Here is a 65,497-nt window from a genome sequence, read left to right as displayed (position 1 = left end):
ATATTTAGATTCCTGATACAATCGGTACTAATATCCATTGATTTCTGGTCAACCTTGACCAATATCATGGAAATGCACATGTGCCATTTTAAAGTTAAAATTCTGTGTGCGCGTCTATGTGTAAATATACATAGTGAAAAACAAAATGCTTGTGTTTATTCTTCATAGCTCAAAATTTAGGGGAGCCACCTGTTTTTTTACTTCTGGAGTCTCCGAAAGAGACTACATTGAGAGACCCGCTTTGCGCACACGCAGTCATATCGCTTTTCTACGCACGAGTATTCGAACGTGGTTCCCCTATCGCAGTCGAAAATTCTTATTTTTTATCGCGTTTTTGCGGTACTAACGGTTCTAGAAACCAGCAGTTAGTGGAATTTAGATTTCCACAATCTCCCTATATTGTACAATGATTATTCGGTGCTTAGCAAGGCGGCAAGCACAGCCTCTTCTAGCGGCCTCATTCCACGAAAGTCACGCGGTGGCTACATCATGATGGAGGCACAACAGCTCCAACAGCTGCATCATCCGACTAAGCCCGGCGCAGCGGAAAGCATCAACGTTGTTTGCGAAGAACGCTCCTCTCAGACAGACAAAAAAGTCAAGCCGAAAAAAGAAACTAGTTAAGTCGGATACGGTTTCCGGTACGAACATGGCGGGTAAAGTGCCGCAATCGAAGCAGGGCCCAAAGACGGCCGAAAAATCCTCGGATGTCGAGGACAGACTATCGAGACTGGAAAGTCTTCTGAGTAAAGTGGTCGACGCGCTGCCCAGTGTAAACTCCACGCCGAAACCGGCATCGCGCCATTTTGTGGCGTACGATGAGGCGCACAGCGCCGGACAGTGTGAAATTCCTATGGAAACTGATTTTCAACAGTGCGGGGAGCCGCACGTGCGTGACACGGGTGAAGCCAACAGGGAAGAAGGCGAATTTGCGTCAGACGCGGCAGACATGCAAGAAATTCCCGTTCTTGCAGCAAAATTTGCCAAGCCGGGTGATACGGGGCTACCGCTGGACGAGGACTTAGCCAGCTCTACTACTTACCTTATCATCCACCCGCTAGAAGAAAAAGTGTTGGAAGAGACGGCATCTAAGTATCCAGCCCCGAGCAACTGTGTTTACCTCGCTACACCGAAGGTGAACAGCCCGATCTGGGATAACCTACCGCAACACACACGCAGTAGAGATGCTAAGTTACAGCGTGTGCAGAAGTCGCTGACGAAGGGCCTGAGCGCGCTAATACAGTCCTTCCCATCACCTCGGCTGACCGACACACAGCAGGACACATTGGCGTTGCTGTGCAATGCCAATTTTGAACTCAATTCGTTGAGGAAAGAGCTTATCAAGCCGGACATGGCAGCCACTTACTCTCATCTTTTCAAACCTTCCGCTCCCGTCACTAAATTCCTATTCGGGGATGAATTGGGAAAGAGAATGGAAGATCTCAAAGAGGAGCAGAAAGCTGCATCAGGGGTGATGAGAAACCGAATTTCGCGGCCACAGTTTATTACGTACCACCTGTACAGGGGAGCAGCTTTCTCCAAGCGACAATACAGAAGTGCCGGCTGGACTGCAAGTTCAGCTGCTTCAACACACAGACCAACAGCCTGCGGTAGTAGCAGGCCTTTTTTAGGTCAGCGCCCACAGTGGGGTCACATTATTATCATTATTATTGCATATTTCAAAAGTAGAATTGTAAATAACATTTTAAGTGTCAATAGCTACGTTCAGACGAGGGCAGTTTTGGTTGGAGTAACTTCGGGGGAAGGGTCGGCGGAAGCTTTGGTCGGAGTAACTTCAGAGGAAAGGTCAGAGTAGTGCCCATCTGAACAAGGTCATAGTAACTTCCTCCGGTCGGAGGAACTTACCACGACCTCTTCCTCCGACCAAGATACTCCTGAGTTTTCTCAGGAGTATCTCGCTACCACGACTAGTCAGTCAGAGTAAAATGCCCGTGCGGACAAGCCCTGAGAGTATCTCTGAACTTACATACATTATGACCTAGGTAAAACTTCCGGGGTCAAATTTCAATATTGAGATTTTGTGAGTACATGTTCACATGTAGTGTAATTCTAACCTAGTCAATCGCGATAAAGCTAGCGCTCAGAAATTTCCATCAACAAGAATGGAGAAGACAAATGCCGCTGGTAAAAAACAATCGTATGGTCGACGTGCGCGGTGCTACCACTTCCGGAAGTTACACCGACACTCCACGGTGGTCCCCGCGTAGGCCATGGTAAATTGGTCGGAGTTTCTTCCCACGACCGTCGTGTGGACACAGGGTCGTGGTTGTATAAATTTGAATTTTAATTGCTGCACCATAAAATTTTACTCCAATAAGAAATACGTCTGAACATGGCTTATATTTCAATGACAGTAGCATGACGTCATAGTCATTGCAAAAAAAGGTGGAATTTAGTTTCACGACTTAATGTTTGACATTCGTTTGCACGTATCTCAGTCATTTCTGTCAACATTCTCCCAAATTTGGATATGTTATACTTTGGACAATTGTCTTTCAAGTCAGCATCATTGTGTTTTAATTTGATGATGTCAGCATAAAATTGAAAATTGTGATTTAAGTTTGCGTGTTACAAGTACAATTGTGTACATGTATGGGAGGTGATTTTTCCCCCAATTACAATTGTACAGTGAGTATTGACTTGACTTCACATTCTGGAAGCTGTACTCAATTGATTTTGTCCCATTTCCTCTGAAAGTTTATTGCAACTTTGCCCTACTACAAGCAAAGACTTTGTCATGACAGAGTTCACCGCTCATAAACATTTTCATGAGAACTATTTTCATAAACTCTAAAAAGACAGTTGTGAGTATTCATGTACTCTCATGCACTGGGGTTGACGCTGTGTGTAGAACAGGATTATTTGATACAGTCTTGTGCACAATATGTGTACCGGTAAATCAGTATGTTGCTGCATGTAGCCCCTGAGCTGCATCCGCCCAGTCATAATATGCATGCATGTATATAGAAGGCTATTCAAAGGATTCAATCCTGAGCCTTAGGAGATTCATGTGATGTACAGTATCCCTGGGATGGTCAGTTAACTGCAATCTGGATTAAATTTGTTATGTTTCTGCTTCCAGTGATCATTGAGTTTAGACTTGAAGCTGTTCACTGATGTTTCCTCGACAGCTTCTGCACAAAGGCTATTCCAAATACAATTGTATTTGCTACTCTCTGACTGAAAGAGTTCAACCTGTTACTAACTAGTTCAATCACCTTCCTTTATACAACTTAAACTTATGACACTGTATAACTTGATCATTGATGACAAAGAGAACAGCTGGATCAAAGTCTTCCATATCATGCAAACTCTTGAACACTTCAATCATATCTGAACATTCATGCCAATACCGTATGGATGGAATCCCAAAATATTTGAGTCTCTTAGGATATGGCAACAATTTTACTTCTGATGCCAACTTTGTTGCTCTCCTCTGAACTGATTCAAGCTTTTTCCATCACTCTTTGAAAGTTTGTTCCATACACAAGACCAATATTCCAAGAGTGGTCTAACAAAGGCCTTATACAGTAGGACAAACACTTCCATAGTCACAGAGTAAAAGTCCTTTTGATCAGACTATAAAAGGAGGTTTGAGAAATGGAGTACTGTAACGACAGTCTCATTCCTTTTGATCCCATGTTTCATGCTGCCACTCAGAAATATTTGAAGTATGTGCTAAACTGGAGCTGCCTCACAGATAGGAAGACAATTGATTCATGTCATTGCATCATGACTTGTCACTCTCAAAGGAAGATATATGTCTTTATGATGGTAATTGCTTTTCGCTGTCCCTTAGAAAACAAGCTGCACATATAATAGTACAGACATGGAAATGTGTGAATAAAAATTGTTCAAAGATTGATGAAATAAAAATCAAAATTACTTGTTTCTACATGACTTTACACTAATCTAACATATAAATGCATAAAGAACTAAAAAAATTATACCGTATCAGTTTCATTTGTCAGAAGTGATCGGAAAGATGATAAAATCGGCTTTGAAGTGAGGGTACAGTTTCAAATATTTTCACGACATACAGCTCAGGTGTACATTTGTGCACATAATCTTGGACGGGATTTACTTTTGTTTCATATGCTTTATCATTAAGTGAACATTCATTCTATTTGACAAATAAACAAGCAGAATAGACGATATAATGTTAGAGTTTAAAATGAATCTTCAGATTGCTCAAAAAGACAGCGGCATGGAACCCTGAACATCAAAGGCACAAGTGCACCTGTGGAATTCTTTTGTGCATCAATAGAAAAATGGCAGCTGTTTGAATAATTACAGCCAGTTGGAACTCCATCTCTCAAACCTCCTTGATCAGACCAGGGAGGCGTGACAGAGATGGAGTGGCAACTCTTCGTAATTCATGCAAACACAATGTTTGGGTTCAAGGCGTTACGATGGGATGTCTAGCATTCCATTATGCTTTGAAGTCATGCTCGGCACCGCTCTAGTTGCAAGACGAAGTTCGGAGACGAAGAAGGCATTTCACCTTTGGTTGAATTACAAGCTTTATTTCACCGCAAAATTTTAAATGAAATACTCGAATTGATTTAGAATAGTTTAGGAAAGAATTCAATATTATCAACATGTATTTCTCGTTTCTTCGTAATTCGCAAATCGAAAGGAAATGAAAATCAGGCCCTCTTAAAAACCTAATTTTTTCTATAATGCGCACATTTCCGCATGTTAATTTTCTATCTGTTAATAAGGGGATATTTTGATCTTTCAAATAAAGTACTCCGTTAAAGCGTGTTCCAGCGTGTTTTTAAACTATTTGCTGTTAAAATTGTGAGTTTTACACTGCATTTTGATTCGCTGCTCCAATTCAAGGTACACAAAGTCATTGTTGCCATCACATTAAAAGAGAGAGCGAATTGCAGTAGGAGCAAATATTTCTAGATGTGAGAGCGCTAGTCCCGATTATTGATGCTCTCTTTTGTCAAAGCACATGGGTAACACCTGTAGTTGAACGCATAACTTCTCGGCGGTGCCGTGCATGACTTCAAAGGAGAGCTTTAGTTGCCTCTCCTTCTCTAGCACCTCCCTGATCAGACTGAGTACATGTACTTTATTTGCCTTACAGCTACAGTACTACAATAAGCCAGTTCGGAGTTAGCTTATGGGCACATTGGTACGAATGACCTTTCTTTTTTCTCAGTTGGTTAGGGGCACTTCACTCGTTTTCAGAGGGACATAATGCATAAGTTTTACGTAACAATTAATGGGATTCATCGATCCTGTTCAAACAAAGAATGAACTTGCGTAGCAACCAGATGACCAGAATGATCCGTCAATTAAGACCTGTAAAACCATCCATTTGATTATTTGGCATTGGATGTATTGACAGTCTCTTTTCATTGATATTGCCAAATACCACTTTTGCTGTCAGGTGGATGTGCTGGCAAGCAGCATTTATAAGGATTACATGAATAATCATTACATCACAGATGCTTATCCCAATGAATTTAAAAACCAACATGCATGTTGGTCCGAATGACCTTGTTTCTGCTCATGCGCAAAGTTGAACTCCGAAATGGCTTATTCTAAAATCTGCAACCAAATCAATGAGGTCCATGTTCAGACCTGTGTGGAGTTAAGTTTATTCATCACTCTCAACTCCCAAGGTAGCATAATGGTAGCAGTCCCATACTGTATGCATTATAATTGTAGTAGGTGTCTTCTTCTTTTTATGCCTCCGCCACGAAGTGATGCCGGAGGCATTATGTTTTCGGGTTGTCCGTCCGTCCGTCCGTCCATACGTACGTCCGTACGTACGTCCGTACGTCCGTCCGCATTCGTTTACGCGATAACTTGAGTAATATTGACTGGAATTTTACCAAACTTGGTCCAAGTATAAAGTATGATGGGGCAATTAATTGATTAGATTTTGGGTGAAATCGGCCAAAGGTCAAAGGTCAAGGTCAAATCATTAAATTGTATCTGTTTACGCGATAACTCAAGACTGGATTCAGCAAATTTCACCAAAATTTGTCTGAGGATGATGTATGATGGGACAATTACTTGATTAGGTTTTGAGTGAAATTGGACAGAGGTCAAAGGTCAAAGATCAAGGTCAAATCCTAAAATTTATCTGTTTACGTGATAACTTTAAACTGGATGAAGCAGCTTTCACCTAACTTGGTCCAAGGATGATGTATGATGGGGCAATTAGTTGAGTAGATTTTAGTGACATTGGCAAGAGGTCAAAGGACATAAGGTCAAGGTCAAATGCTAAAAACGTTGCTATTTCCCCCATATCCATGCAATGCCCGAAGGTATTATCTTGAAACTTATTGTAGACATGTACTACTGCATAAAGATTCTCCAGAGAGAGTTTCATGTCATAAGGTCAAAGGTCAAAAGGTCAAAGGTTAGGTGAATATGTTACAATTTCACTTTTCTTGCAAATGGTTCAATGTATCTTCATCAAACTTGGTACATACACACGTACTGACTGGCAGGGATTTTCTAGGGAATGGGTCACTAGTCAGGGGGTCAAAGGTCAAGGTCAACTCCTCAAAATTTTACTATTTCCCTCATATACTAGTATATATGCAATGCTTACATTATTATTTTTACAACTAAAACTTGATATACATGTATTCCCTAAATGGAGATTCTCTGAGAAATTTCCAGCCAGAAGGTCAAAGGTTAAGGGTCAAAGGTCAGGTTTAAATGCAATATATATTTTATACTGTAATTACACTCTTTCTTCATACCTTGAAAATTACTCAATGCATAAACTTATAAAAGGGTAGGTCAGAAGTCAAGTAAAAGTTCTCAATTCCCCAAATACAGGTACCTGCACTCTTAGACAATTATAGCAAACCTAGTTCAAGGAAAGTGAACATTCAAGATATTTCTGACAAACCTGTCATTTCAATATTTTGTCAGTTTTGTGAAACTGTCATAACACATTGTGAAGACATTGTACCATACACCTATTGGGAGAATCATGCATTATGGCGGAGGCATCAGTCGTCATAGCGACATTTCTAGTTCTGATTAAGTCTGCCTCCGTCAATAGGCTGAAGATTCTTGCAGACTGTGCTATTTACATTATAATGCAGTTTATTTACAGATACATATACAAGCACATAGAAAATATGAAGAAAATAACTAGCCACTGTGATCAACTATGCGTCGGTTTTGGAATGATCCCACAGATGGCGCTAAAACAATTTCTGACGACAGGGAATTCCAGCTTAGTTCCTTACAGTTCTTGGAAAGAATGAATGGCGATGTGATTCAGTTCTTGAGTATGGTACCTGATCAATAGGAATGTGGTTGCGAAGCTCTCGTCAGCTGAGTAACCTGTTTGATACTATAGTCCTGTGCTGAAAGATGAGTAAGATTATTGTGTATTTTGTACATCATAACTAGCCTGTCATTTTCTCTGCGCTGTTCCAGAGTGGTCCAATCAAGTTCTTGCAGCATTTTGGTAACACTTGAGGTCTGTCTGTGTGTCAGAACTGTCACAATTACTCAGTCATCAACAAACTTTAACAATTTACGTACTGTATACGCTATATATTTCGCGAGTCTAAATTTTTGCGAATCGGGAGTTCCCGACGATTTCGCGAGTGGTTAAATTCGCGATCGTGGAGTCCTATACTGAAGGGAGAAATGTACACACGTACGTCACATCCACATCAGGATCAGAGTCAATATTTTCGCGTGTCTTAAATTTCACGAATAGCACCTGACTCGAAATTCGTGAAAATAAAAACCTCGCGAAATATTCGGTGTATACAGTAGTCTGCCTAAATGGCACGCGTGTCTTTGAATAGTCTGCCAGAACAGTTGTACTATACAGCACATGGTGGTATGCCAGTGATAGCACACTGTCAGGCCTTATTCTTTAACATGCAGGTAAACTTCATGCATGATACGTTATTAAACAAAGAACAGCCATGATTTTCATATGAAAGTGCAGGAGTTGGCACAATATGGTCTGAATTTAAAGGTAGGGAATCCCATTTGCATGCCTTAAATGAAGAGTTGTATAAACACAGTGGTATGTTGAAGAGAGTATCATTTTAGAAACTCCCACAAAGTATTGAAAGTGGGAGGAAACATTTCGTACATTTTTATTGACCGTTAGATTTTGAATTGAATTTTTTTCGGCATGTGCCGAAAGGGTGGGTTGGGTAGTGGCGCGTCGCGTTAATGGGAACACCACCCTTCGTCCAAAGCCCCCCCCCCCAGTTTTGCCGAAAGGGTGCGTTGGGAGCGTTGGGTCGCGTTGCGTTGACTGGAACCCCACCCTTCGCCCGAAAGGGTGCATTGGTGCTTTTTCTCATGTAATATTAAAAGACGAGTTTTGAATTCATATTTAACCTTCAAACAACACGAATTTATATCATCAAATACCGATTTGGTCTATTATGAGTTGGTCTAATTCCATTTCGTCTAATCATCAAATGGTCTAAAATAAAACAAAATTTGTCCAATATAAATTTGGTGTACACATCATTGGCCAGTTGGTCTAGCCTCTGTCTATCATCATTTAGTCTACACCCAGTTAGTCTAATAACCATTGATCTTATTGTCATTTGGTCTAATAGCCAGCCTCCTGGTTTAATCAGGTACCATTAGGCCAAAAAAAAAAAAAAAAATTGTTGCATTGGCGTAACATGAGATTTTCAAATAGGGTCGGTCGGGCGGATTTTTTTTTTTTTTTGCTACCTGCATTTTACGTGTAAAACTCGTGCTCAGCTCAGTAAACAGTTACAACTGCTGCACCGAATGTGCTGTGTTCATCTATTCTACAAATCATTTATGAGGCCGATATTACTGGAATTATACCCCTTCACAGAATTTAAAGATGTTGAAATCCCTGTCCTGAATGTTTTCACTTCATATTTTACTATTTTGACTTAGATAAGATAGATGCAAATTGACCCATATGTACGATCTTTTCATCGCACACGGCGATCTCTATTACAGTCCCACATATACAGATTCGTGTAAGTTCTCCACACAAGAAACCTACGGCAAAACTAGTACATCGCAGTCTGAATGCTACGTATACACTGAATAAATCTTGTTTAAAGAGTACGTGTCCGCGTTGGAAACAGATGACGTACTGATCAAGGAAGGCTTATGCGAGGCGCTAGATCTCTCCCTCGTACATCCGATATCCCCAGAGCCGTTTCCACTTCCGGGTTTGTGCGATCGCGATCGCAATCAACAAGATATTTGATATCGATAGCAAAAAAAAATAATAAAAAAACATGGGGTCGGCGGAATTTTTAGGGTCGGGCGGGTTACGCCAATGCAACAATTTTTTTTTTTTGGCCTTAGGTCCAATCATCGTTTCGTCTATATGACCAACTGGGCTATTTTTGTTTATTTATTTATTTATTTATTTATTTATTTTTTTTTTTTGGGGGGGGGCCCTTTTTATTGATGTATACACCAAATTTATATTGGACAAATTTGGTTTTATGTTAGACCATTTGATGATAGACGAAATGGATTTAGACCAACTCATAATAGACCAGAAATAGACCAAATGGCTATTATTAGACGAATTGATTGTAGACCAAATAGTAATTAAAGGGAAGATAAACCCCAAGAGCAATGTGGATTGAGTGAAAGCAGCAACATTAGTAGAACACATCAGTGAAAGTTTGAAGAAAATCGGACAATCGATGCAAAAGTTATGAATTTTTAAAGTTTTGGTGTTGGAACCGCTGGACGAGGAGACTACTAGAGGTTATGACGTATGAGTGGACAACAATACCAAGAAAATATAAAGAAAATTCTACAAAAATCCATTTTTCATGAAAATTACAAATTCCATCAACTTGATATTGACATATGTTAGGGGTAGCAATTATTCCCCCTGCTTTCTGAAAGATGTTGGTCCATTGCTCTTTCATAATTCTAGAAAAGTGAATTTTTGTTGAATTTCCTTTATATTTTCTTTGTATTGTTGTCCACTCATACGTCATATCCTCTAGTAGTCTCCTCATCCAGCGGTTTCAACACCAAAACTTTAAAAATTCATAACTTTTGCATCGATTGTCCGATTTTCCTCAAACTTTCACTCATGTGTTCTACTAATGTTGCTGCTTTCACTCAATCCACATTGCTTTTTGGGTTTACCTTCCCTTTAAACCAAATAACAATTAGACCAAACAGTAATTGGACGAAATGATGACTAGACCAACTGGTTATTAGACCAACTGATATTAAACAGTCTATTAGACCAACTGGCTGTAGACCAAGTGGTAATAGAGTGTAAACCGTTCCGGACGATAGCCTCTTTGAAATGGTTGTTTGAAGGTTAAATATAAATTCAAAACTTGTCTTTTAATATTACATGAGAAAAAGCACCAACGCACCCTTTCGGCAAAACCGGGGGGGGGGGGGGGGGGGGGGGGCTTTGGACGAAGGGCGGGGTTCCCATTAACGCGATGCGCCACCACCCAACCCACCCTTTCGGCACAAGCCATTTTTTCGGGGCTCACCATAAATTCCAGTACATTACTAGGCTACCTTTGCAGACCCATGCACTGCATGTGTGTCCATCATGTATATTTTGTGAAGAAAGTTCATCAAAACTTGCAAACATTTCTACATACATTCTTGCCACACACTCTATAATGTTATTACATCAGCTCTTATACTTTTAGATTTGTGTGTATATAAAAGATACAGAAGACTGCAACAAAAAGGCTTAAGTGTGGCTGACACACAGAACTAATGAGTAGTTGAGTGTTGTGCATTATTCAAATTGTAGATAACTGTTGACTTTCAAATTTCTAAGCAGTGGCCTAAACAAGTCCCCTGACTCTCGAGGTTCATATTTAATGTTTTGCTGCATTTTGGGAGTTCTGAAAAAGGTATCCCCTACCTTTAAGATTAACATGAATATGTTTTTTTGTGTGTCTTGTTGGTATTTGTTGTTGTAGACTGAAACACTTTTGATCATGCTGAGCACATTTGTGCAGTTGTGCAATTGGTTTTTCACTGATTACTCCTGATGACACCGTAATTACATACTGATTCTACCCATGTAGACCACAATTAACTGTGTGGGCATAACATCCTGTATCCTGTCCCTTGACTACGACCATTTCAGCATGCTTTATTACAGCATTGCACACGCAGTACATGACCACACTCTCAATTTCTTTCCACAGCTTTGAGCTACACTAGGCCCGTGCACACACAACGAAAATCGAAATTACAATCGCGATCCAAATTTAGATTTTTTTTCGACCGTTCATACACAAGGAAAAATCGCACTTCGCAGCAAGGAAAGAACGATCAGTGGCCAAATTGCGCATGTGCGAAACTTGCATGACAGAAGACTGACCCCGCGATCCCAATAATGTTGACGTTCACGCGCTACGAACGATGGGATTAAAAATACCGATTTCCGAATCTCGATGGCACTCACACACACGACGCTTGGCAAAATAATTGCGATTATTCTGAAAAATCGCACCTAATAGTGCGAGTTGGATCACAATTAGGATCGCGAAAATTAGTGAAATTTTTCTGTCCACACAGGAAAAAATTTCGAAATTTTGATCATGATAAGAAAATTGATTTTTGAATCGCACTTTTTCCCTTGTGTGTGAACGGGCCTACTGTATAACTGCCTACCCGTAATTAATACCATATTATGTACATTATACCTAAAGATGCCAGTCAACTTTGAATATTGGTAAATTCTAACAAGATCAGAGGTCAAAATGTCAATGAACTTTTCCTGATTTTCGTTGTGTGCTCTCAATAACTTTCCACAGCTTTTTGTGATGCTGTGACCACAAAAGCTCACAGCAAAGGTTCATCACCTAAAGATCAGTGTCAAGTGTTATCTCTATAATAGCAGTCCATTTTTTTTCTTCAAAATACCAGTTGCCATGGCTTTATTCATTGAGCAGCTGCCCATGCATCCTTGGATGATTTTCTCCAACATATTGATATAAAAATACTATGTAGAGCCTGCAACATATTATGTTGCAGCTGACACTTTCTGCTTTCATAATGTGCTTTCTAATTGCTGAATGTCTGAATAATGTTTTAAAATTAGTTGAAATTGAAAGTTAGGCTTCAATTTAGGAGGATTTTGTGTAATCTGTGTTATGTATGGGCAGAACCTGTTAACATACATTGTAGCTTATTGTCCACAGGATTTATGTTAATGCACCAGCAATTTTATTTTTTCCTCTTCAAATTGAAATCTCTAAAAAATTGCATGGTAGAGTAGAATTGTCCTCAACCACAGATACAAGTGGATCACATAATTTGTCAGTCTTGACAAATTTCCAAGTCCAGTTTTATAAGGTCAACCTGAATATCAATACATGAAGTGGCTTTTTACTGTAGGACCCGTTTACAGTGCGGGGCTGGGCCGAGCCATGGCCGAGCTCAGCCTCAATTTCGAGGCCGGGCCCCGCAATTTTATTTTACACTGCCGGGCTCGGCCTTGCTTTTGATTTAAACCTTTCAATATGTTGTCGTAGTGGCGCTCTGCTTGTAAACAAATGCAATTTGGTATTGTCTGGTTTTCAGACCCTTTGCCAAATGAATTCCGTGGTGACGAAGCCGCCGTTTGGGCAAAGGCCTTTGCCGAAGGAAAAAAATCCTTTGCAGGAAAAAACCACCTTAAACTATACTAGTTTTCGACGTTGAGGGGTTAATATCCTGAACAGCAAAATAGTGCAAGCAGAGGGTTTGGAAGCCAGACTAAAATTGGCCGCTCATTTGGCCCAGTTTACATTTAAACTGAGAAAAGGCCGGGCTCGGCTGCAGCTGAGACCACCTCCAGAGCGAGGCCAAATGCGAGGCCAATTTTTGGCCTCGCATTTGGCCTTTTGCGCGTTAACACTGAAGCGGGGCTGGGCTGAGCCGCGGCCAAGCCGCGGCCTCGCCTCGCACTGTAAACGGGGTCCAAGACTAAAGGACCTAAAAGTAGGATTGCCCAATATGATACAGGTGTGGGATATGAATAGTTTCCATATCTTGTAATTGGCACATTCATTGATCAGTTGTAAAATTCTGGTTTGTGGGCTTTCTGAGAGTTACACACCATGAATAAAGATGCTCTATAATCATACACATATTTCACATAAAAAAACTTATGTTTTTCACTGAGGTGGAAAACAAGCTTTTTTTTTGTGTAAGCAGAACAATGTGAAGAATTCATATCACACTTTTATTGTATGTATTGCAGGGAGGTCTACTGTATTGTCATCATTGTACCATTATACAGTACAATATATTATGCACATGCATTGGGGGCTGCTTTATGCCTGCATGGATATCTAACTTACTTCTTTCTATTAATCTCCTTTTTATAGGGATGTCCCTCAGGCATCAACGAAGCTGACACCACTTCAGTCAACATGGATGACCATCATCACCCTTGCCATTATCCAGTACGGTGCTTTCTGGTAAGGAGCTACAGTGTACTCTCTTCTCCCAGTCTACTATAGCAGAGTTGCCAACTTGCACCTTGGTCATTGTCCCTAGGATAGGACATAAAGGAAAGGTCCCTGTGTGTAAGAAAGTCACAACCCACAGTGAAAGATCTCACTTCATTCATTCATTCATCGCAAAGAGCGGGGTGCCTAATTGGGGAAAGTTGTCTGCCCTGTGAAAAGTACAACTGGACCCCATGGAAGACCAGTTAGTGCAGCTTAATATGGGCTATCCAGCCAGCTTGTCACATGGGAAATTAAAACAAATGAATAGATATTCTTTATTGCACAGATTAGTTTTTACCTGAGTCTTTAATACTCTTATTGATAGGTTTGCCCAACCCTAAAGTGGCAATGAAAATAAGCTGTAAGTGTTAATGTCTCAAGTGCAAGAAAAACTTGTCTGACTGTAAAGAAAGAGATAAATCTAACACTGGCCAGTCTCACCTTATTGTATATTTCAGTCCTTGATTACACAGTACTTTATAGGGTTTACTTCTATGCATATTTCTGCTTCTAAAACTTGTAGCAAAATATTTGTTAACTTCAGACAAAAAGTGAAACTGGCATGAACATGAAGGGGGGAAATTCAGGCCAGTATCCAAACACAGAGTTCAAGAATGAGTAACACACCCACTAACGTGATACACTCCAGTGGTGCATACATGTACACATATTGATACTATTGTTTGTCAGTTGGGTCAACAAACTTTAGAATTGACACAGAGTGTGTGGGATTGGATGCACAATATGTAACTTGTACATCGTAGATGTTGGCAGTATGGGGAAGAACACAGAATAACAGCGGCCAAAGAACAACAGCAAGCAGCACACTTGCACACTCACACACACACATATACACCAAATTACACATTGTACTAAAACCTAATAGACCTGACAGAGATTTCAGCCACAGGAAAAGAAGCGCTTTTGGTGGTTTTTAAATTGGCAGATAAAGTTGACTAGATAAAGGGCTCACAGCTTAATAGCACTAGGTACAGAATGTAGCCAAGGCTGATATGGTGACACGGTGTGGATACAACCTGTATTATACTTGCCCTGGTATGTCAGCGGCAAGGAGATTGATAATGACCTTGTATAAAAAATGAGAATTTCCTTCTTTATGACACTCATAAAGCCATGCTTTCCTGGGTACCACTATTCAGATTTTGTTTGCTGTATAAAAGCTCAACATGCCAGCTTGAAGTCATATTTACGCTATGTACATACATGTGTAGGGTCATGCAGATAGATTCTTGCTTCGAGACCTTGCAGAATGCTTGCTGTAAGTGCAGTATTACATACAGTGTAGAATGGTATTAAAGTCTTTCAAGAGAAAAGGAAAGCGTCAGCTCATGTGTAAAACAAATATGAAAGAGTGAAAATTTGAAGACAATTAGACAAGATATTGCTATTTGAAGGATGACTTTAAATAAAAAAAACTCCTCCAAGATGAAGTCCTGAGGAATGTAAATTTCAAGATCTCAACAAGTTTGAGAAGGTTACATTTTGATAATATTTCTTGGCACAGCAAGTGAAGCTTTGTATTGATGTAAGGTGTCAATCATGGCCGAGATGGGAAAGTTGTAAGGTATTTATACTGTAAGCCACATGTATTCATGAGTATAATATGTTTCACAGGGCAGGTCTTCTCGACAGTTATCTTCTGAATGAAGTAACTCGTTCCAGTTCACGGAATGATCAAAATCTATCAAAATCACACATAACTTTGGCACTTTTAAAATCTTTCACCCAATCCCAGCCCCCCCCCCAAGAAAAGTTATAAATTCTTGGTATTGCCAATGCTGAAAACACCATTGTGGAGCCCTGTCACATCTGCATTGTACTGTGCGAAAACTTGCTGCCATTGTTACTCAGTGCATCTGATTGCCTACTGTAGTGTGTTTCTATGTATACATACAAGGTGATGTTGTTAATGCCTGCATTTTGTTCATACTACCCTTTTCCTTGGTTTGAACTTTATGTGATGTAAAAAGATTTTCTATCTTCTCAGTTTGATTGAATTAAGGCAATTAGAGCCATTGGTCACAGATGCGAAACTGCAATGTGCTGGTTACATGATAAGCTACCACTTCAAAAAATCTTGAAATATGCCCTTGATGACATTGTGACATAGACCAGTATCCAGCTCTACTGTGTACATGATGCTATCCCTACTCGTCCCGGTCACAACCAGCTCAATAATGCTGTACTGGTATGTTTCAGCCTTTCACAGTCAGGGATATGAGGTCATGTTTGCTTTTTCTATGGGAAGAAATCCCCCTCTCATTCAAAAATGGTTTCAACTGTGAGAATTTGTTGATCCCTATTGGTAATGTCAAAATTTATTGTCAATATTAAACCTCAACCATCTTAGATTGATGAATACTGCAGCCCCCTCCAGTCATATAAAAAACAATTTTAGCTAGTAATACATAAAGAGTGTGAGTACGTGCCTTAAATTTTTGTTTGGTGTGTTTTTAGAACTTTGTTTGGGAGGGGGAGGACAGAGGGGGAAATAACTTGTTTTGGGCAAAATAATACAAAAAATGATAATCATTGTTAAAGCATATTTTAATGATTCTTGGTTTTTTTTTTTCCATTCTGTTTGCCTCCTTGCAGGGAAAGCAGTCAGCAGTCTTCTTCCTCGTTATCTACACCATTCTCATGAGCTTCATGTTCCTGTCATATCTCTACACATCAGATGTGTCAACAGGTAGTGCCCGCCATAGGGCTGGTATCCAAGGCAAGGATGTCATAGTCATTAGAAAGAATGATGTTCATCCAGACTCTGATTCACTCCAACTTTACCAAAGTCTTCCTAAGCCTGGAAATCCAGCTCGATTCCAGCATTTTTATCGCTCAATGCGCACAGGAGAAGTAAGTAGATTTTTGGTTTGTACCTAGATCATATACATTTTGGCAGACAATACAATACACTATCTTTGACTTTGTGAAAATATTTTTGTCAAAAAGGGAAAAAGAATTACTGTGCATAAATTTAAAGGACAAGTCCACCTTCATATACGCATGGATCGAGTGAATTCATGCAACAATATTAGTAGAACACATCAGTGAAAGTTTGAGGAAAATCTGACAATCTGTTCAAAAGTTCTAAGGAATTTTTAAAGTATCGGCGCAGTCACTGCTTGACAAGAAGACTACTAACAGTGTATGATATCACATGCGTAGAACAATATGTGACCCGCTACAACAAAATGATCCTAAAGTCGGGCGAGGTCGATTATTTGAAAATTGCATGACACAATTCCCTAATCTTCCTGCTTTAAATTGATATATAACATGTCTTATAAAAATAATCGGCTGTGGAGATATCGATGTTTAAAAGAGCGCATGTCAAGACGTCTGGGAAATCATTGTTTCGAGAAAAGCGCCCTAAAAGTTCTCCTTGCGACGCAATCACAATCAAGAGACACGCAAGTCAGTATTCACCTCCGGACAATAGAAGTTAAGCCCTAGCAACCCCCGAAATGCTCATTCAAACACAGCGTCGGCGGTCTCCTCACCGACCAATCAGTGACCAGGATGTCAGGAGAAGCGGCTAGGCATAGCGCAACCCGCCCGCACGCACCAGTCGACTGGGCAGTGTGCGAGCTTCACGCTTCGGTTAGCGGCAAGCAGCAAACTGACCAATGAGATCACTCTGGTCGTTGTTAGGGGCGGAGCCTATGTGTGGCGCTCACTCCAAATGTTCGAACCAGTTTCTGCTTCATTGAAACGCCAAAAAAACATGGCCCAGAAAAACGCTATTTTTTGGTCTTTCCTTTCACCATTTTGCTTCAAAATTTCGACAGATGATGGAAGACATGTCAGACTCTAGTAATATGTCAAATTCAGGAAATCGTAAGTTTTGACCAATTTTGATGCTCTAAGTTCAAACTCGATTTTAACGGCTTCGACCGTGCGCGACTTTAGGACCATTTTGTTGTAGCGGGTCACATATAAGGAAAATAAAAAGAGAATTTCACAAAACTTGCCTTTTTTAATAAAGTGCACATTTCTTCGACTTGTTACTGACTTATGTTAAAGGGTGTGTACAGTTCTGGTCGAGGTGAGGATTTTATAGCTTTTAACGTTTTGCGAGATATTCAGAAACCACTCTATGAGATGTCAAACAGCATGCAGTTCTAAGGGGTATCAAAAGTTTATTCGATGAAAATCGGTTTTGAAATGGCTGAGATATCCAAAAACAAGGTGAAACAAAGATATCCTAATAAAGTTGTGGCATGTCGCCTTTTATTATTAGCATTTTTTTGGATATCTCAGCCATTTGAAAACCAATTTTCATCAAAATTTCATTTTTTCTCCATATCTCGCAAATGGTTTCAGATATCTTCATGGAACATACTGTACAAGCTGAAATTTTTGCGTACAGATATTTTCGCGAATTGCTACTTGGAGGACATTTGCGCGTGTTGTTAAATTCGCGGTTGCGACGGTCTAACTGAACGTAACTATTTGCGCGTTGTTATTTTTGCGTGTTGTTATTTTCGCGGTTCAAAGGCGATTCGCGAAATTCGCGAAAATAAAACCACCGCGAAAATTTCAGCGCGTACAGTAGTACATATGCATGTACTGACTGGCAGTGATTATCTAGGGAATTTGGGGTCATGTGGTCAAAGATCAAGGTCAACCCATTAGATTCCACTTTTTCCATCATATTTATGCAATGCGAGATTTTTCTCAAAACTTGGTGTATACATGTACTACCCAATAGAGATCTATTCTCTGGGAAGTCTTTTTGGCCAAGAAGGTCAAAGGCCAAAAGGTCAAAGGTCATGTGAAACTGCTAAATTTCACTTATCATGAAACTAATATAATATGCATGTTCTGTCTCAGTGATTCTCTTGGGAATTTCAAGGTCATAGGGTCAAAGATCAAGGGTCAAAGGCCAGGTCAAAATTCTAACAATTTACTATTTACAACAGAAATTACACTTTTTATGCCTCCGCCACAAAGTGGTCGGTCGTGATTTGGCAAAAAGGTGTATGTCTGAAAATTATCATGTTTTTGGTTTTTACCATTTGGGGGGTTTTCGATGCCGAAATTTTCATGTGACCAACTTTCGTAAGTCATCGATCATTTGTTTCCGAGATACTTGGGGCTATCTCTGTATTATTTTATCAATTTTCCTGCTTTTGATTAGGCAAAAGGGTGTATCTTTACATACACCCTTGACGTACAATGACGTACCAGGATAGAGAACTACATGATTTGGCAAAAGGGTGTATCTCTAGATACACCTCTAACCGTGCACGCTGGGGAGCGCTTAAAGATTTGGCAGATAGGTGTATCTTTAGATACATCCATCTGCCGAATGAATCATGAATTATAGTTGCGAAGTATGATAAGGCAGAAAGGTGTATCTTTTATACTCTGTGTATATTATATACTCTGTTGTTTATACGTGCTGCTGGCATGTATGTGTACCGTTTCACCGGTCGGTGCGGTGGCGGACCATGCTCCTGACTTAAAACTGGCAGCCCGTTGCACTGCAGAAGTTTCTCCTTGTTGCTAGTCGGTGAGTAGATAGAACCTAATATCTAGAAGTTCAGATCTAACGTTTGTCCTAGACTTCTATGGCCACTTCTATGCCATTAGATGCGCAGATTCGTAAAATCTAGCATTTCTGTTGAAATGACAGCTTTTCCGGCAAGTGTGGCTGTGGGATGAGAGTTCTCTACGCTTCAAAATGACAGTGATCCCTGCACTGTCCGTGCTGTGCACTGCATGTAGAAGCCTGTACGTAGTTAACTATACACAGCCCAGTCGCTGTACATGGTATGTCGCGACAGGGCTGTACGCGCGCGACCACCAACCACTAGGACAGCGACGTAATCGTATTACGATAGCTTTGAATTTTGATACTTAACATCATTTTTGTCACCTCAAACTCAACGAGTATACTTTTCAATATTTACTCTACATCTTATGCTATCAGTATTCAAATGTACGCAATGAAACTTACCGGAATTGATCATCATATCCAGCATGTCCACACCGTACACAATCTTTCACGCCAGGCCTAACTATACACAGCCCAGTCGCTGTACATGGTAATGTACGTCGCGACGTACCATACAGCGACTGGGCTGTGTATAGTTAGGCCTGGCGTGAAAGATTGTGTACCGTGCATAGAGATACACCTTTTTGCCAAAATAGCGTGGGTTGCAGTCCCTGTAAACGTGATTTGGCAAAAAGGTGTATCTCTATGCATACACCTTTTTGCCAAGTTAAATGCATGATTTCTTACGGTGTATGTGAAGATACACCTTTTTGCCAAAATAGCGTGGGTCGCAGTCCCTGTAAACGTGATTTGGCAAAAAGGTGTATCTCTATACATACACCTTTTTGCCAAGTTAAATGCATGATTTCTTACGGTGTATGTGAAGATACACCTTTTTGCCAAAATAGCGTGGGTCGCAGTCCCTGTAAACGTGATTTGGCAAAAAGGTGTATGTCTCTAAACATGCTAAAAGTGCTAATTCTGAAGTATTCTTTAAAGTTAGATGCAAGAAAATTATCAGGAAATGAAATTTGAAGTGTATACTAAATCATGGAATTGAATCCCTGAGCGTTGCACAGTTTAGGTGGCTTTTACGGTCAAGGAAACTGCCAAAACTTTAAAGTCGATTTTCTAGGCTTTGTAGTCGCTGTAAAACGGCAGACATACACCTTTTTGCCAAATCACGACCGTGGTGCCGGAGGCATTATGTTTTCCGGTTGTCCGTCCGTCCTTCCATCCGTCCGTAATGAATTTTGTGGACAGGGTAACTATCAAAACCTTTTGAGGTATCCTAATGAAACTTGGCATGTATGTGTATTAGGGGGTGAAGTTGTGCCTATCAACTTTTGGGTGCACATGCTCAAGGTGAAAGGTCAAAAGGTCAAGGTCAAATACATAAGATTTCACTATTTCCACCATATCTATGCAATGCCTGAAGATATTTTCTTCAAACTTAGTGTACATACTTGTATTACCAAATTAAGATTCTCTGGTGAAAAGTTTGGGTCATGAGGTCAAAGGTCAAAAGGTCAAGAAAAAATATTAAAACTTCACCTTTTTTCTCTTTCCTTGGAAATTGTTCAAGGTATCTTCATGGAACATACTATATATGCATGTACTGACTGGCAGTGATTATCTAGAGAATTTAGGGTTCATGGGGTTAAAGGTCAGGGGTCAAAGGTCAAGGGCAACACTTCAAAATTTTACTATTTCCCTCATGTTTATGCAATGCCAGCAGGATTATTATTATTTTTTTTTACACTTGATGTATGCATAACCTTACAGATATTCTCTGGAAAGTTTTTTTTTTCTTTTTTTTTTTTTTGCCTCAAAGGTCAAAAGGTCAAATATCTAGTGAAAATGCTGAACTAACTTTTTCCTCCATATCTCGGAAGTGGCTCAAGCTATCTTGAAACTTACTACATATTTATGCATGTTCTGCCTGACAGTGATTATCTTATGAATTTTAGGGTCAAAAGCCAGATGAAAATACTATTCAATATAGAAATTGCACTTTTTCTCCATACCTTGAAAATTACTCAATGCATAAATGTATGAATGGGTCAAAGTCAAGTTAAAGTCCTTAAATCCCCAAATACATGCTCTCCTATTCATCCAATTAAACCTACAGTTGTCGGTCAAGGAAGGTGAACATTCAACACATTTGTGACAAACTTGTCATTTTAATATTTTGCCAATTTTGTGAAAATGTAATCACACATTGTCCACATGTACTATCTAGACCTATTAGGAGAATCATGCATTATGGCGGAGGCATACCAGTCGCCATAGTGACATTTCTAGTTCTCTATACCTTCAAATTGCCCAATGCATGTAGACTTATAAAAGGGTTAAAAGTCCTCAAATCCCCAAATACATGCTCTCTTAGAAAATGTAGCCATTCATCCAATTATATCTAGTTCAAGGAAAGTGAATGCTCAACACATAACATGTCATTTTAATATTTTGCCAACTAGATGAAACTGTCATCACACATTGTCAAGATGTAATATAGACCTATTTTAGGAGAATCATACATTATGGCGGAGGCATACCAGTCGCCATAGTGACATTTCTAGTTTGTCTTTTTTATTTTTTCCAGGATGATGAGTTGTTTTGGAGTAATTTGAGATTAAAAGTGTGGAATTATTTTCATTGTACATTGTAGTTCATGACTTTTATTCAAGAAGGGCCCTCCCTCCTCAGCATTGTGGGGAGGTAAAACATTGCGTGATGATCGATTGTGGCCTTGCAAGCATAATCTAGTACATGTGATTTACTCTAGTGCGGAAGATTGAGGGATATTGCTATGATCCGATTGGTTGATTATTGACAATCAATTATGAAAACTTATGTAGCAACCACGATCGGGTAAGCTCTGAGATTGTGGACTTCGGCCAGTCTTTTTGGCTAATATTTCACATTTGCTGTAAGCCCAACTCATGCAAGCACTTAATAACTCACAACAAGTGAAAAAAAGATCAAAATTTGTGTATGCACATGAAACATGTGTATACCCACTCAATAGACTTTTTCCCCTGTTTTTCTTGGGGGGTGGGTTGGCTTTAATTTCAGGAGAAATATATTTGTACCTTTGTCAATCTTTCCCTGTGCTCATGGTAGTAGCAGAACTTCTGTTTAACCAATAAAAGATTAAATTTTTCCCCCATTGCATGTGTGCTATGCATGAGACTGATGACATCACTGTACAGTTTTGACTATACTGCTGCTCCTTGATATAAACTATGACTCTTATCATTACTGATAAGCATTTGTTTGAGGGAGCTTGGGGTTAATGTTCATTGTTGCAATCCCCAATCATCATTGATATTATTTTTACACAGTGTATGAAATAATAGTCACAGAGACCTCAGGGACTTGTATACCAAATTATCCTGTGTTTGTTTGTACACAGAATGCTTAACCTGAGTGTGATTTGATAGCAAAGAACTTGACCTCAAGTGTTTCATTGCTTGAATATTTGTGGCCTTTGCAGTTACAGATACATCAGAGTACTCGTCAATATACTATGTAATACCTTATTTTGTAAATCTCAACTGAGCCAAGGGTACAAGTGAGCTGTTGTGATGGATTTTTGCCCATTGGCTCTGTTGTGCCATACTACATGTAGTCATTCATTCATCATCCACACAAATGCAGTCTGTTGTACTAATATGTAGAACTCATAACATTCAGACTCACTTTGAAAGTCAAACTTGGTAGGAAACAAACTTGTTCAAGAGGTGGTGTGGAAAGCCCTACTGAGGTCCATGATGGGGCCCAAAGGGATAATAGAGTGTGTTGTAAAATATTAAAGGTGTTGTAGTTGTTTCTTATACCCCCAACCACACATAGTGTGTATGGAGGTATATAGGAATCACTCTGAGGTCGGGTGGCCAGTCGGTCGGTCCGTCGGTCGGTTGGGCGGTCAGTCGGGTGGGCGGTCAGGGGGTCGGTCCGTTGCAAAATCTTGTGGATGGAACTCCTCTCTCATTTTTTGAGCACTTTACCCCAAATTTGGCATGTGTGACCGCTATCAAAGGTAGATGTGCAAGACACCTTTTTCGTTAGTATTGCATGATGCATTGCCATGGCAACGGCAAATTAAAAAAAAAAAATCTTACAAAAACTTGTGGATCGAACTACTCTCATTTTTTGAGCAATTAGCCCCAAAGTTAGCATGTCTGACCGCTATCAAAGGAAAATGTGCCAGACACCTTTTCCGTTAGTATTGGATAATGAGTTGCCATGGCAATAGCAAATTAAAAAAAAATCTTACAAAAACTTGTGGATCGAACTCTCTCATTTTTTGAGCAGTTAACCCCAAATATAGCATGTGTGACTGCTATCAAAGGAAGATGTGCAAGACACCTTTTTCGTTAGTATTGGATAATGAGTTGCTATGGCAACGGCAAATTTTTTAAAAATCTTACAAAATGTTGTGGATCAAACTACTCTCTCAGTTTTGAAGCAATTCAGTTTGAATTTGGGATATGCGATCAATGTAATGTGTAGTTGTGCAAAACACCTTTGATGTGTGCGTTTAATCTGCCCCCCCCCCCCCCCCCCACGGAAGAAAGCAGTAACTGCATATCTGCTGAGCTGAGATACGTGTAAATGCTATTTTGTGTTTTTGCAGATTCTTTAAAAACACAGAAACATTCAAAAATAATTTTGTGGTATGATTATGCACTATACCTAGTTGTCTAATAATACCTAGGAAAAAATTATGTTTCCGTTATTTCTTTAGATGTTATTTAGGAAAATGTAGTTACTGTGGTGACTTACCCTTGATTTTGGGTAGTTTCCCCATGGAAAAAAGCAGTAACTGCACTCGGTCTACAGATGGCCAGGAGTCTGCTGTTTTCCCTATGGAAAAAAGCAGTATAACTGCACATGTCACATGACCATAGTGAGGAGAATTGTTACCACCACCAGCTTAAAGTTCTTCTACTTTCTGGTTAGTCTAGATCTATAAGATCTAGGACCTAACGTTAGACCTAGACTAGGTCTTGTCCCTTCTAGGAATGAATGGCATTCTGTGTAACAGTAAGGTAATTGAAGTGCCTGGCCTGGTTACTGGACTAGACTATAAAGTATCAAGTCTCTTCGTCTTAGATCCTAGTCGAACTCTGACGTTACACTTAGACTACAGATCTATGCCCAATGTTAGTGCTAGACTGAGATTTAATGTTAGATTAGGCCCTACTGACATTTTGTCTAACACTAAACAGTTAACTCTGACTCTGTAACGTTAGATCTGGTACGCAGTAGACCGAGATCTAGACTAGTAGTAGTGTATTAATACTAGTGCTCCTCTCCCTTCAGAATTTCTACTCATATTTTCAGCTCACCTTGATTTTCTGGTTCTGGCCAAAGCCATGGCCACCATGACTTTTCCTCTGCAATTCATGATAGATTTGCAGGCATGCCTGGACCACAGAATTTTTTCAGTCATTGTGTGACTGCATGATTAAGTTGTAGCACTGTCACTCAGACTGTACCAGACCTGTACTGTGCAAGTGATGACTAGACTGCAGTGTTATAAGCGTGCTGCAAAATTTATGCGCATGCAGCACACATATTCTGCACTCTGAGCGCGCTCAGTCTGCCAGCTTTGCTAGTCTCCAGAAAGAAACTTTTTCTACAACTTGTCATATGATTCCCTGCGGGCAGAGTCAAGTTACTGGTGAAACAATCTTTTTGTATCTACTCCCCTAAATTATAGAAGAAACTGCTGTTTATATTGTTTTAAAAATTGATAGAATTTTTTTTTTTAAGGTACAGTTGAACCTCTCGTATCCGGACAAGTCGGGACCGGGGCTCATCCGGATAAGGGATTTGGCCGGATACGGGAGACTCAATGCTTTATACATGTACATCAGTATACACATGTACTGATGTAGCCCATTGTAGTACCACATGTAGTAATGTGTATACTGCAACCTTTTCATCGTTACACTCAGTAACAGACCCCAAAATAGAGGTGTATGTTAATGTTGGAAGTAATATGTAATTCATGTGTGATTGTGTAGGAGTTCTCAAGGAGTTGGGAACCTCCCTTTCCCCCCGTAATTATTAAAAAAAAAAAAAAAAAAAAAAAAAAATCATGGCGAGATTGCGTCCGTATAATAGAGAGATCCAGATAAAGGGAGGCCGGATAAGAGAGGTTCAACTGTATTAGGAAAAAAGTTTACAGGAAGGATACAGAGTCTGAATGATTAGACTAAATTGTTAGTTACTGCTTTCTTCCGTAGGTTTTGTTAGTTACTGCTTTCTTCTGTGGGGAAACTTGCAAAGTTGAATCAACTGGATGCAGTTACTGCTATTTGCAAAAGTGAAAAATTGTATTTTTGGTCACTTTCAAATTTTTTTGTGTGCAAAACTGACCTATTCACATTAAAGAGCATTGGGTAAACTATTCATTTTTGCAAAAAAGTAAAAATGCATAAAAATGTCAGTTACTGCTTTTTTTCCGTGGGGGGGGGGGGCAGTAATAAATCTGTTGCCATGGCAACAGCAGTTCTTTTTTGTTTGTTTTTTTATCAATCATACAAAAATGTGTGGAGTAACCTAACTCCTACAGTGCTTGAAAATTGGTACATGTGACCACTGTGGTACGTAGATGTGCATACTTACTCTTTCGTCATTGTTGATCAATGGGTTGCCATGGTAACAGCATAGTTTGAATGAAAATCATACCAAAATATTGTGGATTCAGTTAACTGCCTCAGTCTTTGAGCATTTGACTTGAAATTTGGCACACGGGACCACTGTATTATACATGTACGTAGATATGCAATCTTTCGTCAGTGTTATTTTTTTTTTTAAGCATGCAAAAATATTGTGATTTCAGCTAACTCCCTTAATCTTTGAGCATTTAGCTTACAATTTGGCACACATGACCATGTATCTTTATAGACATAATCTTTCATCTGTGTTGAACAATGCGTTGCCATGGTAACAGCATTTTTTCACTAATAAGCATACAAAAATATTGTGGATTCAGCCAACTCCCTCAGTGTTTCAGCATTCGGCTTGAAATTTGGCACATGTGACCACTATAGTACGCAGATGGTGCATACGTAACCTTTTGTCATTGTTGATCAATGTGTTGCCATGGTTACGGCATATTGTGAATGGAAATCAATACAAAAATACTGTGGATTCAGTTAACTGCCTCAGTCTTTGAGCATTTGGCTTGAAGTTTGGCACATGTGACCACTATACCATAGAGATGTGCAGACTTAATCTTTTGTCAGTGTTGAACAATGCGTTGCCATGGTAACATCATTTTTTCCACTAATAAGCATATATAGATATTGTGGATTCAGGTAACTCCCTCAGTCTTTGAGCATTTGGCTTGAAATTTGGCACATGTGACCACTATAGCATATAGATGTGCAGACTTAATTTTTTTGTCAGTGTTGAACAATGCATTGCCATGGTAACAAAATTTTTCATTAATAAGCATATAAAAATATTGTGGATTCAGGTAACTCCCTCTGTCTTAGAGCATTTGGCTTGAAATTTTGCACATGTCTTATTACCATAATAGTATTTAGATGTGCAAACTTTATCTTTCGTCAGTGGTGAACTATGCGTTACCATGGTAACAACATCTTTTCACTAAAAAGCATACAAAAATATTGTGGATTCAGGTAACTCCCTCAGTCTTTGAGCATTAAGCTTAAAATTTGGCACATGTGACCACTATAGTACGTAGATGTGCATACATAATCTTTTGTCATTGTTGATCAATGTGTTGCCATGGTAATGGCATATTTTGAAGGAAAATCATACAAAAATATTGTGGATTCAGTTAACTACCTCAGTTTTTGAGCATTTGGCTTGAAATTTGGCACATGTGACCACTATGGCATATACATGTAGATGTGCAGACTTTAAGGTGCATAGTCACGGTAGTGTAGAGGGCGCTGTTGATGATACTGCCAATCACCGTTAGCATTGATACAAAGATTGCCGAAGTTGAGCTGTCATCAAGAGTAAAGCGCGTAGGTGTTGCTAAGTAACGTTGCCTTCGTTGTCCTCTCTGCGCATCACGCAGTCTGTAGTAATGCCAGGGTGCATGCATATGTGCTTCTTATTATGACATCACAAAAGAAGTTTGCTAAAGCTGTCATCCCCCTCAGCCGGATCATGAGCCGAACTGTGATCGGACCCTGACTACAGTGGATCGGACTTCTATGGACTCGGGGAAGTGGGCCACAGCGTAAGTGCCAAAGAGGAGTCGATAGCATAGGTCTCTATAGGAAGCTTGCGCCGTGCGCCCGCGTATGCATTTGACTAAAACACCGGGACCATGCAGTGTTGAACAATGCATTGCCATGGTAACAGCATTTTTTCACCAAAAAGCATTGTTATAAAGATATTGTGGATTCAGCTAACTCCCTCAGTCTTTTAGCATTAAGCTCGAAATTCGGCACACCAGGTCCTGACCACTATGGTACGTAGATGTGCAAACTTAACCTTTTGTTATTGTTGATCAATGCGTTTCCATGGTAACGGCATATTTTGAATGAAAATCACACACAAATATTGTGGATTCTGGTAACTGCCTCAGTCTTTGAGCATTTGGCTTGAAATTTGGCATATGCAACCGCTATAGTACAGAGATATATGCAAACTTCATATTTCATCATTGTTGAACAATGTGTTGCCATGGTAACTGTATTTTGAATGAAAATCATACAAGCATTTCGATTCTCCGAACTCTCTCCGTTTTAGAGCATTTTGGCTTCAAATTTGGCACATGTTGCCGCTACATTACCTAGATGTGCAAAAATTATCTTTTGTCAGTGTTGAAAATGTGTTGCCATGGTAACAGTATATTTTGAATGAAACTGATACACTAATATTGTGAATTCAACTAAGCCCCTCAGCCTTTTAGCATTTGACTTGAAATTTGGCACATGTGACGGCTATGATATATAGTTTTGCAAACTTCATTTTTTCGTAATGTCCAACATTGTGTTACCATGGTAACACAATTTTCTTAAAGAAAACCATAGAAATCATCAGTTTATTTATCTTGCTCACTCAGTTTTTATGCCTCCGCCACGAAGTGGTGCCGGAGGCATTATGTTTTCGGGTTGTCCGTCCGTCTGTCCGTCCTTCCGGCCGTCTGTAATGAATTTTGTGGATAGCAAAACTAAAAAACCTTTTGAGGTATCCTAATGAAACTTGGCATGTAGTGTATTAGGGGGTGAAGTTGTGCCTATCAACTTTTGGGTGCACATGCTCAAGGTCCAAGGTCAAGGTCAAATACGTAAAATTTCACTATTTCCACCATATCTATGCAATGTCTGAAGATATTTTCTTGAAACGTAGTTTATACTTGTATTACGCAATTAAGATTCTCTGGTGAAAGTTTGGGGTCATGAGGTCAAAGGTCAAAAGGTCAAGTAGAAATATTTAAATTTCACTTTTTTCTCTGTACCTTGGAAATTGTTCAAGGTATCCTCATGGAACATAGTGTATACATGTACTGACTGGCAGTGATTATCTAGAGAATTTAGGGTTCATGGGGGTCAAAGGTCAGGGGTCAAAGGTCAAGGGCAACACTTCAAAATTTTACTATTTCCCTCATATTTATTCAATGCCAGCAGGATTATTTTTTTTTTTAACACTTGGTGTATGGTTGTATAACCCAATAGAGATTCACTGGGAAGTTTCTTTTTTTTTTTCTTCTTTTTTTTGCCTCAAAGGTCAAAAGGTCAAAGATCAAGTAAAAGTGCTGAACTTACTTTTTCCTCCATATCTCGGAAGTGGCTCAAGTTGTCTTGAAACTTACTACAAATGCATGTTCTGCCTGACAGTGATTATCTTATGAATTTTAGGGTCAAAGGCCAGATGAAAATGGTAACAATTTACTATTCAATACAGAAATTGCACTTTCTCTTCATATCTTGAAAATTACTCAATCCATAAGCTTATGAATGGGTCAAAGTCAAGTTAAAGTCCTAAAATTCCCAAATACATGCTCTCCTGTTCATCCATTTAGACCTAGGTCAAGGAAGGTGAACATTCAACACATTTGTGACAACGTTGTCATTTTAATTATTTTGCCAATTTTGTGAAAATGTAATCGCACATTATCCACATGTACTATAGATCTATTAGGAGAATCATGCATTATGGCGGAGGCATACCAGTGGCCATAGCGACATTTCTAGTTGAGCACTTGACTTTAGATGTGGGACATGTGAGTGACTAACAGTGAGCAATACATTTGTGACCCGCGACAACGGTTTCAGGCAAAAGTTGCAAGAGCAAATTCCCTCCTAGGCAGGGTACAAAGATTTTGACCGTTATTTTTGTCTATTTTGGGTTTTCGCAGAAATTTAATCTTTGATATGTTTTCTACATCTACACTAAATTTCACAGCATAACATTAAGTTTTTCCTACCGAAAATAGAATTTTAAACACCCTATGTTGGATCACACTCGTCAGTATTGATCTTCTTTCGAACGCCGCACCACTATGCCCAGTGTTGCTACGGCGCGGCATCTCGCGTGCGATTGGATAGTGCGTCGCACACATTTACATAGTTCGGCTTTCAGAGATACGCCTCGCAGTGTGTCGGAAATGTTTTGTCCACGCATGCATGCTCCATCGTTGTTACTACAATAGATACTTTCGGTCTTTAGTGTATCCTCTTCATTTGGCTTTCTATTCGAGCTTTTCTACCGCAATGTTCGACAATGGAAGTGAAACAAATAGTGAACAGCAACTCGAGGCAGCACTAACTTAACATGAAAATAGATACGATAGGGAACATGGTTTAAGCGTATCAGAGTGGCAAATTGCCACACAAATCGTGCAACATACGATCGGAAACTGACTTGTTAATTGTGCTTGTAGTAAATATGACAGCAGGTTGACTCAAAAAGACAGCAGAAAAGAGAAAAGGAGTGGTCATAAATAGCCAGTATTCAAATAATACAATGTAGTAAACGTCAATATTACACCAAACCAAGGAGGTTTTATACATGGAGTTCCAACTGGCTGTAATTATTCAAACAGTTGTCAGATTTCTATTGATGTACAAAAGAATTCCAGAGGTGCACTTGTGCCTTTGATGATAGATGTTCGACGCCGCCGTCTTGCTGAGCAATCTGAAGATTCATTTTGAACGTTGTAATAATGTTGGCCATATTTTGCTTATTTATTTATTAAATGAAATGAAATTTCACTTAATGATAAAGCATGTAAAACGAAAGTCAATCCCATCAAGAAATTTGTGCAAAAGTGTAAATCAGAGCTGTATCATGTGAAAATGTTTAAAACTGTACCATCCTGGAAAGCTGGTTTTATCACCTTTCCGCTTAATTTCCACAAATGAAACTAATGTAGAATAATCTTCAAGTATAATTCTTTATTGATAGATATCAGATTAGTGCCCGGGTATGCCCAGTCGAGTAATTTTCATCTTTATTGCAGCATTTTTTTGCTCAATTTCTATTTCCGCATCCTCTTGTCTGTACCACCTACCTCTTATAAGAAGGGATAGCGAAAAGAAATGTACCATCACAAAGACATATCTTCCTTTGAAAGTGGCTGGTGATTATGCAATGAGACATGAGTCAATTGTCTTCGAATCTGCACAGCAGATCCTGTTTGGCTCATGCTTCAAATATTTTTGAGCGGCATGGGTTCAAAGGAAATAAGACAGTTGTGACTCCATTCTCATGAACCTCCTTGACCAAACTAAGTAAAGTCGTGACCGTTTGTTTGTTTGTTTGCTTGCTTGTTTACCGCACAATGCAACACATGCAGGGCTTGAAAAAAAAACAACAAAAAACAAAGAGGAAGTGCGACCCTTTTCATCTTTCTGCCTTCAAAAGGGTCCCAATGATGAAATTTACAAGACAAATCAACCGCTAAGAAAATGTGATTTGTAAAGATGTGGATACGAATGTGCCACCTGCTCCCGTGACGTATACACACAGGCGTAGCGTGTTGATGCTATTGAGTAATACGTGCACCATACACACGTAACCCGCAACTTGTAATTATCGTATCCGCCATCTTGAAAGACGTACAGGAAAACAAACCCGAGCGAAATGCATTGTGCATTCGGCTCCATACGCTGAGTTCAGAGGAAGGTGCCCAGGAAATTTGACTCTCTCAGGCCGCGTTCATGCGAATTTCGTAGCCAGAATCACAAACATGAATCATGATTCAAACGGCGTTTCAAATCACGGTCTCAGTGGAAGAGCGTTCATGCGGGCTTTTGCAACGCTGATTCTGGCTCTGCTCATCCTTTGCCATTGTGCAGCGCACTGCGCAGTTTGACCATGTCTCTGCAACTCGAGCCAGTAGACCTCCTTATGCCAACTGATCAGTCAGTTTATTATAGGCCTTTATGTTTTTATTACGGTGAATACTTTTCAATAAGCTGTGGCATTCAGGCTCTGCCCACAGATCAAGGAATAATCTTAATTCTTCGTCTCTCCAATTGTTTTCCCTTGGTAGACACAGCGCTGTAGCCATTACTATTATTAACTCAATCGGAGATTACATGTATTATTATATTAAAGATAATAAAAAGTTTTGGTACCTCAAAAGTGTCCTTGAATTTCCTTGTCTTAGTTTGTGTTTCAGGTTAAAGTACATTTCATATAACTAACACTGTGAGACTTACTCACCCCAAAGTGCTCTCATGTCTTAGTAATCATGCAATTAACTGCGATCAGCAGCCCCATACGCATAGCGACCAGCAGTCCCATACGCATAGCGTAATCGGGCTTCGCATTGTAGCATTCAGGATCATGACAGATTTAGTATCGCAGGGTAAATGTCAACTTAAAATCCCATAAATTCTTCAATTTGAAGACTTACCAATTAACTTGAAGTATTGAAAACAGGCTTCGGGCAACGTTTGGTTCTGCCTATAGTCCCTTTCTGTTCGAATTGATGACTGAATGTGACTCGGTCGACAGGACCTTGGGAGAGCTACATACAGTACACTGAATACTACAGCCAGTGCATGCGAACACATCACATGCACACAAATTTCAAATCCATGAACGGATAAGATGTTTGTGTGCGCATGCGCTGGCCATGGTATCCAGTGTATGTAGCTCTCCCAAGGTCCTCTCGACCGAGTCACATTCAGTCATCAATTCGAACAGAAAGGGACTATTGGCAGAACCAAACGTTGTTCGAAGCCTGTTTTCAATACTTCAACTTAATTGGTAAGTCTTCAAATCGAAGAAATTTTTGGATTTTAAGTTGACATTTACCCGCGATACTAATTCTGTCATGATCCTGAATGCTACAATGCGAAGCCCCATTACGCTATGCGTATGGGGCTGCTGGTCGCAGTTAGCTATGCGTACAATGGGCTGCACGCTGCTGGTTGCAGTCAGTGGTTTCGTACAATATTTATCGACGCTGGACAGCGTCGGCTCTGGTACAAAACCATTATTGCATGATTACTAAGACATGAGAGCACTTTGGGGCGAGTAATTCTCACAGACAACGTACTTTAACCTGAAACACAAACCAAGACAAGGAAATTCAGGGAAGCTTTTGAGGTACCAAAACTTTTTATTATCTTTAAACAGCTAGATACTATAGAATCGGTGTATGGCGTTGATGTAAACAAACAAGTGCAAGTATGGTACCAAAACACACGATTCATAAGACGTACACAAGCACGCAAACAGAACAAGAAGCTGTGGGATACCCCATGAGACACGCATGCGCACAGCGCACAATGACGTCATAGAATCATGATTAAAATCACGGTTGCGTTCATGTGGTTACGGCGATCGTGATTCTGGCAGAATCATGATTCAAAATGCCCTTTTTCTGCATTTCAGATCGGCGTTTTGAAACGCGTTTAAATGGAAAAATCGCATGAAACACGTTTAGCGACTAAACGTGTTTAGAAACACAATTCTAGTTTCACATGAACGCAGCCTAAGTGAGCCAATCAGAAGCCGCTGTGGTTGCTAGAGGCGAAGCTTAATCTTGATTGGCACCATTGTACGGATGGGTGATTCTCACCTCGCATCGCCACTGGGCATTGTCTTCGAGCATGAAGGGAATCTTCAAAGCCTGTTTTCTCGCAATTTTGTCAGGCTAACAAATCAAAAAGTGCATTATATTTCGCTTTATATGACCACTTACAGTACCGGAGAATGCAGATGTTCTATATCAATGTAATTCAATGAAAAAATGTATTTTCAAAATTCCTGACTTTTGCCTGAAACCGTTGTCGCCGGTCACATTTATTCACTGTTGAACAGTGCATTGCAATGGTAACAATTTTTTTTTCCATTAAAAAGTAAAAAAAAATGATGAATCTTGGTTGAACTAATTCCCTCAGTTGTGGGTTGGGATTGATATTAATCACAATGAGTGATAGTTCTAGTTTTTTGAGAAGCAGCATACAAACGTTGTATTGCATGCACATCCTTATTAATGAGATATTACTTGTTGTTCACGACAGTCACATTGGTTGTCTAATTTGGCAAGGAAGAGGGTACTAATTTAAAAAGGATAGGATCAAAACATTTACATTGACATTTTTATGGTCTGTTCATACAGTGTGAGGTTTTCTTCATAATTGACAGGAAGCATGCTACATGTATATCAGGGGATGATGCAAAAGTCTTAGCATTTATGGGCTAAACTCAGTTTGGGTTTGATGATAGAGGATCAGCTGTAGCCATTCATTTGCTCCTATCCCATTGTCACCTTGCCTCATTTTCCATTTTCATTTATAGAAGAGGGAAGAAAGTTCAAAATTGTACTATATTTGGAGTAATATTTGGTGTCCCCACTCCATAAACTCATTATTTTTGATGTAGCATAGCATGGTGCTCTCAGGAGTGTAAGCCACATTTACTCATTATTGCAATACGTTGAGCAAAGTGTTATGGAGTATTGAGAACTACATGTAATATCTAGAAATTGGTTTTCATGGAAGCCTGTGATAGTTCTCATGTCATTCAACACTAATAATAATCTAGTGACATAGTCAGATATTTTAGATCTGTTGTTCAGTTCTGTCTATTAAGCACTAAATTTTACACACTATTATGTAGACTGATATTTATTTCTATATTGAGACAAAACTGAACAGTTTCAGTGTCCTTCACTGTGCTGTATGAATGTCTATGTGATACATGCACTGCCTTTTTATTTTTGCAAAAAAGAGTCAACTAATTTACAAAATTGATACAAAAATGTTGCTTTCCATATCAAAACACATGTACATTACATGCTGTGCGTTGTTGTCAGGGTGGAAAATCACTGATTTTTCATGTGAAAAGGCTGACAACTTATTTTGTCATTTTATGAATCTGGTTCTTAATTGTAAATTTTACCACAGTCTATAGAACTAGCTTAGATATCACAATTTGCAAAATATTATGCCATGATGGTGAGGTTACGCACTCACAGACCTTGTGTCCATACAGGTGTTATTATGCCCCACCCCCACCATGCTGGAGGTGTTGTGACCTACAACTGTAGGAGTGTTTTGGGGTGTGGCCTACATGTATTAAACCACAACCAAATTTTGGTGTTTCCAACCCAGGCTATTCCACATGCAAGTTTTGTATTGCAAGACCTCTGAAAGACCAGAGATCTTCATTAATCTCTTGGAGGTCTCTGAAAGTCTCAGAATGTATGTAAGATGATCTTTCAGTGATCTCCTAATAGTCTGAATTTTGGTCTCTCAGTGAACGTTTTGCAATCTTCAAGGTCCCACAAAGATCTCAGAGAATCTTTCTAAGGTTACTTTGTGGTCTCTCAGTGAGGTATTGTGATTGTTATTATTATTATTTTTTTCTTTTTTAGCCATTCCTCATGGAGGCTACATGTATTAATATCTGGTCTTGGAGATTGCTGAGTCCCGGGTTTACTCAGGCAAGCGTCTATGGGAAATACGTGTTGTAGCAAAATCAAACCATCCTCAATGGGTTACAATGTAAGGGTCTCTGTGATGTGGAATGGGTGCTTTCACCAACACACATAGTAATGCATGAGACTATGCTTTGTGCCAATGAGCAGCTCCCTAATGTCAATGAATTATTTAGTTTTACAGACAGTGCTATGTTCTGCAGTCAACTGACTTTTTATTTATTCATTTTTTTTTTTCAGTCAGCCACTAATGGCTGTTGTTTTCATGCCAATTTAGGAGAGATTAAACAAGTCTGAAATGCAGAGGGCAGTGCAAACAAGTTGGATTTGTGTAGAGTAGCTGTGATTGCAATACTTTACATGTGACCACCTTGCTGAAAACCCACAAAAGTTGCTGATTACATGTAGGATTCTCTGTAATCGATCAAATTACAAAATGTCATTCATAAACCAACCCATATTTTTTTGTCTTACATGGAGAATAATATTTTCATTCCCTACTGTCAAAATATGGCGGCTTAAAACAGAACTGAAATCAAAATAATAACTATTTTTCTGGACTATGTATATATATATATATATATATATATATATATATATATATATATATATATATATATATATATATATATATACAGGGCTCGACACTTACGGTGGCCCGGTGGCCCAGGGCCACCAAAAATGAAAGTCGGGCCACCAACATTTTTTGAAAAGTATGTCAATAAATTCGTAACTTTTTTGCGCCGGAAATTAGCAGTTAAATTTGTCAAAAGGATGGATGAAAAGGACTGAATGAGTGCCTGAGAGTGAGTGTTGCAAGTTTGTTGAAGTTTATTAATGAGTAGATATGTCCAACTTCTGATTCTTACTATCATAAAACTTAAATATTTGACTCAATTAAAAAAAAGGACTTTTAATGTTTTTATTGTATTTTTTTCCGGGACACCAAACATTTGAAATGTAGGATTTTGGTGGCCCCATTGGGCCACCAAACATAAAAGTTAGTGTCGAGCCATGATATATATATATATATTTGTTGTTGTTGTTGTTGACAGGTGTGCCTAGGCACTGCTTTCACTGGGAAATACATGATGTAGAACGTTCTCTGATCGTTCTACGTGGACCGCCTGACTGACCCTAAGCTTTAAATCCTCTTTCAACCATTTCTATGAAACTGCATCCCCTAACTCTCTTTTTATTTCAATCATTTGAATGGGTTAGGATGGTCCAAAGTTGGAAGGAGGAATTTGTTCTAAGCCTACTCTTTGTGGGTTGTGAGCTGGACAGTCAGATATAGTATCCTGTCCTGCATACATGTACATCATACACTAGCGCTATCTCATGCATTACATCGTCACTGACTGTTGTACAGCAAGCCACATGTGTGAATGAAAACACAAACAGGCATGATCTTTTCCATTTGTGTTATGTTCTCACATTTGATAATATTTCACATGCTGATTGTTCTTCATGTTATATGCTCAATCATTATTCAAAATCCCACTTTGGAAATTGTGTCCTTCAGTTTATACCTGTAAACAAATACATGTATACACCTATATTCAAAAAATGCAGAAATACAATCTTATCGAAATTCTGAAAAGTGGTGAATGTTTTGATTAGTATGAAATCCTCCCCCTCCCCCTTGAAACTGGGATGTGGCCTACGTATACGGCAAGGCAGCCTTATGGCTGGCAAACGTGGTTTTCCTATTCACAGTAGGCATACATCATCATGATATTCACCTACATATTGCTATTAAACGTGATATATTTGCGGCATGAAATTTTCGCGAATTTGAGCCGACGGCCTTTTTCGTCACGAATTGCCACTGGCATTCAATGTATACAGTGTAGACGAGAACTTTCGTGTGCATGTTATTTTCGCGAATCTTGGTGCTCGCGAAATTCACAAAATTAAAATGCACACGAACAATCCTCGTTTTACAGTATAGTAAACTGATTATCAACAGTATAACCTCTTAGATTGTACTCTTGTTTCCAATCATATGTAACTAATAGTATTGTGCATTAAAGTTGTCTCTTTAGTGTTGAATGTTAGCTGTTGATGTGGATCTTAATTCTTTAATCTCTGTGTGTCTCTGTTTCTTTTCTCCAGTCACTCACACAGAAGTGCAAAAAATGTGCAGTGATATCTAGCTCTGGTCATATGCTAGGTAGTAAGAGAGGCAAGGAGATAGACAGCATGCCCTGTGTCATCCGCATGAACAACTCGCCAACAGAGGGCTTTGAGGAAGATGTTGGTCAGCGCACCACAGTACGAATCGTTTGCCACATGTCTACTGAGCCGGTCAATGCAGACTCTGAGGACTTACTCAGCCCAGCTAACCATCAGAGCAAACCTGAGAAAATCTTGTTTTTTGGTCTCAATGAACCAAACCACAAGTGGGCTCTGGAGAAAGCTGAGATCATGGTGGACTCCTTCCCAGAGGTGGATTTCTACTCCCTAGATGAGGTTGGAGAAAAGCAGTCAGATCGCATCTTTGAGCTGGAGACTGGCAAGAACAAGTAAGTTTTATAGATCTATACCAGCAGAGAATACTCTTGGCATGAAATTTAATATACAGTGGTATGTGGAGATGACAGTGTATTGCTTGACACAGGCTTGTAGTTGAGCCCCAAAAAGAATAAGTACACCATAGGGCATGGCAACAATGCCAGATCAAGAGGAGCTGGTCTGCATCTAATGTACACACGGTAGATGGACCGGTCTTTTATAGATGTTTTATTTGTTGGATATTGATTTTACTTTTAATGTAGTTTGTAAATTTCTTTTGGTTTCATAGTTTTATGAATACAATGTCAGAGTACCTGCATGTCATCTTGCACTGATTCTCCCTGAGAAAGGATGGGTTTGAATGTCTTCTATCTAGAAGCAACAGCAGTATATGGAATCTTGTAGCTGCTGGTGCTGTTTTTGCGGTTGAAGAGTCTCATTTCAAAACGGGTTAATTTTATTCATATGTTCTTTTTGTGATAGACAAAAGCTGCTTAAAAGCTACCAAAATGATAAGGAAATGTGGGATACTTTTAATCATAACTTTAAGCATATTCTTTGTTATGTAATAGATGAGGTATCAAAAGGAAGGTTTAAATTTGCTCTAAATGTGATGATGAGACCTACTTTATCATGTTTTAAAATAGCACTTAGAATGCGTTTTGTAATGGGACTCTTCAGGTGTTTGTGACAATCTGCTTATTTGGATTTAAGGGGGATGGCAGCCCTGTCAAATGCAGAAATAAGGTATTCAGTTCACAATCCCTAGAAAGATTCATTTCCAGGTGTAATAGTAAAAAGTGGTTTCTTTCACTGTGGTTTTATTTTCATGCTCTTTGTGTTTTGAGGTTGAACCGCGAATTTAACATCACGCGAAAATGTTTTGAAAAGTCGCGTGAAATTAACCACGCAAGGAAATGTTTTGAACTGGCCGCTTGTTACAACGCTGTTGCGCACACACGAAAACTCCGCGCATTGCAGGTATTGATGATATTGATGGTCAACACACACACAGATTTTGCTGACCGCGAATTTAAACGCACGTGAAAAGGTCGGCACCAATGGAAACCTCGAAAGTATCTGTACATGAAAGAAACCACTTTTACAGTAGATACATACATTGTACCTTTTTGTTTGGTGTACATTTCTCCTACATGTATATATATTTCGTTTTTGTGAAGAATAAAAGGATTATTTACACAAGGAGAGACAGAATTCAGAAATAGAAACAGAAGATTTGATAAAAGAACTCGTCAGTAAAAGTTCCCCTCAAGTATGACAGCATTTTAACTCAAAAGAATATTGTACCAGAAGGTTTGTAACCATCTGTATATTGTATCAGTATTTGAATGCCCTTGTTCCAACCAATGTGATGTCCTTACAGTTTGTCCATACAACCCTAGTGAGCATGTGATTGGAGCATAATTTGCATATATGTACAAATTTGTACAATGTACCTCTGATGTTTTTCAACATGTACACCAATAAGTTGTAGATACACATACCATTGCTGTGTAGGTTTACAAGTGTACTTTCACATTTTCTGTTTCCCTTTACAGAAGCTATTCTCATACTACATGTACAATGTACCGTATCATTCAAATTGTCATCCAGCATGTACTTGTCTTATTTGACCCAGATTTCCACTGTTCTTGTACACTTTTGGGCAAGTCCAAGCTACAACGCGTGGGACATCACAAGAAGATTTAGCCCTATATTGCACTGTTAAAATTGAAACTTCATATGTTGGGTTGCTTTTGATAGCTAGTAGGTATCTTCATTCAAAACAATAGAAATAATGAGAATCACGCGTTCAGTATTTAATTTATGCAAATTTATTCTCCAGTAACGCGTGGGACCACAAAAATTGTCCTTTTTTTCTTCTTTTACTTTTATCTCAATTATTGTGAAAATACTTGGTATACTATAAAATCATTACAAACATCTTTTCGTACAACAATTACTGTACCTGAAACAAAACATTTCAGAAAAAATCATGAAACTGTTTTCTCTCAAGGTCAATTATAGAAAGATAGGTATAGTAACGCGTGGGACAAGTAACGCGTGGGACATTTTTGTCACTATGAATATTGTGATGTGAATTGCACATTTGCTCAGAGAAACTTTAATATGGGGTACTAATTATCTAAATAGATGTATTTCTAATAAATTCTTGCAAATTCAAATGATTTAGACCCACCAAAACAATAGATATAATAAAAAATATGAAATGCCTGTGTTATCCTTTATTTTTTAACATTTGACTTTGAATGTGACCTTGAAAATAGCATGTAATGATCTTTTGTGAATTATTTATCCAAAGTGGAGTTTTTCACCAAATTTCAAGTCAGAATTCAGAAAATTACAAAAAATCCCTCAATAATGTACACATTTCCCATAGAAGACTAAGATTTAGTACACTTCCATTGACTTGTACACAAATCGTCCCACGCGTTACTAAAATGTCCCATGCGTTACTAAATCTAATTGAAAATTGCAAGTATGAGATTTATCAGACTAACTTTTTATCTCTTGGATATGATTAGGTCCATTGTGAATTTGGTCTTTTGAAAGTTTCAGGTCAATTAAATCATTAACTTTTATGCAAATGAGAAATAATGACCTAAAAAAGTAACGCGTGGGACATGCTAATTTTGGCCCATCCCTCATTTGCATATTTAATCAGTTGAGAAACTGAAAATCACAGTCATGATAACTTGTTAGTCAGACTTAAGGTCACCATACTTATTTTCGTAAAAACTTGTAAAAATTAAAATATATATTTTAAAATGCAGAATTTTTGAATGTCCCACGCGTTACTCTAAATTTTAATTTATGCAGATTAATTAATTTATTGCTGGTTATGCGGAAGGATTTTTACTTTTTCTTCTTGAAATTCATGTATTTTAACTTCTTAGCTTTAAAATGATACCAAGTTTATGTAGATTGACCCATTTTGAATTTTCAGTCTTGTGTGATCAAATAGCTTGGACTTGCCCTTTTATCTTCGTACATAATGTAGTCTTGTAGAGGTTTATTTTCATTCAGTTCATAATTAGAATGCAATGTTAACCAAGGAACAATCTCTCTCACATGATGTGAGACACATCAGTTGTATAGTGTGTGGTGCATGCATCAACCCCTCCAAATAAATAACAACTGGCCTCTACTGAATAGTGAAGGCCTTGCAGAGACGTGTTATGGCTCAAAGCCAAGGCTTCTTGTTTGTTAGCTGTCAGTTTCTGTGCATATCGACAGTACAGTATATGGAATGGGCTTATATGCCTTGGACTCTCTGTCTCAGGAGAAACGTCCATGGAGTAATTGCGCTAAAAAAAGGAAAAAAGATATGAGTTAACATTACTTTAGAATGCTCACAGATGAATAGATTATGGACAAAATTGATCAAATGTGATGAGCAATGTGTCTAATTTTTATATTCTTTCCATTTCATCAGCAGACCCAGTTGGATTAACAATTTGATATTTGAAAAGTTCCCTTAACTTTACATGTGCATTTTTATGCCTCCGCCAACGAAGTGGCCGGAGGCATTATGTTTTCGGGTCGTCCGTCCGTCCGTACGTCCGTACGTCCGTCCGTCCCGTTTTGTTTTTGGCGATATCTCAAGAACCGTGTGGCGGTTTTGCATCAAAATGGTGTGAGGGTATATCCTTGGGGGATAATACTTTGTGTGGATTTTAGGGTCACAGGGTCAAAGGTCAAAGGTCACAGGTTATTTTGTGAAGAAAAAAAATTGAAATTTCATGTTTTTCTCCATATCTCGCAAATGGTTCAAGGTATCTTCATGGAACTTAGTATATGCTTGTACCGATGGGCAGTGATTATCTAGGGAAGTTGGGGGTCATGGGTCAAAGGTCAGGGGTCAAAGGTCAAGGTCAACTCCTCAAAATATAACTACTTTCCTTATATTTATGCAATGCCTGAAGGATTTTTTTAAAACTTGATGTATGCATGTATAACCCAATATATATTCTGTGGGAAGTTTCTTGCCAAAAGGTCAAAGGTCAAGTGAAAGTGCTAAATTGCACTTTTTCCTCCATATTTCAAAAATAACTCAAGGTATTGTCATGAAACTTACATATTTATGCATGTTCTACCTAACAGTGATTCTCTTTGGAACTGTGGGGTCAACGGTCAAAGGCCAGGTTTCGATAATACTATTTTACCATTTGATACTGAAATTATACTTTTTCTCAATACCTTGAAAATTACTCAATGCATAAACTTGTAAAAGGGTCAAAAGTCAAGTGAAAATCATCAGTTTCCCCAAATACAATGTACCTGCACTCTGAAATTTTAATCATTCATCCAATTGAACCTAGTTCTAGGAAAGTGAACATTCAGCACATTTGTGGCAAACCTGTCATTTTAATATTTTGCCAATTGTGTGAAACTGTCATCACACATTGTCAAGACATTGTACTATAGACCTATTAGAAGAACCATGTATTATGGCGGAGGCATACACCATTCGCTGTAGCGACATTTCTAGTTTTTTTTTTATGGAATTGATTATTGTACTATATTTGAAGGTCAGTGTAATCACATGAGATATTACAATGAACAGTATATCATCTGTGAATTACCACCAGAAAGATGAAAGAAAGTGATGGTATATTCATGTACAGTGTATGTGTAACTACAAAAAAGTACATCTTCACCCCTACTGCAATGGAATGAGCCAGCATTGCTATGTTGGTTGATGCTCAGTGACACTTGACACAGCAACTGCAAGCAGAATTCACTCATATCTCACTGTGTATACCTTGGTGGCCTCATAAGCCGCTTGTGGCTTGCCAACATCTGTACATTGGTGAAGGGATGGGGGGGGGGGGGGAGCAGCTGTCAGTTGGACTAGTACATTGACATTACTCATTGTTGTTTGCTTGCTTTTTTTTTTTCACTCAGTATTTCTTTATATAATACCCAGGAAGCTTTTGAAGGCATGCCAAAGTCTGCAAAATCTGATTTGAATTCTGAACTGTACAAATGGTGCAAGTGATGAAGATGATGAACCACTCAGAGCTTTGAATGATTTGACATTGTGCAAACTTGACATGTTTTTACTCATGCCAGCAATTTCCTCTATTTTCTTGTTTCTTCAATGGAAGTAAACATCCGTTGTAATTATTCATTTTTTGAATACATGAACAATAAATTAGAAGCAATTTTTGTGCTCAGTTTCAGAGGAAGCATTATAAGATAATAAAGCCCAGAAGGAGCAGTACTAACATTGTTAATGTGTAAGTCAGTTGCCCTAACATTACCTTGCAGAAATTTGAATGTATTGTACACGTACCTAGACAAATGCCACATTTGTTCCTTTTATTGCTGAATTGTATCTCCTCCCATGACACAAGAAAATCAGTGAACACTTTCATAGAGAAAATAGAGTGCCACATTTTCACAACTATTTATTTCCCTTTGTCTTTTGTATTTCTTCAGGTATGACACCAATACCTGGCTGTCAACAGGCTGGTACACCATCTTGGCTGCACTGGATATGTGTGAAGAGGTTCACATGTATGGCATGGTGGACGAGAATTACTGCCAGTGAGTAAGATATGAATTTAAAAACAAGAGCAGAACAAGACATAATGAAAGATGGCTTCACTGTTTTTAACCCTAAGTAGGCCGGGCTATTTCTGTAGATTGAAAAGCCGGGGGGGGGGGGGGGGGGGGGGGGGGGGGGACTTCAGGTTATTGATTGCCAATAGCCTCTTTTTTTTTTAACTCTACCTGCAATCACTTTTAGAGTGTGTTTTGGATTCAGCAGCCATGTGCCATCCAGTCAGGTTTCTTGTGTATGCTCTGGCTGTCATGTCTCTGGCTTGATTTCATTCATTCAAGTCTATTATATCCTCTGGATCAGGAATCTAGAGTCTGATTTTCTGTGCATTGTTGATAATGTACTTTTCAATGAGACCACATATTTTTCACCTTAAATGCAGGATGTGTGTCAGCACATAAATTACCTTCAGTTGTCAGTGTCACATTTCCTCTCATATTTCTCTTGTGGTAAGTATTTTTTTTTTTTTAAACCCATCTGAATACTTTTTCCCCCAACATGTTATTCCATTTCATTCATTTTGACCTCTCTCAGGCGAAATACAGACTCCAAAATCCGCTACCACTATTTCCAGACATGGGACAATCCCACAGAGTGTGACTACTACAAAAGTCATGAGGACACAAGATACTTGGGTGGACATCGTTTTATTACGGAGAAGGCCATCTTCAGCCGCTGGGGGGCCATGTTCAACCTGTCTTTTCACAACCCTGAATGGGAGCCTCCTCGTCTTGCTGACATCATTAATAAAAAGCTGGACACACCTTTTGTGTCTAGAGATGAGCAGGATAAGAGTGTCATTGGAAAGCTCTTTGAACAATTTGCTAAGTGGGCTTTCAGCAGTATGATGTAGACTCTTTGCCTCCAATTTACACTGGACAGGAAAAGCAAAGCAAGGAACATAGAGGCAGGAAAGTGAGCTGCAGGAATTGTTTTTCCTTTAATAATGAAAATAAAATGAGATGTGACTTTCCAGTTCGAGTGATCACTTGTCACATAAACATGCTACATAGGAAGTTAGTTCATTTTCAATATCATGTATCCCATACCAGATATTTTCCTCATTAATTTTGTGAGGAAAAAAAGTGTGAAATGGAGCTATTAGCCTCTGCGTGCTGTCTTTGTTATGAACCCACCATAGTTTCCTCTTTTTTTTTGGGGGGGGGGGGGGAGGGGGGGGGGAGGGGGGAGGAGGGGGGTATCAGTAGGCCTTGGCCCACTGTGGTCTTTTACATTTGCATTTGAGCCTAAGGGCTTCAGTTGGCTGTTGTCTTGTTGGGTTGTAGATGTAGATGTCACTAATCAAAGCTTTCATGACCATCATGATTGATATCTGGCAGAATCATACTGGGAGTATTTTGAGGATGATCAATTGTAGAGTAACTGTAATGCAAGAAATTAGTCTGAAATGGCTGGTACTGTTGACATGAGAAAAATGTGTCACTAGAAATTTTATTGTAGGAATAAAAAGAAAGTATATATTCTCATTATCTCTGTCAGAAAGAAATTACTTAGATTAAATGTATTCCTTGAATGGCAGTGGTCTTGTAGACTCCACTTTTGGACATAGCCAGGAAGGCTACCACAAAAGGGCTCTTTCTAGGCAACGTCAAAATCTTGTGACCATGGAAACACTATTTCATGTTTGAAGAGTAGATTTGTAAGATAGTATGAAACTAACCTATCAAAGAGCCTGTTCTTTAAAATTAATAAATGCGATCTAAAAACACATTAGGGATGAGGGGTTTGATTTCCTGTCATACCCCATTTATACTAAGCAAAAAACCAGGTTCTGAGGCTTTCTCAAACAGCCTTGAGCAGGCTTTTAGCTCAGTACAGACTACAGAAAAGGAGATCCAATCATGTTCTGAAACCATGTACAGGGGTTGGTTTCACAGCCTCCTATAGCAGCGACAAAGAGCCTCGGCTGCATTTAAATGCTGCAGGTTTCAAGAAGCATTTTTTCCTTTTTGCCAGTCCGGAAGTTAATCCCTGAAGGTCATTGTCCGCTAACGTAAACACACCAATTGTGTTGACTGACCGCTGTTGATAAACACTGCACTACTCGCACATTTTTGTGCTCAATCACATTTGCGGTAATCTATAACATGTATTGGAAGTTGCATGCCATTTATCAGAGGAAAACTCGATTACCAAAAAAACGGAGCCAGCCGGAGCCTGCTTTGGGTGGTTGGCCTGAGCAGTAATAACAGACGAGAGATTGAAAGTAAGAGAATAGTAATCAGAGGGGTGAAGGTTGAGGTGTGCATTTTCTTCAATTCATCTCCCTCTTCAAATGAAATAAGATTGCAACTACTGATCTATAATTTAACAAACATGTCAGAAAAAAGGGAACCACTGGACTCAAACCTGCAATCTGCTCTCTGGGCAGTGACACTACCACTAGGCTATCTCTGGTTTTTCGAAGCTTGGGTATTTGTTCCAAATCAATTGTGTCACTGCTGGCAACCAGGGATAGCCTGATGGTTGTGTCCCTGCCCGGAAAGCTGTAAATGACAGGTTTGAGTCCCGAGGTTACCATTTTCCGACATGTTGGTTAAATTACAGTTTAGCAGTTGCAATCTAACAAATTTCATTTGTAGAGGGAGACAAATTGAAGAAAATTCACATCTCAGATGAGAGGCTCTTCTTTGTTTTTTTTTTTTTAGAGGGTTTTGGGAAACAGTTCAAGGAGGTTCTATATTTTGACAGCAGTGTAAATGGGAGATTAGATTGAATTCAGAATGTAGGATTTAATACTGAGTATAAAAGGCATTTGAGTGTTTCAGCAAATGTGTATTAAAGACCTTCGAAAGTATGCTAAAGGATAAGATTTACCGGAAACAAACCAATTTGATGTAGCAGAGCATGGGAAGGTACGTTAAAAGGAGAGACTTTTGATTGGACAATATTTCATCAAAAGGTCATGATTTTTCTCGTTTTCCTTCTCTGAATTGCAAGTAACCACAGGGTAAAGATGAAAATATCATTTTCCTTTTGGAATGTATTTTTGATGTTTATATGCAAGTAATATAACATTAGATGAACCTGTTCATTGAATTGTGTACTAATTGTCAGTTTAATGGTTCATTCAAGTCTTAATCATATGTGGACACAGAGAAATCCATCCAATGTAAACATAGATGTTAGACTGTTGTTGTGCAATGAACAAACCTCAAGCTATATGTAATGTAGGTATGTGAACACCATTGCTCTTTTTTGAAGCAATGATGTTGACTGCAACTCTTACTTTCTGCATGCATACAGTAACATATTGTGTGATACAGATAGTATGTGAAGTGCATAATGTCCTTCAACTTATGTGCACTGACAGAGTTGCTGGTACTGACAGTGAATCATTGGTAGTGCTCTTACTCGCCAAATACAAATTTGAAGACATTACTTCAGATTAGAATTTAAAAAAAAAAAAAAAATGTAACTGGTATATTCATTTTGGTTTCAGTTCCTAAAGGCACCACTTTGTTGTTCATTGGCTTTACATTGGTTTAAAGCTTTGTTTGTTGAGTGTGACAGCTATCACAACATGCAGGGCATTAAAAAAGTATGTACCAGTATATTTTATACACTTGACCAGAAGGGCATTCAGGTAAGGGCCCTCTGCATTTAACCTGTTAAAGACTAGTCCTGAGTATCAATACTCGGGTAGGTGTCTAAGAAAAATGTGTGTTATAGCAAACTAGTCCATCTTCAAAGGGTTAACAGACAGGTGTCCCTTTCCTTCAGTTGCCTGACAGTTAGTTTTAGTTGTCCTGAGAAGCAGGGAAGTGGGTTTATTGCACCCTTCAGGTGTTTTACAACAAGAAGAGGAAAGAAAATAGCAATAAAAGTTGTCATGCTCAAACCTTCAGTACGTTACCAACATGATACTGTAGATCTTGTGTTCTCAGAGTAGACAAATCACATGTCAAACTACCAAATTGTTCATGGAGTATTCCCAAGTACATGCGAAAAGTTTAATGATAAAGGTGTAAGCATATTGTGATGTCATAATAGGAGACAGCATGGAGATGATTGCCAGGTTGCACCACTGCAAGGTGTTAGTAGAACATTTGGAAGACATTTAAAAAATGATTGATCAAACTTGCCAAGTATTCATAATGTTCATGATTTGGGATGTTCCCAGCGACAGTAGTGATTATTACATTCTGTGAAAAAAATAGTTGCATGCCTTCTTTTTTTTGTGCTATTATTTTTTGTTTTCTGTTTCAGTTTTGTTTTGTTTCCATTTAATATTTTGGTGATATAAAAAGTATTTCCTCTGTCTCTGTCTCTCACATCCAGTATATTATTATAGTTTGTATGAGCAAGAATAAAGAATCAGAACTGAATGCCTTTCTTGCACACGGAATGGCCCAAACACTGCTCCTAGATGGAGACCAGTCAGAATCCAATAGCAAAGAGTCTCCAAGCAGGGAGGTAGGAGGTCTCTTCCCACCTCCCTGGTCCAAGGGACCTGTGTTGAAAGTTAGTCATGAGAGGAGTAGAGACCACAGCAAGTATGTAGCCAGTGGTTCAGTACTTGGATAAACTGTGACATGGTGTAGAGTTTGGAAGCAGTGTGCTATAGTTACTGGCTGTTCCATTGATAGGAAGGTGTTTGAAGTAGGTGCCAGCAAGTTATCAATTTAATAGACTGATATGAATCCAACATGAGACTCTAAACCACACGTTTTTGGTAACAGAAAAGAAGAGAGATGCAAGAGGCAAGTTGTATTCCTTACCCTGGCCTGCAGGAAAAGAATGGAATGAACTGAAATGATGTACAAATTAATCTGGTCAAGAATTATTTGAAATCATAGTTGGTAGTATACATTCTGTGGTCATTTATGTCTTGAGTGTTTGAAAAGGATTATCATGAGTACCAAGGGTGATACTGGCATGAGACCAACACTGAAGTCATGTGTGGTACATAAAATAGATTCTACTTTGGAAACTACCCTGGCTTCCATAGATGTTCATGTGAGTATGCTCCAGTTATCTAGACTGCTTCCTAATTTTATGTGAGAATGAGTCTTTCTGGCAGAATACATGTATTGCTAGAGTCTGCGGGATTGTTTGAAAGGTGTTATATGATTGAAAGCTTTCTATAAAACACACTTCATATGATTATGGCATGAACTCTAGAAAAAAAAGCCAGTTTGTTTCCTCCATTTCAACAAGTTAAGAAATTTGTGTTTTGACAACATTCAGCTTGTCTGCCCCCAAATCAGAAAAAAGCCTTACTTACAGAACTTCTGCAGTTTTTAATGATTAAAATCACATGTGGTACTCTTGTTGAACTTGATAAAAGGTGATTCATAAGAAATATGACGCATGTGATTATTGTGTTGTAAAATTTTGCTAGACTTATTTTCAAGAGTAGCAGAAAGTATGTTGCCATGGTCTCAACATACTACAGCCCCAAGTCAGGAGAAAGCAGATACAATTGTCCAGCTTTGAAGCAGTTTGAAAAAAGAAAAATTGGTACACATGTGTCTCAAAGTAATGATGTGTAAGACCTCTTTTTTTTCATCCATGTACGGCAGAGTACCAAAAGAGAAGTGTTATGCTGGGGTATTAATCTCTTTCAGTTATATTTCTAGTTCTCAAAGATATTGCCAAATTTTTGTCGCTCTTGAAATGCTATGCTTCTCTTGTTTTGTCCACACAAATATCTTTGTTCCCAAATGTATATGTACCATCAATAGTGATTTCCTTTCTGAAGTTTAACTTCAAAGATGTTGGTAGAAGAAATGAGCTACATGTGTAATGAGTTTAATTCTAGCTAACAAATACTAGCATGGTGTTCTTGTTGGAAATGTTTGGTTGTAATTAAGAGTGCAGCATCAATTATTAATGATCAACATCTCAGTTTAATGTTGTGATGATAGTAAGTTGCTTGGTTACTCTTTGTTTTAGAAGGAAAGAAGTCATGATAAAAGCCGAGCACTTTTGCGAACAATGATACTTTGCTAATATTCCACATTTCATTATCTCAGTTGTGATTGTTTTTAATGAATTTGTACAGCCACATCAAATCACTGTTTTTTTTTTCATATTTTCTGTTATCATTTAACAATTTTGTAAACATAGGCCTGTATGATAGTTAAAGAGGATGTACAAGTTTTCATAAGATTGGATGTCCTTTTGGTTCTTGAGGGGCCTTGTATGATTAAAGTAAACCTGAGTGTGTGGCAGCCAGATACTCCCTCTTCTTTCCTAGGTTTCCTCCTTGCTGCATATGTAATAATGCATTCTTGATGTGAAATCAAATCTTCTTACTCAGAGTACTGTAATGTGACAATGATGTTGGAGGTGATAGTACCAATCTGGTTGATTCCCGTAGGACTCGATGACTGTGTCAAAAGTGAACTTGCTATATGGCTTACAATGTGGTTAGTGTTTAGTATGAGTGAACTGTGAATTGAAGTGGACACTTGATAGAATTTTAAATGATCATTAAACCTTTGGTTCATACTGGGATTATTAGGACAGAAATCTAAACCTTTGGTTCAGACTTTGGATTGCTAGGACAGAAATCTATGTGATCATTAAACCTTTGGTTCAGACTTGGGATTGCTAGGACATAAATCTATGTGATCATTAAACCTTTGGTTCAGACTTTGGATTACTAGGACAGAAATCTAATCAGTAAACCTTTGGTTCAGACTTGGAATTGCCAAGACAGAAACCATGACAGCACACAGTGTTTGCTACTTAGCCTGATTACGGAGTAGAAGAAGTCGTATGCATCCTGAATGATGAAGAACCAATGTGTCAGAAGTTTCTGTGGTTGATTTAGCCATTCGTTGTCTAATGACGGCATAAAAGCTTTGATCTTTTTTCTTTTCTTTTCTGTGTTCCCCATCTTTTGCTAGCTAAAATTGTGCAAACTCTATGAAAGCGAATTCTATTAATGACTAATACAAACTTCCACTACAGTATCATCGTTCTTTCAAAATTTAGTAGAGTTAAAAGTGGAGAGTGTGTTATAAGGGTTCTTAACCCGTTGAGGACAAGTCCCGAGTATACTCTGGCAAGCATCTATGGGAAATGTGTGTTGTAGCAAAATCAAACCATCCTCAATGGGTTAAAGAAATGAAAAAGGGCCAATAAGACATCCTTAAGGTATTCGTTGAAAAAAAAAAAAAAAAAAGGTCTGAAAAAATCTTACCAATACTGGAGTATGCAATTTCCTGTGTGTCTCATGATCTGAAACTTCAGAGCAGGATAGAAAAAGAATTGCTCTTTCAGAAAATAGGAAGAAAAAAACAACAACAAATAAGCTAAAGATTGATGGGGTTGACCCATGTCACCCACTTTGAGTCCTCAGGTAAAATTGTTGCATGCATTTTCTGTTGCTTTTGTGATGTATGATCACATCCACTTCGTAAATACATATTTGTTTCTTTTTTCCTTTTTGTTTATCAGAACTATGAAAGTAAAATCTCTTCTATCTCTCCTTTACAAAGCATGCTTGACTAATTGCAAATTTACTGTGTGTGAAAAACCATGTTTTTTTTTCTCATAAAAGAATAATTTGCCCTGCTGTTCATCCATGATCATCCTTCAATCCAGTCTGAATAATAGTGTGTACTGGTGTGTACTTGTGTATACAATATGTTTACAGTGAACTCAAACCCAACAGAACTTTCATAAATCTGTTCTGTGAAAGTCAGATGCAGTCATATATGTGACCGTGCACCACAAAACGAACAAAGGGTCGCACCCCTTGATTTTACGTGAATACTCAAAACAAGAGAAATGGGTAAATTAAGTCAATCGTGAGATTTTCATATTGTCTGAAAGAGCTATCTTTCTTGTACATTATTCTTTAGTTTTGGATCATAACACGAATGAGAAAATGTGTTCTCTCCCGTGGTTGACATCCTGTTTTTTGTCCCTTTCATAGCACAGCTAGTGCTTGAATAGACCCTGTACTTCAGAGCCTCTTTTCTCAGTTCACACTTTTCCAGAGTGTGTGCTTTCTTTGTAGTATTTAGACAGGTTAGGGGAGTCCATTTGAATTGAGTTATACATCTTTTTGTCCCCGCCGAACGAGTTCGAGCAGGGGACTATGAAACGGGCTCCGTACGTGTGTGTGTCCGTGCGTCCGTCCGTGCGTCCGTGTGTGCGTCCGTGTGTGATCAAAATGTTCAATTTGCTACTTCTCTGTCATTTATGAGCCAATTTTGATTCTGTTTGCTTTATATGATAGCACTACATGGGAGCTTTGAAACTTCTACACAGAATTTCAGTTGTGACCTTTGACCTTGACCTTTGACCTATATTGTACATTTTGTTACAAAATGCTGCTCCTTCGCCATTTCTAACCCGATTTCGATTCCGTTTGCTTTATGTGATGGCACTAGGTGAGGGCTTCAAAATTTCTACACAGAATTTTGACCTTTGACTTCTTTGACCTTTGACCTTGATTTTTGACCTATATTGTACATTTTGCTACAAAATGCTACTCCTTCGCCATTTCTAACCCGATTTCGATTCCGTTTGCTTTATATGATGGCACTAGTTGAGGGCTTCAAAACTGCTACACAGAATTTTGACCTTTGACTTCTTTGACCTTTGACCTTGATTTTTGACCTATATTGTGCATTTTGCTACAAAATGCTACTCCTTCGCCATTTCTAACCCGATTTCGATTCCGTTTGCTTTATGTGATGGCACTAGGTGAGGGCTTCAAAACTTCTACACAGAATTTTGACCTTTGTCTTCTTTGACCTTTGACCTTGATTTTTGACCTATATTGCACATTTTGTTACAAAATGCTACTTCCGGCGGGGACATATATTACGCACCACGTAATTTCTACTTTTCCTTGTTAAAGCTTAGAGACTAAAAATCCATGTCTGCAGAGATGCCAAGTTCAAAAAACTTTTATGAGTGAGATTTTCATGATTCGGCGTTTCGGCGCTCGCGCGCATATGCGCGCGAACGAGGAGGGTGTCACCCCTCCCATGGTAGGGAGCTTTTTTTAATTATTAGCTCTTAATGATGCGATCTGGTGCATACTTAAGTGACTATTTTTTACTAACTTTGAAAGACAAAAGGGAAATATACCTTCAATTGCAACTATCACTTGAATCCTTTGAGCTATACTCCTTATTTTTGGCACAAATTGCAGACTTCACCCGATGCGTGAGAAAAATGGGTGCCCTGCGTGAGATTGTGAGACAGGCCCTAAATGCTTGAGTCTCACGCAGAATGCGTGAGACTTGGTAGCTCTGTGTCTGGCGACTTTTTGTTGGTTTTATGATGCAGGGTCACATATGCTTGGTCTTGTGCTTTGATGCTTTGTCCAGTATGTGTGTTTTATGTTTACACTGTAATGCATCAATGTACTCTGTGATCTCAGCTAGGAGATCTCATCTGATTGAGACATTTGCCTGGAATATCCAAGTCATGTGACTGCTGAGTGGTGTCTACATACAGTTGTATGGTGGCGTAATCTCCCATATTCAGCCTAGAAGAATACTGTGTATGCCAGTCCTGTAGTTTGTGATGACATACCCATGTCCTGTGGTCTATGGGAGAGCCCTGAGTTGTTCCTTCCAGCCTGCAGTATGTATTGCTGTAGTAGCCATGCAAGATAGGCATGTCAATGAGTATTATGGCATTGTCTACCCAAAGACCTTCAACGCAATGTGACCCCTCTCAAAGGTCACATAAAGATGTGAATTGAATGGCAGACAATGTGTGCAGTGAGGTGTAGGGAGCTAGAATACCACGCTTAAATTATTCACCTACACAATGCATTCATAGTCAAGGCAAGGGGGTTCAACTCGCAGTCGTACTGTACTCTAGTGTGTAAGGTTAGATGAGCAGTTTTCAATTGTCCGTTGTATGCCTGCATCCATACACCAAGTGTTGTTAAACTTTGCATCTATTTGGTTAATTCTTTCCGAGTAATAATTTGGAAGGTACAGGCAACAGTTACTTCGTTTTGTTTCTATTATTTTTCCCCCTGATGGCCAGAGTAAATGTGAAATCACCTGTCAACATTTATTGACATCATTTCATGTTGTTCAGTACCCTTTTGTCAGTGTATGTCAAGTCTTCTTTACTGTCAATCTAAGTGAGGACTAGTTACAAAAAAACAAAACAAACAAACCGAAAACAAAAAACCAAACAGTCAAACTGACAGAGCAGTGATATTATGCCATGAAATGTGTAAATTAACCTTGATGATTTTATTCCCCGAGATACATCTGATGATGTCAACCTGTTCTTAACCTGTTGAGGACTATTCCCAAGTATACAAAATTGGGCAAGCGGTCTGTGGGAGATGCATGTTGTGGCAAAATCAAACTGTCCTCAATGGGTTAAGCACTTGGACCTTTGGACCTGTCTCATTCCAGTACATGTGATTAGACATTCCTTGAAAGGTAATCACAGTATTGAGAGTGAAGATCAAGAGGAGACTCCAGAATTATGTGATGTGACAGTCTTGACAGAAAGCATTTGTTACAAGAACTTGTGAAGAGTCTCAACCTTTCCCAGTAACTCCTCACGATTTAGAGTACAAGATGGATTCGTTCATGATGGCTGCCTAGTAGGAAGACGTGGTCTTCTGTTGATAGGAAACAAAACTGAATAAATAATTAGGGGGTAGTTTTTCACAAGTACAGTTCAGAACACACAACATTTAAAGCTAGACAAAAAGTAACCTGACAAAGGAGCAGTAGAAGAGGATTCAGTGTCATTTGTATAATATGTACTCATAAACATTTCTGAAGTACTCATTTTGTATAAGCATTTTACTTATCTTGTAGATTACTTGTATTTACCAAGCAGTTTATTTAATTCAACTATCACTTCTTAACATGCTGATTACTCATCTCATATTTTTCTTGGTTACATATTGTATGTCAATTGTATAATGGCTGAATTTTTATTTATTTCTTTTTTCCCAAAATATGTGCTTCATTGATATACAGTATGTTTTATAGTTCCTAAATCATACATTTGTATGCAGTAAAAGCTGTGGTGTAGGAACAATGATGAAAAAAAAAATGAATTGTCCATTTTGTTAGCGAGCTCTGGTCCTAATGCATTTTTGTGTAAAGGGAACAAATCAATTGAGGAAGAAATATTGATGCATAATGTATTGTCCGATTAATTGAGAAAAAGTTAAATTCTGGCGCCACATGACACTGATAATTTTTTTTCCATTTTTTTTTCTTCCTTATAGCAGAATCCCATACTCTTTGTCTTTGAGCAAAAATTTTCATCATGGCTCAGACAATGCTGTGTGATTGATAAAAGTTAATATCACCTCATTCATGTACACTTATAGTAACATATTTTACAAAAGTACACATTTGTGTATGGTCTGAGTGCACTAAACTTCAAGCCACTCACATTTCATTCTATTCTCAGTGTCCTCTCATCTCCCCTTATTAGCTCACCTGAGCCAAAGGCTCAAGTGAGCTATTGCGATCGCCCTTCGTCCAGCGTCCGTCGTGCGTCGTGCGTCGTCCGTCGTCCGTCGTGCGTAAACTTTGTACATTTTCATCTTCTTCTTGAAAACCCCAAGACCGATTTTCATCAAACTTGGCAGGTAGCATCCCTAGGTGGTTAGGAACTCAATTTGTTAAAATGGGCACCATGCCCCACCCAGGGGGCCCCCAGGGGGGCCCAAACCCCCCAAAATTAAGGAATCTGTAAAAATCTTCTTCTCTAGATCCAGAAGTGATAGAGCTAAGTTAATACTATGAGTTAGTACATTGATGATTGTAGTTTCAAGTTTGTTCATGGCATAATCAGGGGTGCCCCCCCTTGGGACCCAGGGGAGGGGGGTGGGGAGGGGTCCTAATGGGGCCTAAAGTGTACATTTTCATCTTCTTCTTGAGAACCCCTTGACCCATTTTCACCAAACCTGGCAGGTAGCATCCCTAGGGGGTTAGGATCTCAATTTGTTAAAATGGGCACCATGCCCCACCCAGGGGGCCCTCGAGGGGGGGGGGGGGGGGCCCAAACCCCCTAAAATGAAGGAATCTTTAAAACTCTTCTCTAGAATCAGAAGTTATAGAGCTAAGATAATACTATGAGTGAGTACATTAATGACTGTAGTTTCAAGTTTGTTCATAGCAGATCCAGGGGTGCCCCTCTTGGGGGTGGGGGGGGGGGGGTGGGAAGGTCCAAATGGGGGCCTGAATTGTACATTTTCATCTTCTTCCTGAAAACCTCATGATGGATTTTCGTCAAACTTGGCAGGTAGCATCCCTAGGGGGTCAGGATCTCAATTTATCAAAATGGGCACCATGCCACACCCAGAGGGCCCCAGGGGCCCCCAATCCCCCCAAATTAAGGAATCTTAAAAAATTTGGTCCCTTATTGTACATTTTCATCTTCTACTTGAGAATGCCTGGTCAAATTTTAGTAGGGCTGTGAATAATTTAGATTAGTGACTGCGTGAAAGGTGAACTTGCGATACTCAGGTGAGCGCTAGACCCGCGGGTCTCTTGTTTTTCCAGACATGCTGAGCTGCACCAAAAATAAAAGGCATTACACTTCACATTATTTTCATGTGAAGAAAAGCCATTATTTGTGTTCTGTTTGTACATCTCCAAACTGCTGCAGTATCCTGTATTGTGTTGCTGTTTTTGTAGTAACCAATTCACTCGTTAACTGCTTCATAAAAATGTTATTTCTGATCTTAAGCCAGAAGGCTTTTAAAGCATGACTTTTTCTGTGTTTGCATCTATTTTATAGCAGAAGTACTGTTCATCATACTTATCTCAGGTTATTTGTCTATGTGTTATGCACTACAAGGATGGTGGATTAATATAGAGTTATAACCTTGTAAGTTTTATGCATGTATCCATGTCAAGGTTTACAACAAAGCAACAGCAAATATGATTGCTTTATGCTGGAAATTATAATTGTGTTTGGTGTGTATGTTTATGTCTTTGACATTGTTTCCCATGGCATGTGATCTATACAAGTACAAGTACATGTACAAAGTATTTTGAAATGTCTTGGTTCATCAACTTAATCTTTCTTGCCTGATGGTGATTAAAAATCTGAATAAAAATGGATATTGCATAAAATGGTTGTTACTGTGTTTGTCCCAAATCTTGGCAGACGTAAGATTTGTAAGATTTTATTGACTCTATCGACCTCCTCTCAGGGTATGAGAGTACAAACATATTTACAATATATGAATACAAAAATATAAGTGATAATGTACATGTACATGTGAAAATAACAGATATAAGTAAATATGTTTACAAAACAAGGCGTAAAGGACGTTTAACTACTCTACCACTACATGTACAAACATTCACATCTACTTTACTTTCTACAAAACTACTGTCTTTCTTCTTTGGTATTGAAGAGAACTGAAACATAATAATTCTGACAAATTTGGCTAGTTTTTTCAAATGGCAAGCATTAGTTGAATTGAATAATTTGGCCATATGTAATGCACTTGGTCTACTGGCCGTCAAGCTACTTGGTAAATACAATAGTCTCTCTTTGTTGAAAAAGGGACAAACAAAAATATGAAATTCATCCCCTATATCGTCGGATGAACATTATAGTACATTACAATGCAATTCATCTGTCAGGCTTGCATCAAACCTGCCCTAAGGGGTAATCCATTAGATCTACATCTGAATTTACTTAATGTAATATAATCTTTCTTACACAAGACCTGTAAATACTTCTCTAACGTCAAATTATCCTTAAACATTCTATAATTTGTACAGATTCTATTTGACCATGTTGCTGCTCTCCACTCTTGAACAATTGAATAAACATATCAAGAAGTCTAACTTTTGAGGTGTGTGAAATCCATGCAGCACTAAATCCACCCCCTTGTGCTAACCACACATTCCCTAGCCCTGCATAATAAAAAAAAAAAAAAATATTTGCGATAAATGATGACCATAACAGTGATTTTGACGGGGAGTGTATGTCTCCTTGTAAAGGCAGAAGAAATTTGAAAATTGTACATCAGTGTTTGGTTTCTTTTCCCTTGACTAATCTCAACCAGAATCCAATCATTCGACATTTAATATGGTTCAAAATTACTCCACGTCCAGTTTCACCATAAACCATACAATCAGGAGTACATTTGTTCCCAAGGAAAATTTTTCTTAAGAATTTCCTATCGAAAATTTCAATTTGGTCTATGCACTCATAACCCCAGACTTCACAACCATAGAGTAAAACAGGTAAAACAAGATGATCAAATAGATGGCACTTTATGTCCACAGAGAGCTGCAACTTTTTAGCCTTGACCAACATGCTAAAAAGTGCTTTTCTAGCTTGTGTGACTTGTTTAGAAATTGCCTTTTTAAAACTACCGTTATAATTGAATTTAACTCCAAGGTGCACAAAGTCATCTACAACCTTAAGTGGATCACCAGCATAAACGAATTCAGGAATTCTTCTAACCTTCCCATGGGAGAAAATAACAATTTTAGTCTTGCTTGCATTTACAGTCAAGCGCCATGTCTGACAATAACTATCTACAGCATCAAGAACTTTTTGCAACTCCTCCGGAGTTTCTGCTAAAATTATTGTGTCATCTGCATAAAGTAAACAAGAAAGATTTAAAGCTTTTTTGACATTATCAAAATCCAGGTGGTAAGAAATCTCACTTTCCAAATATTTAAAGTCCACGGTATGAATTTCTAATGTATTCTTGAAAATCATTCAGATAAATGGCAAATAAAAGCGGGGAAAGGTTTTCACCCTGTCGTACACCAGTGTTACAAGTAAAAAAACTCTGACATCTCCCCCTAACCGCCACACATGATTTAGCACTTTCATAAATATTCTTAATGACAGTAAACAGTTTACCCCTAAGTCCCATCTTCAACTTTTTGTACCATAATGATGATCTATCAATTAGATCAAACGCTTTCTTGTAATCAATGAAAATGCACAGTATAAGCGCTTTTTACTTTGCAGATAAACATCAATTATAGTCTTCAAAACAAAAATATTATCAATATATTGTAGAATAATTAGAACGAAAGCCAGCCTGTTCTTCACCTAACATATTAGCAGCTTCGAAAAACTCTGAGATTCGATGATTCAAAATGGAAGTAAAAAGTTTTCCTAAACAACTGAGAAGAGTTATTCCTTTATAATTATCAGGATTTGTGTCTATACCCTTATTCTTAAATAGGAATGATAATCCCTATGCACCATTCAGTTGGAACAATACCACTGTCCAGTACCACATTAAAGAACTTTACCAACACATGAAGCATCTCTACGGGACAATTCTTAAGGAATTCATGTCTTATAAAATCTTTTCCACAAGCTTTTGAATTTTTAAGTTTCTTAATGATTAGTGCCACTTCTTCCAAAGTGACTGGGGCATCCAAGGGACCATCTGCCTCAACAATTTCTGAAGTACCAGTACTATCTTCCAGGCCTGGCCTGGTCATCTTTGCTATTAACTAAACGACTAAAATGATTAACAAAATCCCTTAATGAAACATTTCCTGTTTTCTTTACTTTGCGTTCATTACTACTGTTGAGTAATTGCCAATATTCTTTCGGATTGGATGCCTGTAATGAACGGAGAGATTCATTCAAATCTCTATGAAACGTCCTTCTTTTATGTCTTAATAAATTTTTAAAGCTTTCCTGTAGACTCATAATGAATCAATAGACAAGTAGCCCCTGATTTTTAACATTCAAATACTCCTAACGGGCAGCTCTGCATTTTTCTATCCTTATAGACAGTCTCATTTGTGTTTACATTATGTCGAGATTGTCTCCACTTACAAATGCCAACATCTTGTGCAACACCGACGAACATATTGCATAATTGTGAGTAACAAAAATCAATACTATCTTGATTTGCATTCCCATCTAAACATTCCACATTTTCACACATTATAGCTCAGCCGAGTCCTTGATTTTTCTGTTTAAATATTGCAGCGCTGTCACTGTTCCACTGGAATATTGAATAACGCTGACTTTCATTAGGCTGTGAATATAAAACGGCGTTGTCTACTGCATTGTTTTGAGGTCGACACAGCAGATTTAGAATTTTGCGATTGCAAGGTCACACTGACAGGACAATGAACATCTGACAAACATTTATCAAACACATTAATACTGAAATGTGTAATGCTAGAAAATAACTGGCGAGATACAATAACATAATCAATAGTGCTACAACCACCATTTTTGTTGAAGCATGTGTATTTTCCGAACAATGAATGAACTTGCTGCTGGCTGTGTGTAAAAGGTGGTCTACAATACACAGGACCCCTAAAGCAAGGCTCGACACTAATGGTGGCCCGGTGGCCCGGGGCCACCAAAAATGAAAGTCGGGCCACCAAATTAAAAAAAAAAAAGAAGAAAAAAAGGCAAATTTGGTGGCCCGCCTCGAAATGTTGAGGCTTATTTATGAGTAGATATGTCCAGCTTCCAATTCTTACTATGATAAAACTTAAATATTTGACTCATTAAAAAAAAAAAAAAAAAAAAAAAAAACGACTTGAAAGAAGGGTATTATTCAGAGGGGTGAAGATTCAGGTGTGAGTTTCTTCAGTTTTTCTCCCTCTACAAACTAAATTTATTGAGATCGCAACTGCTGACATGCAAATTAACAAACATGTCGGAAAAATGGACCAGTGGGACTCGAACCTGTCATCTGCTGCTTTCCGGGCAGCGACACTACCACCAGGCTGTCCCTGGTTGCCGGCAGTGACACGATAAACATGGAACAAATACCCAAGCTCCGAGATTCCAAGGCGGACAAGGCATATAGTCAAGGCGCAGGGACCCAGAAAAAATGACTTCGTTCAACCCGATGGTCGGTTGGACCCTCTGGAACACCCCTAGGTAGTATGTGATTCCAAATTGTGGTATCAATAAAAATTTTACAGGCCACTTTAGTTGAGACAAGACCTTATTGTTCGAAAAAGTGTCTGCGCGCGCCAAGACTACTACACGCACCACTGCCACTGCCACAAGCGCCAGTCCCAGTGGTGCGGGTAGTAGTCTTAGCATACGCAGACTTTTTTCTTCGACAAACAAGGGTTTTTGCCTGCAAACTAACTTTTCATGTCAAGTTCAATTCAATTCAATTTTGGGTTTATGACATCACCTCCGGACCGCAAGTGGCTGGGGTCGGTGTAGTGTAGTTTCCAGTCGTTTTTATTTCGTCTTTATTTCTCCGAGTTGCAGCAAGCCGAGTGAGGGCGCATATCCAGTGATTGCGAACCTTTTTTCTTTTTTTTTTCTTTTTTTTTTTTTTGGGGGGGGGGGGGGGCGTCGCAGTCACTGGGTATGCGTCCTCACTCTGCTTACCGCAGTACAGCGGGCTTCACGTGCACATAACAAGCTGCAACTCGGAGAAATAAAGACGAAATAAAGACGACTAGAAACTAGACTAGGGTCTTTGACGCTTGTCGCTGAAAATGACTAAATAATCACGGTTTTTGCATTTATTTCATGAAGAATTCATCAAAACTCTATAAAACCACATATGTACATGTTGCTAGAGATGTCAGCATTACAATGGGATACATTGTAAGGTACAATATTGTGCGTAGTTACCATGGTAACCAGATGCCTACAGGTGATTGGCAATCCGAATGCCTCCTATACTGCTGCAAACTTTCGGGGTTTTTTTTTCATATTTTGTAGTAGATGCAATTAAAACAATATCAAACATTTTTATTGACTATTGTAAGAAAAGTTTTCTCCTGTTGCCATGGCAACCAGTATTATCCAATCAGAATTCAGCTGTCAATAACTTAAAAACTAAAGCCCATAATTTCAAAAAGCTCAATAAGTATGTCCTTCTGCATAAGTGTACCACATATGGGAAAAAAAAATCTTGAAGCATTCTCAAGTTACAGCAACACACTGATAATTTGACTTCAAAGTACAAGCAAATGTAGCTTTTAGCAATGTATGGACACAAATTTCCCTTGAAAATATATGTGAATACAGAGAGCAAAGCCAATCATATTCTAATGTTAGCTCTTTTGAGTATTTACAGAGCGATGGTTATTCGAAACAACCTTGGAAAAGAGCAGAGAAAAGCAATGGATCGTTCATGTTCTTAAAGGAAATTTATTCAAGAATGTAGATAAATTCCTTTCTAAAGAAGGAATATACACATACGCTGTATTATCCATCAAAGAATTGAAAGAGTACTTTTTTGTTCGTAAGGTATTGTAAAAAAAATAATAGCATAAAATGAAAAATCATGATATGTAAATTTGTATCAAAATGTGCAGTAATGATATAATCTTAGGAGAGAATGAGGGAAAAATCTTGGGCGTCCTTTCCCTTTTATCCAGGCTAATTTTATAGTGTTGAGGTAGGTAGTTTAAGATCCGATCTACAATGGGTGATGTGCACAAAAGGCAAAAGAAACAAACCTGTCTGGATTCCGGATATTTTTTTTTTCACTATAATATATCCTACTTTGCTGTGGCAAAATCATAAACGACTATGGATAAAATAGAAAGTTGTCTGACCCCGAAATTATTGTAAAAATAACATCATCGTTTATGCTTGTACACCAATAGAGTAACATTCAAGAAAAAAAAAAGGAAGGGGACCCTCAACATGATTTTTATTAGTATATTATTGTTCGAATGCGTATGAACACAAATAGGCAGCAAAACTGTTTTTTGAATGGCAGTTTTATCAAATTATGGGTTGAGAATTAACTTTTACGTAACACACTAACGACAATTTTGATAAATGGCTACTATCTTGAATTTTTGTGTGGATGTTATTTTTGTCTTAAAATATGACACATCGGAAAATTGATGCCAAATTTCAAGCTGTCATCTCTTTTTAAAAGAGACTTTCTGTTCAATCTTCCCCCATCTGCTTCTTAACAATAAAATGATAGCGGCCAGCGTCACCTACCACTTGGCATGAAAAGGAAAGGCCGTACTATCACACAAATTTATTCCGGGCAAGCCTTGCGTACGACTTGCGAAGAACAATAAGGTTTTATTTTTGCTACACGGAGGTCCCCGCAGATAACCCGCACATGACAGTACCTAATATGAATCTCGCCCGTAGTTACCCGGAGTTGCGCACGCAAGTCCTATTTGCCCGCAGTCAAGTTTAGGCCCTGTCTCACCTTTCCGGTCAAGCTACGCGGACTTGTTACGTGGTTTCCTACACGCAGGATATTTTTTTTTTTTTTTTTTTTTTCGGGCGGACAAGGCTTTGGGCAAGTTTCACGTGCGTCCTACATGCTGGACCCGAGCTACTTACGTTCGTCTTAAGTGCATTCCATGTGACCTGCGTGTCAGGCGCATGGGTGGCGAATGAGGGCTGACAACTTGGTGAAGGAATCCTTCTAAAGGAATTCGATTTGCATAAATCCACGGGCAACTTACGTACTTCAAGCGGGTCAACTGCTCGCAACTTGCGGCAGCTACGGGCCTCCTACTGGTGTTCTGCGTGGACCTCTGCAGGCAATCTCCGCGACTCACTCGGAAAATGTTTTGGTCATGCTCAAAACTTGGCTTTGGGTAAATGTATCGGACTAGCGTCCGCAGCTCCGGGCAACTACGGGCGAGATACCAGATAAGTACTGCCAGGTAAGTAAGGAACTCGCCAACATCCTTGTCCGCCCGCCGAAAATTCTCCTGCGTGCTGGAAAATCCCTACTCGTTAAAAGCCGGCGCAGCTTAATACCCGGGAAGGTGTGACAGCTTCGTTAGTTTGCAGGCACAATCCATTTTTTGGTCGAAAAAAAGTCTGCGTCAAGACTACCACACGCGCCGCTGGCATTGTACGTCCCATAGAGCTTCCTGCAAGTGCCAGTGGTACGTGTAGTAGTCTTGGCATACGCAGACTTTTTTCGTTTGTTCCAACAAAATAATAACGAAAAATGGCCTGTAAAATTTCATTGATACCACAATTTGGAATCACATACTACCTGGGGTGTTCATGGAGGTCCCATCTACCACCCTATGTGGTCAAACCTTTTCTGCGGGGTGGGTTGAACGAACTCCTTAATTAAGCCCCTTACAGGAATTAACGCCTTGACAAATAGGATAAATGAAAGAAGGATATTATTCAGAGGGGTGAAGATTCAGGTGTCTTCACCCCTCTGAATAATATCCTTCTTTCAATTTCTGAGGGCGGACAAGGATTTGGGCGAGTCAGTGCATGCGTCTTACTTGCTGGACGCGTTCTACTTAAATTCTACTTGCGGGTTTACTGAGTGACCTGTGTACTAGTCGCGTGGGAGCTGACAACTCAGTGAAGGAATTCCTCTGAAGGAATGGCAAAAGTCCCGCGGAATGTCATTATCTTGGCTGCATGCGGGGACTGCGAAGTACCTGCGTGGGAGTTGCCTGCGAAGTGCTGCCGCTAAGGGCCTCCTACTGGCGTTTTGCGTGGACCTCTCCGGGCATCCCCGCGACTCACTCGGAAAAAGTTTTGGTCATGCTCAAAACTTGGCTGCGGTTAAATCGGACTTGCGTGCGCGCACCTCCGGGCAACTACAGGCGAAATACGCGCTAGGTACTGTCAGGTGCGGACCAACTGCGGAGAGCTCCGGGTAGCAAATTTGTTTCCCCGCAAGTCAAGCCGCAAAACTTCCCCAGATACGGTATGACAAGGCCTTGAGCATGCTCAAAACTTGTTCCGAGTGAGACGTGGGGGTTCGCTCGCAGAGGTACACGCAGAACACCAGTAGCAGACCGTTACTGGCAGCACCTCGCAGGCAACTCCAATGCAGGTACTTCTCAGAACCAATAAGTCGCTCGTAACAGAAAACGGATCGGTTTGAAAGCTCTCACGCAGGTCACACGGAATGCACGCAAGTAGAAACTAAGTAACACGCGTCTAGTAGGTAAGAAACAAGTGCGAAACCTGCAAACTTGTTCGCCCGAGGAAAATCTCCTGCGTGCTGGAAAATCCCACCTCGCCATAAGCCCGCGTAGCTTGCTCGGAAAGGTGTGACACGGCCTTTAGCTTCCGATGAGTGACCGACGAGAGAAAATCTCTGTGGAATGGGGGTATTATTTCTTCGACGTGAAGCCTCTTAATCAACACTGAAGGAGACCTCCAGATGACTTTCAGACTTTAGCAGTTTGAATATTGATTAATGATAGCCTTTTGCCAAAGCCTCTCGCCGTGTGTTGGGCGAGCAAAGCGAGCCCAGCCAAGCGCGATACCGCGAGGGCCTTTTTTTTTTTTTTTTTTTTTTTTTTTTTTTTAAAGATCTGTTTCATACATTACACAGTTCATGGTGAACCCTACTAATAGTCATAATCCAACTCAGTTCATGGTGAACCCTACTAAATAGTCATAATCCAACTCAGCTGAGCTCACTTCGTTCACTCCCGTTCGCTCACCACCATAGAGGACCTAGGCAAAACCAAATTAAAGGAGACATCCGGGTGATTTTAGATTTTTACATTAATTGAACAAGAATGTTTTCGAAATATACAACAAATTGCAATGAACGAGGATGGTGACATGGCAGCCTCATCATAAGAATGCATGAGTTGGGGCTCAAGGAACCAGAACAAAAGAAGAAGGCATGTATACATGCTACACAGGTATTGTCATGGAATTATACTTCGAGGCTCTATATCATCAACACTGTTCAGTGTAATTTGTTTAAGACTTTTAGTATTGTTCCTGTGGTCAAGGACTACAATAAATTCCACAAATCTATATACATGGAGCTGTCGATTTATGTACTACATGAGGTGAAATCTTGAAATTCGTGTGGAATGGCCCTTTAATAATATTTATAGTTATACAATATACCAGGTTTAAGAGAATGGAGTCACAGGCAGAGGTCTCCTTTAAGAGAAAGTATTAAAGAGGAAATCCAGTCCAGATATAAGTTAGTCTGATAGAAAAAGAGTAAAATTTTACGAGTTCAACGGTAAATATATGACTGAAATCCGATGAAAAATACGGAAGTTATGAAATTTTGAAGTTTTGACAATTTTTTGAAAACAGTTCTTTTACAGTGGGTATAAATATGTAAATGAATTAGCTAGCCATGTCATATCCTCACAATTTTCTATTGATCGTGAACGAAAAAAAAATGACGAAAATTCAATGTTTCTGTCCTTGAAGACTGAAACATGATGTTATTCCTGGTTGAATAACTTCAGAAAAGTGATCAGTTAGACATACGAGAATTTGAACCTCGGGCATAATTGCGTTTGAACGAAAAACTGGAAATTTCACAATTTTATGTACAAACTATAATGTTGTGAAGGAATGACATGCTCACTTTTTCGTTTGCACATTCATATTGATGTTCAAGAACTGTAACCCCCCCCCCCAAAAAAATGCTAAACTTCAAAATGTCATAATTTCCTTATCTTTCACCCAATTTCGATCAAATCTATACCGTTGCACTAATATTTTACTTTTTCTTTTCACACTAAATTATATTTCGACTGGATTTCCCCTTTAAGCAAGCATTGATTTACCAATGAAATATTCAGTTGACCAATTTATCTATTGTTATCTCATAC

General features: G+C 38.9%; 2 protein-coding genes across 2 annotated transcripts; both read left to right on the top strand.

Moving 5' to 3' along the window:
* Positions 1-649: 649 nt before the first annotated feature.
* On the top strand, positions 650-3,138 carry LOC140234894 (uncharacterized). The gene is made up of 3 exons (XM_072314935.1): positions 650-783; positions 916-1,610; positions 3,104-3,138. Exons 1-3 carry the CDS (start codon positions 650-652, stop codon positions 3,136-3,138), a joined length of 864 nt encoding a protein of 287 aa, XP_072171036.1.
* Positions 3,139-13,362: 10,224 nt separating this feature from the next.
* On the top strand, positions 13,363-43,866 carry LOC140235183 (alpha-N-acetylgalactosaminide alpha-2,6-sialyltransferase 3-like). The gene is made up of 5 exons (XM_072315218.1): positions 13,363-13,451; positions 16,101-16,358; positions 37,025-37,434; positions 42,890-42,997; positions 43,548-43,866. Exons 1-5 carry the CDS (start codon positions 13,404-13,406, stop codon positions 43,864-43,866), a joined length of 1,143 nt encoding a protein of 380 aa, XP_072171319.1. The 5' UTR covers positions 13,363-13,403.
* Positions 43,867-65,497: the final 21,631 nt, after the last annotated feature.

Source organism: Diadema setosum, chromosome 11 (assembly GCF_964275005.1).
Source record: "Diadema setosum chromosome 11, eeDiaSeto1, whole genome shotgun sequence".
Taxonomy (NCBI): Eukaryota; Metazoa; Echinodermata; class Echinoidea; order Diadematoida; family Diadematidae; genus Diadema; species Diadema setosum.
Note: the sequence above shows the minus strand (reverse complement) of the source record. Positions and strands in the feature narration are given on the sequence as shown.

Bases quoted from the DNA above. Each gene is read 5' to 3' on its own strand.
- LOC140234894 (XM_072314935.1), top strand. From the start codon at position 650: ATGGCGGGTAAAGTGCCGCAATCGAAGCAGGGCCCAAAGACGGCCGAA. The intron at 784-915 runs GCCGAAACCGGC...TGAAGCCAACAG, and splicing joins CTGCCCAGTGTAAACTCCAC to GGAAGAAGGCGAATTTGCGT. The intron at 1,611-3,103 runs GTAGTAGCAGGC...TTCTGCTTCCAG, and splicing joins ACACAGACCAACAGCCTGCG to TGATCATTGAGTTTAGACTT.
- LOC140235183 (XM_072315218.1), top strand. From the start codon at position 13,404: ATGGATGACCATCATCACCCTTGCCATTATCCAGTACGGTGCTTTCTG. The intron at 13,452-16,100 runs GTAAGGAGCTAC...GCCTCCTTGCAG, and splicing joins ATCCAGTACGGTGCTTTCTG to GGAAAGCAGTCAGCAGTCTT. The intron at 37,435-42,889 runs GTAAGTTTTATA...GTATTTCTTCAG, and splicing joins CTGGAGACTGGCAAGAACAA to GTATGACACCAATACCTGGC.